Source organism: Helianthus annuus, chromosome 8 (genome assembly GCF_002127325.2).
Source record: "Helianthus annuus cultivar XRQ/B chromosome 8, HanXRQr2.0-SUNRISE, whole genome shotgun sequence".
NCBI lineage: Eukaryota > Viridiplantae > Streptophyta > Magnoliopsida > Asterales > Asteraceae > Helianthus > Helianthus annuus.
In genome coordinates, this window is record NC_035440.2 from 157,985,468 (window position 1) to 158,057,556 (window position 72,089).

The following is a 72,089-nucleotide window of genomic DNA, read 5'->3' on the forward strand; positions in this document are numbered from 1 at the left end:
TCAGTTTTTCGATTTAAAATGGTCCCGTTACAGCCTGTTGAAGTTGGCTGGAAATTCAACTCAGCTTGCTGTTTGCAAAGTAAAAGTTACCAAAAACGCATCAACAAAGATTCTAACTATGGTTTATCGATGATTTAATGATCCAACCTCAATCATGCTTTAACCAAACCTAAACCAACCAGATTTCAACTTCATACAACCCTTTTATATATGGTTTTTATGCAGAATTTCAAGTTCAACTTTTTAGTGTTCATTTTCTTGTGTTACATGATCATCATCCTCCTACTAAGTATTCATAACAAAGAACAAGATGGAACAAGGGTGTGAAGGGACTTACTACTAGCACAAGGCTAGGGTAACAATCTTAGGGCAAAGATGATGAAGAAATGTTAATGACAAAGGCTTGAATCAAGCTTCCTTGAGAACTCTTCAACTTGCACTTCTATGGAGGAACTTCCAAGCTTGAAATGGGACTTGTATGAAGAAGATGAAGGTAGTGAAGGATGGTGGTGATGATTTTCGGTTATGGGGGGAAGGGGGAGCCGAAATTAAGGGGAGGGGGTGAGGTTGAGTGAAGTGTTTGATGGTGATGATGAGCTTTACCTTGGAACCATGCATCTAGAATCTAGGGTCATCATACTCAATATTCTTGGCCAATAGGATTAAAGATTATCTTCACAACAATCTAAACAAAATATTTTAAACAATCATGGCAGATTTTCGGTTGGGGGGGGGGTAAAGTGGAAATTTTTGTTAACTAATAGGTATTAAATTAGAAGGTTAAGGGTATTTTCAAGTATAGCGGGTGTATGTCATGTTTACATGGCGTATGGGGATTTTTGTGACCGTAATTAATTAAGAATGATAAAATAATATTTTTAACAATATTTTCGTGTCTTGGGTATTGTCTGGTTGTTCGGTTACTTATTGTTCCCTTAAAGCGTTTAATTGTACCATATAGCGTCTTTTGTGCATCTTTTTGTAACGAAATTAATTCCAACACTTAGGAAAGTGTCCAGGACCATTTAGTCAATACTCTGTATAATACAAGTGTGTTAAAAGCTGAATTGTTACTGAAAATGCAGAGTTTGGTACTTAGAATGAGTTTTAGGCACTGTCCGGCACTCAAACTATCACCTACTGACACAGTCTTATGGTCCTCACTTCCCTACACTCCATACTGGTGTAGTACTCTATCCCTGGCTCATACTGGCCTCAATATAGTGTCTGTCTATGTGCTGGCATTGTCAGCATGTGTCTGAGTTATCCGCTCACTGTGCTAACTGTGGTTTGTGCATCAGGTTGGTCACTAAGAGTCTGTATGAAATAAATGGAGTGACTGTATGTAAAGTGATGCACATGTATGTTTGTAACATAAATCAGTAAGCAGTTTAAAGGGTCAGTTGTTATCAAGCACAGTCATTAAGCACATAATTAGAATTAAATAATTGTACAGTACCTGTAATTGTGAGGGTTATCACATAAAGGAAACATTGCTATCGATCCAAAGACTCTTAGTCTTGAAGCTTTCGCTGAGGAATTTGTTGAACTAGAAGAGTCTCAACAGAGAGAATGGTGGGGAGGTGGGGAAGAAAAAGAGAAAGAGAAAGAGAAAGAAAAAGAGCAGGAGCTGAGGCCAAAGAAAATCGATGAAGGGATCATTGATACGTCACAGGAGTTGACAGCTGAAAACTTTGGAAAGATGGCTGACAAGGTGCTGGCTGCTAAGGCACTTGAGGTAGACTCTAAGTTTGTATCTGAGTCTAAAAGCCAGGTTAGTTCAAATGCGTCGTCGAGTGAGTCAGGTAAGAAAGTCAAAGGTGACAGTGACTGCAAAAATTGCATGAGGAACTGCAAAGTTTGTAGTACACAAGCTTACCTCAATGATACGAAGGTAAATGATCTGAAAAAAAGAGTCAGAAAGGTTGAAGATCAGATTCTTGATCGTGACAAAATGCTCAAATTTTCAAATGATCAAGTTAAAATTTGACTGAGAAAATTGACAATGATAAAATTGAAGTAGAAAGAATTAGGAAAGAAAATGAGAAACTAATTCATGAAAATCGTCAACTCTCAGAAAATTTTAACAAGTTAAAACAAACAATTCAAGATTCTGATGAACGAAACAGTAAAACAAGAAAAGAAAATGAGCATTTAACTGTAGTTCTTAGACACAAAGAAGAACAAATCAACAAGCAACTGGATGAGATTGCTAAGTTGAAGCTTCAGTTTGAAGAAGCTAAGATTGAGAATGAGCGCATCAATCTGAAATTGACTAGTTACAACTCCGCAAGCTTTGTTTTGCAACACATTGTTCCTAAACCCATCGGGAAAAACAAAGCAGGCGAAGATGTTTACTCGGATGGAACAGGGGTGGGGTATCATCAGGTTCCACCACCAGTGCTCAACAATTTCTCATGGAAAAAATCCGGGTTGGTTAATGATGATGACGAAAATGAGGTGAAACTTCCGGACACGATTGATGTCACGTTCACTTCATCTTCCGATGACGACAGTGTCCAAACTGAAGTGGTGAAAAGTTTGGTTGAGAATGTTCTAAAATCCGAAAGTGACACTACTGAGGAAGATGAATGTTTCTTGGACAAATACATTCCGAAACCACAGTCCAAGAACAACTTAAATGAAGGACCTAATCTTGTCATGTACAAGATGTTGGGATCGGATAAGTTGTATTCGGATTCTGAGTTTCCACTGGAGAATGTAAATGTTGCTAAACTGACAAACGTGTTCAAATTGATTGAAGTTGATCTGTTAGAAGTGAATACTTTAAATCAAACAAAAAGGCAAATGAATTTTGAAAAAGATAAAGCTTATTACAAGAAACCTGTTGTTCCACCATGTTTTTATAACAACAATCGAAACAAATAGTCGGGTGGTTATCAGGGTGGTAAGTCTTATCAGAAAAAGAATGTTCAAAACAGAAGGTTTGTTGAGAAGAAAGTGTTTGTAACAAGTTCAGGTTCACTTTCTGATGAAGAATCAAAAATCTTTTCAAAATCAAACAAAGAATTCTTTGAGAAGAAGGCCTCACAGCCTCAGTCTGAAGGTACAAGTCGAGTAGTTGACACTCGAACATGCTTTAAATGTAATCAAGTTGGACATATTGTACGAAAGTGTAACAACTTGAAGCCTAAGACTGAAGTTGTTGAGATTCAGAAAAAGAAAGTTGATGGGAAAGGAAAAGCTCCATTGGTTGTTGAGAAAAAGTTTTTGAAAAATGAAAACATCAAAGTTAAAAATGTGGTAACTAAAAACGACAAGTTTTACAAGCGGGTTGCGTCACCTCAACAAACATGGAAGCCAAAAGTGGCTAAGAAGGAATCAAGTGTTCCAAAACCAAAGGTTTCTGAGATTGAAAAACAATCATCTTCTACAAAATCAGTAAAGACAAATGTTCCTTTGGATTACTATGTGAAACTTGAGAAAGAAAAGCAAAATTCTGAGAAAAAAGATGTTCAAAAGAAAGACCAACCATCTGGTTAACCTCAAAAAGATGAGTTTTTCTTATATAAAAAGGTTGAGGTTGGGTCTGAAGAAAGCCTAAAAATGAATGACAAAAATTTTCCGCCACTTTACACTATAAAATCTCACATCAAAATTGAGTTACCTGAGTCAAAACAGGCTTGGGTAGCATCCAAATCTAACTAAGTGTTTGTGGTATGTGCAGGAGCTTTCGAGATCTGTTTCAAGATGGATTATGGATAGTGGAGCTTCTCGGCACGTGACAGGGAAGACAACGTTGCTGTACGATGTTAGAAATTTCAATGGAGGTTATGTGGGTTTCGCAGGAAATTAAGGTGGTAGGATTATTGGTGAAGGAACGTTATCCAATGGGATTGTAATGTTTGAGAGAGTTAACTACATTGCCGAGCTGGAGAATAATCTGCTGAGTACCTCACAGATTTGTGACAGGATGTATACAACTAACTTCACTGACAAAGAATGGTTAATCTTGAAGCCAGGATTTGTTATCCCTGAAGAATGGATTATCATGAGGGCGCCAAGAATCAATGATCTATACGTGTTGGATATGAGCGTAGCTACTACAACCACAGGTCAGGCTAATTGTTTTGTGTCTAGAGCAACGGAGAAAGAATCACAATTGTGGCATCGAAAGATGGGCCACATTCACCTACGAAAAGTGAATCACCTGGTGCACAATGATTTAGTTACGGGTGTTCATGTGAAAGGTTTTCATCTGGAAGGGGAGTGCATTAGTTGTGTCAAAGGCAAGCAGAAGAAAAAGTCACAACCTAAAAAGCAAGTCAATTCAGTCTCAAGACCTCTGGAGAGACTTCACATGGACTTGTTTGGTCCTGTGAATGTCAAAAGTATTACAGGAGATTACTACTGTCTTGTTGTTACTGATGATTATTCAAGATTTTCATGGGTATCATTCTTGAAGTCGAAAGATGAAACGTTTGACAGTTTGATGGCGTTGTTCAAGAAAGTTGAAAATCTGTACCAAAGGCGTATAAAAAGAATCAGAAGTGATAATGGTACTGAATTCAAGAACAACAAGATGGAAGAATTTTGTGAAGAAAGAGGTATATTGCATGAGTTTAGTGCTCCATACACTCCGCAGCAGAATGGAGTCGCAGAACGCAAAAACAGGACACTAATCGAAACGACAAGAACTATGCTTATTGATTCAAAGCTTCCGATAAATTTTTGGGCAGAAGCTGTTTCCGCCGCATGCTATACGCTCAATAGAGTTCTCACTGTCAAGAAATTCAACAAAACATGCTTTGAGTAGCTCAATAACCGCAAACCAAATCTGAAGTATCTTGAACCGTTTGGGTCACCCTGTACTGTTCTAGAGCCTTTTGGAAAGTTTGGTCCGAAGAGTGTTGAGGGAATATTCATTGGTTATGCAAGTCCTTTACGACGTGTCTTCGTTCCAAGTCAGAAGCGGATTATTGAAGCTCCAAATGTTGAATGTCAAAGTCATACAATGCCGCCGCAGAATCCTGCAGATTCATGGCGTTAACATTACGACACTTTGTGGGATTCATTTGACGTGATGGAAGAACCAGAAGAAGAAGAAGATTTCTTTGATGAGTTGGATATTCTGAGAGAATATGAGTCATCGCAGGAAAGGTTCCTAGCTGAGTATTCCTGTCGACCACGACAAACTTCTAATGATAATGAATCAGGTCCAAGCAATGCTGGTGAACATGATAATGTACAACAAGATGAAGTTGCTCATGATAATCAGACGGAACAGGATGATAATCAAGAATCTGAGAATATGTCGATATTTGATCATGGTGATTCAGATTCTGAGGGGGAGCAAATTCAGATTTCAAGTCAAACAAACTCAATCAGTGAATAAGAGGCAAATCAGAATGTTACCAATCCGGAAGGCGAGGTAGATGCTCCAGGCGAGGTGATGCCAAGAAGAGTTGAGTCAGTTTGCGAAGTTGGGAGTGTGGAAGTTGGTGGATTTGCCTGATGGTCATAGGAAGATCAACACAAAATGGGTATTTAAATGCAAGAGAGATGATCGAGGAGTTGTTGTTCGAAACAAAGCTCGACCCGTTGTCCAGGGCTTTAGTCAACAGGAGGGTATTGATTTTACAGAAGTTTATGCTCCTGTGGCTCGACTAGAAGCAATTAGGATCTTTCTGGCATTTGCATCTTGGAAAAACTTCAAAGTGTATCTGTTAGATGTAAAATTGGTGTTTCTTTATGGGAAGGTAAAAGAGGAGGTATATGTCGGACAGCCACCGGGTTTCTCCGATCCAATCCACAAAAACAAGGTCTACTTGCTAGACAAAGCGCTGTATGGTTTACACCAGGCCCCGAGAGCTTGGTACGAGACGTTGTCTCAACACCTACTAGCCAACAACTTCATTCGTGGAAAAGTGGATGCCACTCTCTTCACTACAGAGGTCGACGGACATCTCCTGATAGTTTAGATATACGTGGACGACATAATATTTGGGTCTACAAATGAGAAATTGTGCAAAGATTTTGAACAAGTTATGAAGCAGAAATTCAAAATGCATCGATGGGGGAGATGAAATTTTTCTTGGGACTACAAGTTGATCAACTACCTGAGGGAATTTTCATTCACCAAACGAAGTATGTTCATGATATTCTAGAGAAATTTGGAATGTCAGGTTCTACTCCAGCGTCAACCCCATTAGCGACGAATCATGGGATAAACCCAGATCTCACCGGAGACAGGGTAGATGAGACGATGTATCGTTCCATGATCGGTTCGTTGATGTACTTAACTGCTTCAAGACCCGATATCATGTACCCAACATGCCTCGCAGCAAGATTTCAATCTAACCCAAGAGCTTCGTATATGGTGATTGTGAAGAGGATATTACGCTACCTGAAAGGAACTCCATCATTGGGGTTGTGGTATCCTAGAAAAGGCAATTTCGTGCTCGAAGGGTATTCCGACTCAGATTTCGGGTGCTGCAAAGTCAATGCAAAATCAACAACAGCGGGATGCCAGTTCTTTGGACCTCGTTTGGTCACCTGGCAATGTAAGAAGCAAACCTCTGTGGCTTTATCCACATGTGAAGCGGAGTATGTATCTGCTAGCAGTTGCTGCTCTCAGATCTTGTGGATCCAGCAATAGATGCGCGACTACGGTTTGCAATTTCTTAACACACCTATTTTTGTTGATAATGAGGTCGCAATAAATATAACGAAAAATCCAGTACATCACGCTAAAACTAGACACATAGAAATTCGACATCACTTCATTCGAGATTGCTTCGAGAAGAAGTTGATACGAATTGAGAAAATCCACACTGACAATCAGAAAGCTGATTTACATACCAAAGCTTTTGATAAAACTCGGTTTAAATATCTTTTAAAACTGAATGGTATGATGCTTTTCTCGGTGTCGGATGGCATTATTGGCATTGATGAAGGTACTGTTGTAGATGACGATGAGAAACAATCTGCAATGGTTTGTCGATTTTTTACTTGTTTTGGTATTTAGGGGGAGTAGAAATATTTTCAGAAAATACAAAAACAGTAAAAAATTAAAAAATCCAAAAACATGAGAAAATTTCAAAATCCAAAAACAATAGAAAGCTGAAAAAAGAGCTTGTGTAAAAAGGGAAAATGATAGTACATCGGCGTGACAGTTACAGTACGCTAAAGATTTGTAAAGTTTAAAAGCGTTAAAACAGTCTCGCTGATGATGTGTCGATAGGTTTTTGCACATTTAGTAGATTTGTTTAGGATATAAACATAAAATTCAAACTTTCTTATTTTGTGGGGAACACTACTTGGATATATAGGTAACCCCTGAAATCTTGTTTGAAAGATCACTCTTTCTAAAATACTAGGTCTTTATACTCAGTGATATCTGAGGTATTATTCCGGGACTTCTGCTGAATGGAAGTTCTGACCTAGTCCCCGAATAATACTTTCTGCATTGCTTGAAACATAGCACCGCCCTCAGCATAAAAAACGATGAAACATTGCAAAATGATAATCGTGTGCTGTTGTAAAAAAAAGATCCTCTAAAGGGGACACACCGAAATTCAAACCGTCATCTCTCTGCTGAACGGAAGTTCTGACCTGAGCTCTCACGGTTTCGCATCTAATCCTTTACAGATATCATCTGTGGTATACTCACCTGTAAGACTGAATATTGGGATCTGGATACGAGAGTATATTCAAGAGGTGGGACACATGAATGAGTTTAAGTTCTTAAGACACCTAATTCGTATCCTGAACAGATTGAAAATTGTGTGAGAATTTAAGTAGATCCGCATATCGACTATCTAAGTGAATTGTTTAATTCTGAGTATGAAATTAAAGCTTAACGGTACTAGTGTCTTGTTTGATAGCTGATCTGATTCCCTAACACGCTCATCAAAAATATGTTTGTAAATAGTTTACTGTCATTACATTCTGCATTTTAAGTTTCTGTAATTCATTTTCTAGTTTAGAAACTTTATTGAAAATCCAAAAAGATTTTTCATTTCTGCTTTATTTTCCGACAAACCATAGTGGAGAGTTGATCTTCATATTCAGAACATTGGAGCAGATGCAGAAAGATTCTAGCTGGATGATGAGTTGGGAGCTTAATCTTGATTGATTGAGAAATTGGAAAGTCAAAACAAGTTCATTAGCTTGAAACTTGTAATTTTTAGAAAATGTTTGAAAATACTTGAACAAAAATCAGTTTGTTTTGTCACAGTTCAACCAAGGTCATTAAGTTGGACTTGGTAGATTAATTGATTAATCAGGGTCATTAATTTGGACCTGAAAACTTAAGTGAATTTCTAAAACTGATGAACAGTTGAAAAGTTTTTTAAGTTTGTATAGATTGTTATGTTATATGTTTGAGAAACAGGAAACAGGATTGAACATCCCCATGGCAACAAAATGTTGAAGTTTGAACCAGAAATTCGAGTCCCAGCATATCGAGAGGGGGAGTATGTGAAAGGGGGAGTCAAAATTCTGGATCAACACTCAAAGAGGAAATTGAAGATTGGAGATTGAAGAAAGCTTTTACAATGCCAAATCAATTTGGAAAGAGACAAAGACTGAAGACTCGATGCCGAAGACTTCATCAACATCCAAGGGGGAGTCTGTTAACTTCGTCTTTATCAAGTCTTATGTTTAGATAGGATAGATTAGTACACGGAAATCTAGAAATTGTGTATTTAGTGGTAATTCCGCTTGAAATGACAACAGGTCATTTCAAGCGAAATCAGATGGTTAGTAATTCCGCTTGAAAGCATACATGAGTGATTTCGCTTGAAGTCATTTGGAGCGAAATCAGGGTCCGCTTGAACATGTTTCAAGCGGAATCACCTCAACTATATATATATATATATATATATATATATATATATATATATATATATATATATATGTGTGTGTGTGTGTGTGTGTGTGCTTGTGTCATTTGGACCGGAATCTGATCTTGTATTCTGAGTCGAGGTGTTGTTCGTTTGTCATTTGAACTTGTAAAAGCTTAGGATTAATCAGTAAAGTAAAGAATTGAAAAGGAACAAGCTATTTGACATTGTTTGCATTGATTCCGCCCTTGTAAATGATGATGAACTACTCAACTTGACTGTTTAGGGTCACCAGAACGATCCAACACTAAACACAAGATAACTTGTGTTAGGGTCCTAGAAAGGTTATAGTCTAGGTCAAAGCATTACTAATAACCTAATTCCCTATAACCATGAGCTTAGATACCAACTCTTCTGTCACACCCCGACCGCGTAAAACAACAAACCGCGACGGAAACGTCAGGGAGTGTCGTAACAGAATTATTGTTTCACAACACATGGTACTTAAAGTTTGGTTTTATTTATTAAATTGTTTACATTGTCTTTGTTTAAATGAGAACAGAGCATAAATTAAACTTGTCTTGCTTCATTTTAAGTCATTAAGGCCCAAGTCAGCCTAGGTGTGTCCTGATCAACCTCATACATTAGCTCCTGAAAACACATGTGAAAATAGGTACGTCAGCATAAAAATGCCTGTGAGATACATAGGTTTTGTTGATGAAGGATTCATGACTTGTAGTTAAAAGTATTGTTTAACAAAATGGTAGTCATGAATCTTTTAAAGTGTTTTCTTTTATAAAATCATGTGAAAATCGATATGAAAATCAGATGATAATAAAAGAATGATGTATAGTTAAATAAATAACCAAGTGAAAATGAGTTTATATATAATATGTCATTTGTAAAACAATGTCTTGTAAACATAATGTAATGTCTTTGTGTTTGTTGAAGTGGTTTAAATAATGCAACGATACATAATATCATAAAAGCACTTATATATAGGAAGTACCACCGGCGTATCCACCATTCTTTTATCATATTACACACGCCTCGTTATTTAAATCACTTAGTAAATAACCACAAAAAATGTCTTGTTAACCAAATATCAAAATGTTATATGTAAATAATGTCCAATGCCAAGTGTAAACCATGTCTTGTATAATCAAATGTCTTGTACGGCAAGTAAAAAGTATTTACTCAAACCATATGTATAATGCCAATGAATAATCAAATGTCATGTATGGTGAATAGAAATTATTTACTCAAACCATAGGTATAATGTCATGTATAATCAAATGTCATGTGAAACCAAATGTCATGTAAAACACAACGTATTTGAATAAACCATAGTTTAAGTCAAAAATTATGTTTTGCAAAATCAATGCTTTATGGATACAAACATTTATATAATAATGTTTATTGCATACATTCAAGCCTTGAGACCATCGGATAAACCTTTAACAAGTTAAAGGTTTATCAATTATGTTTTCGGATTCCCGTCATTCCCTACTTCCAAACAAACCTAGAAAGCCGTGAAAGGGATTTGTTAAGTCCTATGGTACCACTACATACTACCGAGCGGCGTGATCAATGTTAATGAACGTATTTTTGTCTCGTTAAACATACCAAATGTCATAACCAATGTAAGCATGTTATGTGAAAACCATGTACTAAGTATGCTAAGTAAACATACGAAGTAGAAATGTCCATGAAATCAATGTGCTAGCATGCTCAGTAAACAAACATAGCAGAAATGGAAATGCAAATAAATGTGCCCATATGCTGAGTAAACATATGCAGCAAAAGTGTCTATGAAATCAATGTGCTAGCAGGCTCAGTCAACATACATAGCAAAGCATAATTGAAATTATGTACTATATGTGTACTAGCTGAACATAGCAAGCATATGTCATGAAAGGCATGAAAACATGAAAGTAACAAGTAGGCACATGTGTATCACCCCAAATTATTTGAAAGCGGTAAAAGAGGGGACTATGTACTCACTTGAGATTACTTAACAGTCTTGGAATAAAGACCAAGTAACGCTCGAAGGATCACGGAATCAGACGGCACCTAATATAGGTAACTATGTTAATAATCGAGGCCTAAATCGGAAGATCGGATAGAATGAGGTCTCGTAAACCAAATGAGTATTGGAACTCATATGATATGGTTTAACAAAGCCTACTGATGTGTGTAAAATTCAACATATAAATTTAAAACTTGACTAAAGTGTTAAAAAGGGCTTAAAATATACATAAAAACCTATCACGCTACACACGCATCAAGTTTTTGGCGCCGTTGCCGGGGACACAAGGATTTTAAGAAAGATAGGAATCAACGGCCTAATCGTTTTTTTTATTTTTCTATTTTTTCTAGGATTTTTCTTAAATTTTCAGCTTCTGTAGAACTCAGCACGGGCCGTGCCCGCTGAACACGCCCCGTGCCCAATCTTTGGTACTGGCAATCCTGTTTTAAGTCAGACAGTAGCTGAACACGGGCCGTGCCCAATCAACACACCCCGTGCCCAAGTATCAGATCTGAAAACAGAACCGTAAGATCCCGACTGTTGGTAATTTCTGACACAACCATGAGCGATACTAATTTTTTTTACTACCGCTCCTCTTATGGTACGTGTTGTCAATTATGTGGCGGAAATCACGAAGGTTTAAAATGTTACTTTTTAAATTACACTCCCCACTATATAGACCCATTGTTTTCCTGTAGCCTTAAGAGGGGTGAGAGTAAAAATAATCCCTATCTCTCCCTCGAATGCTCTTAATCATCCCTTCTAGGTGAAATGCTTCTTGATGAATTATTTCAAATGGAAGATCTAATTCTTAACTGGATAAAAGAACTTGAGGTGGATATCATTGATTCACCTTAAGACAACGATTAAAAAGAATTAGTGAGATTGCATTCGGATAAAAACAACTTCGTTGTTCCCGAAATCACTTCTAACTCTTGCGAAGACTTGAGCGATAGTCGTCCCTGTGTCGATTGTGCTGTGGAGGATTCCCCATCGACTTCTGTCGATGCATACATAGACCTGAGTGATTCGACATACACCTTCTTTAACGAGAGCCCGAATAAGGGTTGGACTTGTCCACCTACATATAGCATAGGAATCACCCTTTCCGATAACCTCTTGCGTTCTCGTCTGAATCTAGAGAAACTAAGGTATCTCAGGCACTTCGTGTTGTTCCATCCAGTAAGGAACCACCCGATTCGGATAAATTCCTTAAAAATAGACAAAAATTCATAAATAGCTTCTAGACACGGGGACGTGTCTAGGTCAGCACCCCCCCGTGTCCACCAAAAGATTCTCGTCTGACTTTTGGTCAGAATACGGACAAAAAGTGTCAGAATCTTGTCTGCACACGGGGCCGTCTCCAGGCGACACGCGGCCGTGTCCAGCGTGCTGTCATTTTCTATAAAGGCAGCAAGATTCCTACACATTTGGACCATTCCAAAGACAAAGATCTGGTGGGATCTTCACACATACCATCCTAGATATATTCTAAAGAAGGTTCTCAACAACCATCTTGTCTTTTCTACTTTTGTTCATTGCCTTCTTCTTCAATTTTTCCCTCAACACCTCCATTAGAGCTTGAAATCACCATGGTTTCAAGCTTTATTGTGATGTTTGTTAGATTTTTATTCAAGGAATCTTATTAAAAATAAGTTTCACAACACCATTTTATGTTATTTCTGCTTAAAAATGCTTCAAAAGTCAGAAAATAATTTGAAACTCTAAGATTCCGTGTTCCAAAAATCTGCAGATAGGTGAACACGGGGCCGTTCTCATTGAGCACGGGGCCGTGTCCGAGGTACTGTCCCAATAAATTGAACTCTTTTCGGTTTGTTTTCTTAGAATGGCGAGCAGAAATAGCGGAACATCTTCATCGCACTCCAGGAAGAACCGACAAGGGAGAAGGTCATCATCGGTGGAAGACTCTCTTGTAAACTACGTATAGGCTTTAAGAGAGGCCATTAATGAGATGACGGGAGTAGAAGAAGCATCTGTCGACCGTATCAATCATTTAACGGTGGGGCTAGAAGGATGTCTTCGAGAGGTCAACCTTTTGCACCAAAGGTTGAATATTCTCGCTTCTCCTCCTTTGGTACCAATCATTACCCAAAGGGCATGGAATGTGGTACCGGAAGTCATCATTTCGGCCGAGTGGTACACCATACATCCGGAGCCCCCTCGAGACATATTACAAGGGGTTCCTGTTGGTGTCACCCCTCCTCTACAAGATGTTGAGGAAAATGAGCCTGCTTTCTTCCTCCCAAGAGAGATAGAAGAATGGCTTAACAACGTCTAGGGAACACCCCTCGGTTCAGAGTTCTACGAAGCCTTCGAATACCGGAAAGTTATTTCCGGGTTTTTGATATCCCAATAATAAGGGTAGAACTCTTTAGGATGATTTCATGTATCAGTTGACCTATCTATTTTAGGACTTTTAGTTTTCTATTATTCTGCTTTGTTTTTAATTTTCTAGGACGCTATGTTAGGTGTTATTATTAATGAATGATGGTTTTAATTAAATCGGTGTTTGGATGATGTTGTAAAGAATAAAACACACTCGGGATGGTGAAGGATACTAAGAGAAACTTGAACCAACACCCCATGCACAAAAACAAAGCCTCCCGGTAATTTTTCTTCAATACAGCAAGTTCAGCACGGGCCGTGCCCAGCCAACACGGCCCCATGCTCAAGGATCTGCAGAAAAACTCCCAGTTCAGGTAACTGGACACGGGGCGTGTTCGCTGAACACGCCCCCGTGCCATGCCTTCTGTTACTTTCTGATAATTTTTGTTACTGGCAACCTGAACACGGGGCTGTGCCCGGACACCACGGGCCCGTGTCCAGATGCCTAGTAACATAAAATTTTGTTTTTGACACACCTTTTACACATTAAATCAACCTAAAAACTTATTTTTGGGACACATTGAGGACAACGTGTAATTTAAGTGTGAGGGGGATGCTAAAACCTTGAATTTTGCAAGTCCTAATTACAAGCCTTACACAAAACTCTATTGGAACCTCTAAACACCCTAAATTTTTTCAAAAACTTTCCATTTTTTTACTTGTCTTGGTTTAATTTGAGAATAACAAGTTCTAAAAAGGTTATATTTTTACGAATTTACATCCGATAGCGTCGTGATAAAAAGAACCAACATAAGAAAAAATGGCATGACAAAAATCTAGTTAAAATTTGATTATATATACTTGATCATATAAAAACCCATTCCCACAAAAAGTGAGTTTTGAGCCTTTATTGAGCATACAAATACACATCTTTAAACTAAATGCTCATTTTTCGTTTCTTGTGTGAATAGCCGCTTGGTTTCTTACGAATCTAGAACTTGCCATGACGATACATTCCCGGTCCTTACCAACTTAAACCCAAGTAAGTAAATGATGGAGGCATTAGGACTAACCCCTTTTTCTTTTAACACCATTATTTTTCTTTTTTTTTACCACCTACCCAAAATCCCGCTAGTTAACCCCTTTGAGTCTAAACATTTTCATTTCTAAACCCACAAAAACAAACACCCTTTACCCACCAAAACCCTTTTTCATTTTAAACCTTTTATTTTAGTAAAAAGCTCGGTTTTCATGTGATATTCCTTATCAAAAAAATAATAATAATGATGATGAAGTCAAGCAATAAACAAACAAGTTCATAAAAAGAAACTTTGTTTGAAAAATGCTTCATTAGAATAAAAAGTCACAAAAATAAAAAGTCTTACGAAAACCGATGCTTTTTACACCTTTCGCCCTTTCCTACTAACCATTAACCCAAAACTACCTACCTTTAACCCAAGCCTAACCCTTCCCCCAAAGTCCTCTTGATATTTACAAAGGTTATTAGTTAAAAAGGTGGAAGATTGATTGCTTGGCAAGCATATGGTAGAAGTAAGTTCCATGCCGGTCCCGAGTGTTTCACAAAAATACATCTTTGGCCTAGTGTTGAGTGATCTCCCGTGAGGTATGTGAACTTGTATATAAATGGAATTTTAAAAAGGCATGTTATGCCCAAATAAGTAATTTCTTTTATGTAATGTTCTAAATAAATCATAATGAATATGATTGTAAATAAAATAAAAATAAAACCTAATAAAAATCTTGGAATCCCGACACTCAAAGACAAGCCCAAAACCTTCTCTTCTACCCATTCCATTTGGGTGTGTAAGCCACATTGTAAAGAGTTTTGCTTGAGGAAAAGCAAAGATTCAAGTGTGGGGGTATTTGATGTGTGTAAAATGCAACAAATAAATTACATCAAATGAGGCATAAAACTAACCCTTTTTTAGTAGTAATGTTGGAAAAAGTGTGCTTTTGTCTTGCTTTTGTATTTTCAGGGATAAATAAGCTTAAATGAACAAAAGAAGCAAAAATACAGCCAAATCTAAGAATAATACAAGAAAAGGAATAAACGTGGCATGCCCGACCCCTCGACAGCATCTTCCCAAGCAAAAACAAGAGATCAGAGGGCTGAACACGCCCCGTGCTCATTGAACACGGGGGCGTGCCCAAGTGTCTGCAAAAAAGACAAAGTTGTAGAAGCTTCTATTTCCCAACACGGGGGCGTGCCCAGCGGACACGGGATTCGTGGTCAACACTAAGATTCATAGAATCCAAGAAAATCTTAATAGTACAGATATGCTTCTGCACACGGGCCATGCCCAGCGGACACGGGGGCATGGCCAACTAATGCAGACAAACTGCAATTAATGAAGAAAGAGAAAGTGGATGGACACGGGGCCGTGCCCAATGGACACGAGGCCGTGTCTGGGCTTCTGTGCAGGCTATAAATAGAGGTGCTTGGTTCACTTCAAAGGCATCCCTTGGCAAACCACCTCTCTCACACTTCACCCACCCTCCACCACCATCACAACCCACATGCACCACCATCATCCATCATCCATCATAGAGTGCGTGTAGTAGTCTCGGGATCCAAGATTGATAGTAAGAGTTCTTGACAATCAAAGGCCATGTTTGCCTAAGTCTCTTACATCACTTGGTGAAGACAAGCATTTAGTGTAATACTTTTTATTTTTAATCTTTTCGCAATTTTTATTTGGTTTTATATTAATGACTTTAATATCTAGTTTCTTATGTTGAAGGTGAAACTTCCTTATCATTTGTCTGTGGTGTCTTGACATTATTTTACTGTCTATACAAAATAAAAGATTTACACCATTCATATCTCTACGGTCTATATAGAGATATGTTGGCTACCTGGTCGGGGGTTAAGGGAATGGTTTGGTAAGATTTTTGCCTTGTTCAGTGTATAGATCCTGCAAGGACCTGGGTCAAGCTTAGTAGGACCTCCTTCAATACCTACTGGTATTGGATGGCAGGGGTGCGAATTTCTTGATCCCCTCATATGTAAACTACTATTAATACATTAACCCGGCTACTTAGGATTGTATCCCTGCTGACTTAAACTACTTAGCCGAGGGTAACGTCACCTTCAAAAGAGGGGCTACCACATTACGCATTAATAACTTAATTAATTATCTTTTAATAATCCAACCCTTTAGGATTGTATTCTTGATGACTCAAACTACTGGGTTAAGGGTAACGTCATCTTCAAAAGAGGGGCCTACTACTATAACTAAGATAATCTCTTAAAAAGTGCAAAAGTGCGGAAATAATCAAAGGTTACATTAAAGGCGAGTTGGATCCAAGTGATTCATCTTGTCTATCTGTTTTTATTTTAATTTTCAGCATTTTTAGTTTTTTATTTTCATGTTTAAACCTTTTTCTAAAATTTTGATTTGATTAGACATTGAGGATAAACCGGTACTAAAAGCTCTTGTGTCCTTGGACGACCTCGGTATCTTACCAACACTATACTACGTCCACGATGGGTGCACTTGCCCATATGTGTGTTTAGTGTTAGTAAAATATCGTGTTTTATAAATTTAAAACTTGACTAAAGTGTTAAAAAGGGGTTAAAATATACATAAAAACCTATCACGCTACACACGCATCACCTACATTCTAAATTGGAACCTATCCTAAGTGCTTATGACCCGTTATGACCCATTAAGGTAGTTTACGCTACTTTAACGCGTCATTTGCGCAAATACGCATTCGGATGGTCTAACTAGCCCTATGACAAGTATTATATGCCCTAACATGTTTAATAATGTTGCATAATCAGTTTAAGTGTCAAAAACTTGGTTACATATGCTTAAATTCAAATTATGCACAAAAGGGCATTTTGGTCATTTTTCTAAGGCATATAAACTACCTATCATACAACTAACTAAACGAAGTAACCATAAGGTATAAACTCGGAAGGTTATTCACTATACAACTATGGTAGCAAAATATGTTTAGTCGGATCCTAATGATCGACCAAATGGGTCGGGTTCGAAAGTCTAAGCGGTTGTTTAGACCCCTTGAGTTACGACCCTAAACAAGCACTAAACTAAAGGTGATGAGTTAAACATGTTAAAACATGTTTAACTAAGTTAGAAAACTGTTTTGACATCAAAACAAGGTGTTTTGATACCAGAAAATAGTTTCATCGCAAAATGCACATAATCGTGCATTTTGACCGAAACTTTGACTCGTCACTTCGACTAGTCAACGTGGTAATCAGTAGGTATAGTCGCAAGGGACTATAACCATCGTGATTACGCTCACGTTACAAAGTTCAAATGAACTTTGTCTTGACCAAATCATGGTCAAAGCTGAAAGTCAAACACTGTTTGACTTTCTTGCTTTAAATAAATAAACAAGCATGAAAGAACACTTACAAGAGTCCTAAGCTTTGAAAGAAGACTAAGAAGACTCAGATTTGAAGCCTCTATCCAATGTGGTAGTCTCAATAGAGCAGATGATGAAGAAGAAAGCAAATGAGCAAGTTAAAGTGTTGAAGAGCCTTGCTATTTATAGGAATTCAAGCACCATTTGATCATTGCCATGTGTTTTTGAGTTGATGAAAGCATGATCTTGACCATACACTTGTTAGGCACTGATTAGGGGACTTGGAGAGCACACAAACCAGCCCACAAGATGCAAAAACCAAGGTTAAAACAGGTTGCAACAACTGGGTTTGAAGAAAACTAGTTTCTGATGTGCTGGCACAGGCTTACGGACTGTAAGCACCTTCCCATATGGTCCGTATGGGACTTGCTAGCCGACAACTTTGAAAAATGACAGTTTCAGTCCCTGAGCTTGTTTCGTCGCGTTTTGTCACTTCTAACTCCCGTCAAGCCCATTTTCAAGCTCCATGATGAAGTTAAAGTATATTTAACTTGAATTATGCTCAAAAATGTCATGGATGTCGGTTCGTTTGGCTGTACGGTTGCGTTTTTCGGTTAATTACGACAGAAGTCGTAACGGACGCGAAAACGACCCAAATTGCGTAACAAACGGTATTTTTGCATTCCTACCACTAAAATTAAATATTTTAGTGATTAAAAAAAATTATGGATGTCCGGATATGGTTAGAACATAAAATATGCATGCATATGCATACTTTCGTAGTTTTGACGCTTTTAGTACCTGTGATCAAATAAGCGTATTTTCGCACACCAAACCCCTCAAAACTTATTTCTAAGCTATGTTAAGGGTATTTTAGGTATGTTTAGCTTATGATCTTGTTCCGGAGTGAACGTTGCTATACGAATTGGCAGACTTTTGATGTTTGTCGCAAATAGTCCCTGTGGTCGAATAAACTTGTTTTTGTCTTACCAAACCCTTCAAAACTTATTTCTAAGTTATGTAAAGGTTGTTTAAGGTATGATGAGCTTATGTTACTATTCCGGAGTGTATGTTGCGTTAAACTGATTACGTTTACACATCAGTTTGCGTATAACTTCCCAAAAAGCATTTAAGAGTTTGAAATCGAACAAAAATCATAACGTGCAAAATGTCAAGCATAAATAAACAAATATTGGGAACAAAACACATTGTTTTATTTGATAATTTAACTATTTAGAGTTATACAATGACTACACAAGCACAAATGTCACAGGTCCCACCCCACTTGATCTTTGAAGAAGATTTGCTAGATTTGAGGAATGGCTTCATGGAAGTTGTTGTTGAAAATATATCTATGCACCATCCTTTTTGTAATATCACAAGACATTGGTGTGTGTAAGGTGTGATATGTTTTTATTTATATTTTCAGCCCATTTTACACATTAGTCAAGTTTTAAATTTATAAATCACGATATTCAACTAACACTAAATACAAACTTGGGCAAGTGCACCCATCGTGAGCGTAGTATAGCGTCGGTAAGATATAGAGGTCGTCCAAGGACACAAGAGCTTTTAGTACCGGTTTATCCTCAACGTCTAATCAAGCTAAAATTTTTGTGAAAAGGTTATAAACATGAAAAATAAAATGAAAAAATGTAGAAATAGAAACAAAATAAAAATAGATAGACAAGATGAATCACTTGGATCCGACTATTGAAAGATAATTAATTGAGTTATTAATGCGAAAAGTGGTAGGCCCCTCTTTTGAAGGTGACGTTACCCTCGGCTAAGTGGTTTAAGACAGCAGGGATACAATCCCAAATAGCCGGTTTAATGTATTAATAGTAGTTTACATATGAGGGGATCAAGCCATTCGCACCCCCACCATCCAATACCAGTGGGCATTGAAGGAGGTCCTAGTAAGCTTGACCCAGGTCCTTGCAGTATCTCTACACTGAAAAAGGCATGAACCTTACTAAACCATTCCCTTAACCCCCGACAAGGTAGCCAACATATCTCTATATAAACCGTAGAGATATGAATGGTGTAAATCTTTTATTTTATATAGACAGTAAAGTAATGCCAAGACGCCACGGACAAATTATGAAGAAGTTTCACCTTCAATACAAGAAACTAGTTATTAAAGTCATTAATACAAAACCAAATAAAAAGTGCGAAAGGATTAAACATCAAAAGTAATACATTAAAGACTTGTCTTCACCAAGTGATGTAAGAGACTTAGCCAAACATGGCATTTAATTGACAAGAACTCTTACTATCAATCTTGGATTTCGAGACTACTACACACTCTAAAGGTGGATGATGGATGATGGTGGTGGGTGTTGGTGGTGTAGTGGTGGTGGAGTGGTGGCAAAGTGAGAAAGTAGTGGTTTGCCAAGGGCTGTCTTTGAAGTGAGCCAAGCACCCCTATTTATAGCCTGAACAGAAGCCCGGGCACGGCCTCGTGTCCAGCGGACACGCCCTCGTGGCCATCCCTTTCTCTTCCTTCATTAATTGCATTTTTCAGCATTGGGCTCCACACGGCCGTGTTCGCAGGGCACGGCCCCGTAGGCAGAAGCGTATATGTACTACCAAGATTTTGCAAGATTCTGCGTATCTTAGCGTTGACCACGCCCCGTGCTGAGCTAGGCACGCACCCGTGGTGGGCGTAGAAGCCTCCACAGCTTTGTCTTTTCTCCAGGTGGCTGACCACGCCCCCGTGCCCAGTGGGCACGGCCTGTGGTCGGTCTTCTTTTTCTTGCTTTTTTGCTCTTGGGGATGTTGTCGAGGGGTCGGGCATGTCATGTTTATTCCTTTTCTTTGTATTTATGTTGGTTTTTGCTGCATATTTGCTCCTTTTATTCGTTTAAGCTTATTTGGTCATGTAAATTCAAAAGGAAGACAGAAACACACTTTTTTCCAACATTAGTACTAAAAAGGGTTAGTTTTATGCCTCATTTGATGTAATTTATATGTTGCATTTTGCACTCATCAAATACCCCCGCACTTGTATCTTTGCTTGTCCTCAAGCAAAACTCTTTAATATGTGGCTTACACATCCAAATGGAATGGGTAGAAGTGAAGTTTTGGGCTTGTCTTGTGTGTCGGGAATCCAAGATCTTTATTTGGGTTTTATTTTTATTCTATTTACAATCCTATTCGTTATGATTTATTTAGAATGTTTCCTAAGAGAAATTACTTATACATGCCTCTTTAAAATTCCATTTATATACAAGTTCACATACCTCATGGGAGATCACTCAACACTCGGCCGAAGATGTATTTTTATGAAACACTCGAGACCGGCATGGAACTTATTCTACCATATGCTTGCCAAGCAATCAATCCTCCTCCTTTTTAACTATAAACCTTCGTAAATATCAAGAGGACTTGGGAAAGGGTTAGGCTTGGGCTAAGGGTAGGTGGTTTTGGTTAGTGGTTAGTAAAAAGGGCTAAAAGCGTAAAAAGCATCGGGCGTCGTAAAACATTTTATTTTTGTGACTTTTATTCAAACTAACCATCTTCAAACAAAGTTTCTTTGAGGAACTTGTTTGTTTATTGCTAGACTTTCATTTTTTTTATAAAGAAACGTCACAAGATAATCGAGCTTTTTACTAAATAAAAGGTTGAAAAGAAAATGGGTTTTTTTGGTGGGTAAAAGGGTGTTTGTTTTATGGGTTTAGAAATGAAATGGTTTAGGCTCAAAGGGGTTAACTAGGGGGATTTCTGGGTAGGTGATAAAAAAAATAAAAAATAATGGTGTTGAAAGGAAAATGGGTTAGTCCTAATGCCTCCATCATTTACTTACTTGGGTTTAAGTTGGTAAGGACCGGGAATGTATCATCGTGGCAAGTTCTAGAGTCGTAAGAACCAAGCGGCTATTCACACAAGAAACGAAAAACGAGCATTTAGTTTAAAGATATATGCTTGTATGCTAAATAAAGGCTTAAAACTCACTTGTTGTGGGAATGGGTTTATAATGTGATCAAGTATATATAGTCAAATTTTAATTAGATTTGTCATGCCTTTTCATAATTTTCTTATGTTGGGTCTTTTTATCACGACTCTATCGGTCGTAAATTAGTAAAAAAAAATGGAAAGTTTTTGAAAAAATTTGGGGTGATTAGCGGTTCCAATAGAATTTTGTGTAAGGCTTGTTATTAGGACTTGCAAAATTCCAGGTTCTAGCATCCCCCCACACTTAAATTACACATTGTCCTCAATGTGTCCCAAAAATAAGTTTTTAGGTTGATTGAATGTGTAAAAGGGTGTGAAAAACAAATTTTTTTGTTACTAGGATTCTGACCACGGCCCCGTGTTGGTCCGGGCACGGCCTCGTGGTCAGATTGCCAGTACCAAAATTTAACAGAAGGCTGGGCATGGGGCGTGTTCAGTGAGCACGGCCCCGTTTCCAGTTACCTGAACTGGGCAAATTTCTGTAGAGCCTTGGGCACGGGGCGTGTTGGGCTGAGCACGGCCCCGTGCTGAACTTGCTGTAATGCTGGAAAAATGTCGGGAGGCTCTGTTTTTGTGCATGGGGTGTGGTTTTAACGTTCCCTTGGTAACCAACACCTTTTCGAATGTGTTTTATTCCTGAAAAGTAATGCTAAACTAGAAAATATAAAAGTTATAATAAACTAAAAACTACGGATAATTTTGCGGAATGCCTCCGTGGTGCGCCACGTTTATAAGGGTCCTTGGCTAGACCCTAAGTCAGTCATATGTTACCGGGCGGGATGTCTCGCATCCCGTGTTGCACCGTCAGAAAGCGTCATCCAAGCTTGAGTCAATGACATCCATGTAGTTGACCGAGTCGTCTTCTACTCTTTTCCCAACCCTGAATTTCATCTCTTTGTACCCGACTCTCAATGTTAGTTTCCCATCACTCATATCCACCATTGCGTGAGTGGTGGCAAGGAATAGTCTTCCTAGAATGAGCGGTACTTCGGTGTCTTCCTCCATGTCGAGTTTGACAAAGTCGGCCGGGAAGACAAAGTCTTCGAGTTTTACCAATAGATTTTCGGCGACACCTTGTGGGTATTTGATAGACCTATCGGCTAGTTGTATGCTCATCTTTGTGGGGCTTGTTTTACCTAGCCCGAGTCGGTCAAACATTGACGCGGGCATGAGATTGATGCTAGCCCCAAGGTCGGTTAGTGCATTGCGTACAGGATTTCCCCCAATGAAACAAGGGATGGTGAAGCTTCCGGGGTCGATTTTCTTTTGTGGGAGTTCGTTGAGTAGTAGTGCAGAGCATTCTTCACTTAAATTGACTAATTGCAATGTTTCAATCTTCCTTTTATGAGTAAGGAATTCTCTCATAAATTTTGAATATTTTAGCATTTGAGTGAGGACTTCCACAAATGGAAGATTGATATGCAATTATTTTAGTAAGTTTATGAATTTTGTGAATTGTTCGTCGGTCTTTGGCGAAGTAACCGACCGGGGTAGGGCAGAGGGGTTCTTAGTTGGTTCGGGATTTGGCGGAGGCGTTGTTTCCTTATGGTTGTAGGGTGAGGTCGTGGGTTAACTGGGTGGACTTTTTTTCGGATGGGGGTAGTGGGGCATCCTCGGGACCTACGATCCGGTTTCTTAGTGTTATGAGATGTACTTGCGCCTTTGGGTTGGTTTTGGTATTGCTAGGTAGTGCGCCTTGTGGTCTCTTGGAGAAATTTTAGGCTAGTTGATTTAATTGTTTTTCAATGTTTTGTATACTAGCTTGTTGATTTCTAAAGTTTGATTCCATTTGTAAGAATCAGTCTGAGTTCTTTTTTTCGGTTTCGGAGATGAGGTGTGAAACAGTGTCTTCAAGCCTCTCTCGTCCCCCTTGTTGTTGAGATAAATTTTGTGACTCATTTCTTGGTAGTTGTTGAAAGTTTGTTCTTTGGTTTTGGTTTTGTTGGTTACTACTATTGTCGGGTTCCCTCCAACCAACATTAGGGTGGTTACGCCATCCTTGGTTGTATGTGCCCATTGGGGGACCCGACGGCCTAGGTCTATTATCAATGTAGTTTACCATTTCTGTTTGATAATCCATTTCTTTCATACAACTCCAATTTTCATGTGGCCCACCACACCCTTCGCAAGCCATAACCGAGGCCGTTTTTGCCATTTCTAACTTTTTTGATTTTTGAAGATAGGGCCTCGATTTGCGCTTGTAAAGAGGTGCTTTCATCCACCTTGTGGGCATCGGGACAATAGATTTTGTGCCTCGGGGTGTGTGCCATTGAAAATTGTTGTGAGCAATTTCCTCAATTTGGTTATAAATTTCATTTGGGCAACGATTACCTAGGAGTCCCCTGGGGCTAGAGTCGAGTGTTTGTCTTGTGTGTGGCAACAACCCATTATAGAAAGCTGATCGGAGTGTCGCGCTCCGGTCAAAGATAATATTTATAAGCCCAAATTACCCTTAACAACGTGTTAGTGGTAGTAAGGGGTCGAACCACGAAGAGTATGTGGTTTGTGTGTGGATTCGATTGAATTAAAACAATTGTCACGATTTATGAAGCTTGCTAAAGTATTTTTGTATTTTCGTACTAATTATCAATTGCAAGAAAACTGTTTACTAGTACAATAATAATAAAAAGGAATCACGCCCGGTTTCGGTAATTATTAATCTAGGATTTCTACAAGTTTTAGTTTCAACTCAAATGCATTCGATTAACGGATTTAGTGTACCGTGACTTAGGTGCTACTAGCTATCAACGTCCCGAAGAACGGGCAAAAAGACACTTTGTAATCAACACAAGTTAATCCTAATAACGACAACGTACAATTACATATCACCATTTCGCAAAGTCATAACTTTTAACATCGTTTGACAATTCACGAATTCGTAACAAATGTAATACTATTGTCAAAAGTTTCAAAAACCAAATACAAATTGTCACTAAAATGAAACAAGAACAATTTGAAACCCTAAAATTAACAACTACCTACACCGGGGTGAAACCAAGATGATTAGCCGCTCATGGTTGAAGAAGCTTGATCACCGGATGATTGGAACGCGAGTGAAGACATCGTGAAGCTTGTAGGATGAAAGAATGATGGATGATTCGGGTTCTTGGATGATGATGGTGATGGTGAATGGTGGAAGGATGATTAGGGTTTTGGATGGTGAATTGGGGATGATGAAGAATGAAGATGGTAATTGATGATGATTCGGATGTTAAGGATGAAGAAGGTTGAATGGTAGGTGATGGATCCTCAATTCGGCTCCAAGATGAAGTTTCAAACTCCAAGAATTGTGTAATTTGTAGGATCGTTTGCTGACCCGAAGTAGATATAGCTTGTTCTTCCTCCTAACTGCTTGTTGTATTGATTAGAATCGTTCAGAGGTTAACTCTTGCAATTCAGATGCGGAATAATAAGAAAAGCAAGTAGATATAGCTTGTTCTTCCTCCTAACTGCTTGTTGTATTGATTAGAAACGTTTTACAGCTCAAACGTCACATCAGCAGAGCTTCGGTGTGGAATACAAGACTTCACTACTGAGGATCGCTCAACTCTACCTATATATAGAGTTCTGGAACCGCTCATATGGACATGTGACATATGAGCGGTCCAGGCTAGTACGAATAAGCGACCTACTTTGACAAATAAGCGGTCCATGATCTCTAAAACCCTATGAGCGATCCTAACCTCTAAAACCTATACATACTCTCGTTTTCTCGTATACCGTGCCCTATGCTATACAATACAATGTAAGACCTGAACCTAGACACTTAGACGGAATCAACAGATGTAGTGCACCAACAGACTCCCCCTCAGATGTTGATGGAGTCGACTATTGAGCACCGTCTTCTCATCTTTAGTCTTGATCAGTCTCTGGGCTTTTTCTTCTTTCAATCTACAGACTCCCCCTCTCGATTTACTGGCATTCTTTTGTTCTTCAGTAACATCTTCAGGATCGTTGTCTCCTCTTCACAGGTTTTCAGAATCAATCAACCTGGCTACCTGCACATTCTTACCCCAGAAATAAATTTTCTAATTTTATCACATATCAAATACCTGCACTAACATATAACTCCCCTCACCAATCTATGATGAACCACTTGAAGAAGGTTAGAATTAACGAAAACAGCTAGATTTATACAAACACTCCCCCTCAAATGCTGTTCATCATGTTTAGCACTCGGAATTTTGAAAATTAGTTTTCCAACGTCAGTTGTCGAAAATCTTTTTGACTTTTTCAAAAAATTTATGCTAAAACACACTAAAATCTTTTTGGATTTTCAATATGAGAAAATAAAATGCAAAGAATGAAATATTTACAAACAATATTTTTGTCAGTTCGTGCAAGAGGATCATATCAGTTTATGAGACAAATCACCAACACCGTTAAGCTTGATTTCATTTTAAGCTTTAAACAATTTACCTAGATTGTCAGTATGTTTGTCCTCTTAAATTCTCAACACAAATTTCAATCGATTCGAGATACGATATTAATGTTTTAGAGACTTAAACTTAATTGTGTATCACTCCACTTGAATATACTCCCGTATCCAGATCCCAAATATTCAGTCTTACAGGTGAGTATACCACAGCTGATATCTGTAAAGGGGTTAGGCGCGAAACCGTGAGAGCTCAGGTCAGAACTTTCGTTCAGCAGAGAGATGACGGCTCGACTTTTGGTGGGTCCCCTTTAGAGGATCTTTTTGCATTTCAACAGCAGCGACTATCAATTTTATTGTTTCATCAGCATGCTGAGGGCGACGCTTTTTCAAGCATTTGCATAAAGCATTATCCTGGGACTAGGTCAGTACTTCCATACAGCAGAAGTCTCGGGATAATACCCCAGATATCACTGAGTATAAAGACCTAGTATCTCAGAATACGGGACCTTTCAAACAAGATTTCGGGGGTTACCCATATATTCAAGAATAGTTACCCACGAATTAAGCAAGTTTGAATTAGGTTTATATCTCGTTTCAATTTACTAAATGTGCGAAAATCTACTGACACATCCGCAGTAAGATTGTTTAACACTTTTTAACTTTACATTTCTTTAGCGTGTTGTGATAGTCCACTGATGTACTATCATTTCCTCTTTTTCGCAACAAACTCATTTTTGATTTTATCATGTTTTTGACTTTTTCAAATTTTCAAATGTTTTTGGATTTTCTGAAATTTCCCTACTCCCCCTAAAATGCAAACACATTTCAAAGAAAATTTGAAAACTTCTAGACATTTATCCTACTAGAAACATAAAATGCAACAACAAACTGTACAAAAAACTTGACAACTGACACTGAATCACATCAAATCGCCATCCACTAGTCATAAACAATCTGAACTCCCCCTATCACAAATCATTTTCTCATTTAGATCTCAAAACACTTAAGTTTGTTTTAATCAAAATGACTTTTCCGGAAAATGAATTTGTGTTGATAACAATCACTTGTAGGTTTATCAATATTAAAAACGGGGATGTGGTTCATCATCTTGTCTATCTTTTGTCATGAATAGTAAATCAAGTACAAATTAATGTCCCTGATTTACCATTTGCATCTAAGAACCTTCTGTACCACTTGTAAATGTAACCTCTTCAAAGAATACAAACATCTCAATATTTAACCACAAATACCACTTGTGGGATCAAGATTACCACTTGTAGGTACCCAAAAACTACCACGTGTAGGAATATTACGTCTACATCACAATTATTAATCAGAATGCCGATTCCTGCTTCGCAATTAACCACCTGGAAGCTCCAGCATAGTCCTTTCACCCTGTAAAAACATCTAAACAGTAAATCTCAATCATTCAAACAAATATATCATAAACTAGAAAGATGCCGATTCCTGATCCACAATATAAACTTGGGATCTCCGGCATAGTCCTTAGACTATCATGGAAAACAAACATCCATCCAAGTCTTCTCAGACTTGATGGATTTCAACTCCTGAGCAGTCGGGTTGTATGTAGCCTTTTTCGTGGCGTAAAAATCTTTGACCCCTTTAGCTCTCCCACTCAACATCTTCCCAAATATCTTTTTAACATTCCCGTTGAATGTTTTCTCGACATCAAATTCATCTTTTTCTTTGTAAAACTGATTCGAAATCTCAGTTTTTCCCACTTTCTTTTTAACTTCCTCAAACTTCAATGATGGAAACTCCTCATCATTTAGTAAAGTTTTCTTCTCAACCTGTGGCTCTTCTTGCTTTGTGGAACCAGATTCATCGCCGACATTCACTTCATCTTTCTTTACAACCCAGACCTGGTTGTCTTTTCCTTTCTTCTCATACTTGTTCTTTTGTGAACATTCACCAACCTCGAATTTTGAATTCTCAAAAATTCTAAGTTTTTCAGTTGGTGATTCAACATCAACAACTTTCTCTTTCATTTTCTGAGAAACTCCCTGTTTTGTTTTGGCATTCTGTGTACAGTTCCATGCAATGTGACCGACTTCATTGCATCTGTAACAGGTTCGAGTCTCTCTTTGATAACATATATCAGCTCCATTCTTCTTTCTCTCAGCAAGAAACTCCTGATTTGACTGTTTCCAGAACGATTTCTTCTGTTCCTTATCTGAGCTTCCACCTGACACAAATTCAGATTTCGTTTTAGAATTTTTCATATTTTTATCATTTTCTGGTGGAACAAAACCTAGACCTTTCTTTTTGTAGCTATGATTTTGGTTAGGTTTCTTTTGAAAAACCAGGACCAGAATTGTAACCTTTTTTCTTGTTTAAACGTTGTTGAACTCTAGAAGTATATTTTTTAGGTTTTTCAAAACTTTTCAAAACTTTTAATTCAGGAATATTAACCTCTACTAGTTTAAAAATTTTGTTGATTACTTCTGTTTTGATATTCATTATCGGAAACTCTTTGTTGTAATATAATTTGTCAGAACCATTCAAAGTATAAACAACTTTGAATGTTTCATCATTCAAATCTGCCGTTGATAACAAAAATTCTTTACTATAAGACCGTTTAACCGATGAATTTTGACTGTTGACTGATGACTTTGACCCTTCAGACTCAGATTTTGACTGTGTCTCCTCATCAGTATCCAACACCTGATCGACCACCTTTTTGATTAATTCAGACTCATGATCAGTATCGGATGAGGTAAACGTGACATCGATGTTGTCTGGTAAAACATCAGTTGTGTCGGTTTTTAACATTATATTGACTGCTTTCTCAAGTTTCTCCTCATTTGGTTTCCTAGGAGAATACCCATCCCAAATTGGAGGTGGACACTTGTTATAGCTAACAGTCGGTTTCTTACCACAGTCTTTCTTCTTCTTTGGCTTCTCGTCTTGAAAAGCTTCCAAACCTGCAACAGTTGGGTAAACACGATCAATGAGATAATCAGAAGTAGTATAGCTTAACAATAACCGTCTAATTCTCTCATTTTCGATCTTTTCAGTTTCCAACTCTTGCTTCCATTTGGCACTCTCTTCAATGTAGAAATTGATCGCTTTTTGTTTTGACATCAAAGTTGCATTCATCATTGTCAGTGCCTGTTCTCTTTCTCAGTTTGTCTTTTGGAGACCAGTTACTGTTTTGTTCAACACGTCGTACGATTCCTTCACATAATTGAGATTGAACAGTAACTGCTCTTTCTTTTTCTCGTACTCAGCTATGATGTCATCTTTTGCTGCACACTCTTTGCAGGCTTCCAAACACTTCTCACACGGCTTGACGACTTCAACAATCTTTTCAACTTCAATGGTTTTAACAACTTCAACCACTTTTTCTACTTCAATCACCTTTTCTTCTTCTTTTACAACCTCAGTAATCTTCTCAGCAACATTCTCAGCAATTTGAATATCACCTTCAGATTCCGTTTGTGGTTCTTGAGCATCTCGTTTTTCCTTCAGTTTCTCCATCCGTTCTGCAAAATATAAATGAAAACTATCAGGAGAAAGATGAGACTTAGCAACATTTATATGTTTTTCCTCATCATCACTGCTGTTGTGATCAGGTGACTGATCAAACTGAACAGATTTCTCAGAATCATCATCAGAAACACCAGAATCAGACGGTGTTTTATCAAATACAACTGCCTTTTCTGAAACAATTTCATTCTGTACACTCTCATCAGAACTCGATAAACTCTCATCTGAACCGTCTGAAATTTCTCCAGATCTTTCTGAAAGTTCATCGGTACTTTCTGAATTTTCATCAGATGACACAGATTTTTCATTCTCACTTGGCACATTCACACCAATCGATTTCATCCAAGTAGCAAACAAATCTGGCTCTCGGACAATCTTGGCAATGAAAGCTTTGTACTCTCCCTTCTCATCCACAAACATATCCCAACTGAAACCTTCTGGTAGTTTCTCATCATCTTGATCGATAATGCGTGCTGCTGTGGCTTCGGATGGTATATAATCATTCCAGCTAAAATCTACCAAACATGCTCTCTTCGGATCTTCAATCTTTCTTCCGTGAGCTGTCTGAGGTTCTTGGGATTGGCCGACTTGCTGATAGATAGCTTTGCGGTAGTAATCATCTTTCCCAAATGGATTCTGTGCTCCGCTAGCTTCTCTTCCTTTGCACTCCCGCTTAAAATGGCCTTTTTCCCTGCATCGAAAACAAGTAACTTTAGATTTATCAAAACCTAAAGTTGAAACACGAGCATCTAAAAAGTCATTTCTCCCGGTAATGGTTTTGGATTTCTCAGCCCGACGAAGAACACTTGGAAGACACCATTTGATATCCATGAGTTCCATTTCCTCGGCGTCTATCTGATCGTAATCCTCTTTGGTGAGCATAGGATTTCCAATCCGACCAACAACTAGACCTTCATAGGATAACAGAACTGAACCCAAAAGTGCCATGTGGTCTTTAGCAGTGTCTTCAGAGAAGCTTTGACCTTCTGGAAGGTTGAGAGCTATGTTGCACTGAATCACATATCCGTTTCCAGTTTTTGTACTCTGAGACTGAAAACTTGTGTTAGTCTCTTTCGGATTCACACTCGGAAATGATGAAAACCCGCTGCTAATCTTGTTTGAACTCTGATCAGCTTTTTCTGATGAATCTCCAGCACTGAAGGCGGTTTGAATCTTTGGACTTCTTTCGGCTTCAGAAACTGGAACACTACCTTTATAGTACATTTTAACATCCTGTTGACCACTCGGACTGTTCATCCTAGCGATCTTTTGTTGTTCAAGATTCTGAGCCTCTAATTTTTCAATAAATTGCCCAATTGTCAGTCCGTCATAAACACCCGTGTTTTTCAATATCATCAAATACGTTCCCCACTCTTTCTGAGGTAATGCATCAGCCAATTTATCCACATACTCTTCACGATTTTTATCAACACCAATCATTGTTAATGATCTCACTAAGTGACAGTATCTTTCAATCAGCGTCTTAGTATCCTCTCCTGGTAGACTGCTAAAAAGATCAAACTCTTTCTTAAGCAATGCCTTTTTGCTTTTAACCATACTCGTACTTCCCTCAAATTTGATTTTAAGAGCTTCCCATATTGACTTAGCAGTTTTGTCGTGTTCTAACAGAATGAATATATCTTCTTTAATCGCTTGTTGCAATAAACTGATCATCATTTTTTCTGCTCTGTACATTGCACGTTCTTGATCTGTGAATTCAGATATCTGTTTGATAACATTCACCTCTGTTCTCGGTAACACATACTTCTTCAAGATACATTCCCATGATCTAAGATGATTTGCTTGAACCCAGTTTTCAAATCTATCCTTCCACCCGTAGTATTCTTCAATATTCATCAGTTTCGGGGGTTTCTGGGTGGTTCCCGTCTCATTTTCAAGATTCATGGCTTGAGCAATCGCGGCTGGAGTGGTCGATGTAGCAAAGGCGTTGTAAAACTCAGAATCCATGTTGACTTAGCACAATTTTCAAAATGGTTGACAGAAAAGCAATCCAAACTTGAACAGATAAGCGATTCAAAAAGACCTTTTGGAGCGGTCCAGAAATATGTTTTTCGAGCGATTCAAAGAAATAACCACAAGAGCGATCCAGAAAGTATACTTCGAGCGATTCAAGACTGCTAGTTCGAGCAATCCAGGAATAGTTCTAAGAGCGGTCCAACAATGTTTAAATGAGCGGTCCAAGATACTGATTTTGAGCGGTCCAAAAGCTGATTTACGAGCGGTCCAGACTAAAAGTGAATGTATAAGCGATCCAAAACAATGTATTATGAGCGGTTCACGATGACGTCATTCGAGCGGTCCATATTACGAACAAGTTTTGATCTGTTTTTAAGCTCAATTTTGGTCTGAAACTTCCAAGGGTTTGTCTCGGTATGATAATGAACAGTCTGTGAGCTTTTGAACAAATTTCAACCGTGAAATCTCTCGGAAATGAGAAAAGAAGGTGTAGAAGTGAGAAGAAATGATGAAATCCGGCTATAATCTGCAGAAAACCTCCTTCCAAGCTCTGATACCACTTGTAGGATCTTTTGCTGACCCGAACGAGTCGTTCAGAGGTTAACTCTTGCAATTCAGATGCGGAATAATAAGAAAAGCAAGTAAATATAGCTTGTTCTTCCTCCTAACTGCTTGTTGTATTGATTAGAAACGTTTTACAGCTCAAACGTCACACCGGCAGAGCTTCGGTGTGGAATACAAGACTTCACTACTGAGGATCGCTCAACTCTACCTATATATAGAGTTCTGGAACCGCTCATATGGACATGTGACATATGAGCGGTCCAGGCTAGTACGAATAAGCGAACCACTTTGACAAATAAGCGGTCCATGATCTCTAAAACCCTATGAACGATCCTAACCTCTAAAACCTATACATACTCTCGTTTTCTCGTATACCGTGCCCTATGCTATACAATACAATGTAAGACCTGAACCTAGACACTTAGACGGAATCAACAGATGTAGTGCACCAACATAACTCACGTTTTGGTTGGTGAAAAAGTCTTTAAAAACTCGTTAAACCATCCCAACTAACAACATTCGCGATGCAGACATGGAGAAGCCGTCGCCGACGGTGGATGTGTCCGTCGGCGACGGTGCGTAGTTTGTTAATTGCTGCCGACGGTTAAACACGCTGTCTACGGACAACTGTGGCTACGGGATATTGCGTCAACCATCGGCGACGGCCCATATGGGCGTCGGCGACGGTGCCTAGATGTCTGCATTTCTTTTTTCTTCATTTCTCAAGTCCCGTTGACCCATTTCGCGTCCTGGTGGTTTGGTTTTCACTCCGGTGGCCCGAAAAGCTCCCGAAAGGCTCCTTAAACTCCGTTAGACCTGCAAAATACATATCTAATCAAGAGTAGGCAATTCGAAACTAAAACTCGTGTGAAAACATCAAATTAAACAATTACAAGCACTGGTTTTCGACCACGTATCACATCCCCACACTTGTCTTTTGCTTTTCCTCAAGCAAATCTGTTTTTCACTTTCACGTGGGTCGAACAACGAATACACTCCCCATTCCCGAGACAAAGGATAAGGTCCAATGTCATGCTAAAGTTCAAACTCTTTACAATATTCAACGTATTTAACGGTAATGTGATTTTATTTGCACAAATGGTTACCCAAGATTAACCCGCCCGTGAAACCAACAATTCATGCACATCCCTCCCAATGTTCTCTCCACTCGGCTTATAAATCGGCTAATATTTATAATGTATTAGCACTTAAGAGAATATTCACTCAAAACCGGTTAGAACATATACCCGCATAAGCTTGCAACTCAATCATTCTCCACTATTGATCACGAACACTAAGCACAAGTCATAAGGTCTTGTAAGGGTTGTAACGGGGCTAGGCTAAGGGTAGGAATTATGATATTTTTAAAGTGGCTAAGGCGATGAAAATTCGATTTTTATTACACACCACGAACCTAGACAAAACTAAAAATAACCATCAACTATAAGGCAACACTTTCGCCTTTTATTCAACGACTACTGACACATCTTTTTGTGTTTTTCTTAATACCTTTTCAACTCTTTTTTTTATAACATTTTCTGGGATTTTCTCTCTCTCTCTTTTTTAACAATTAAAAACAACTATACAAATGCAATTCCTAGAATCGAATTTTCATCACACGGGCTTAAAAGAAAAGGTTTAACAATTATGGGCTATAGGTGGTCAAACGAAAGGTTAGGCTCAAAATGGGCGACTAGGGGATTTGTTTGGGTAAGGATAGATAAATGGTTTTAAGACAAAAGGTTTACCTAATGCCTTAATCATTCTCGTGCTTGTATTCGGTCTATAGTCTCAAACGTATCAAAAGTTGCAAGTTCTACAATATATGACTAATGGTCCACTCAAACAAAGAAACACAAACATGTAATCTATGATATAAAAGTGGCTCTAATTCTCACATATCTAGAAGGGTATAGTATGTGACATGCATAAACTACTAGTTTCTTAGGCGAATTATTCCCAAATAACCACCCACTAAATACCCGTCATGTTATTAACTTGAACTTGACCATGCCAAAAGACCAAATGGTTTGTGACATCCCTCGTTGACTTAGTTACTTGCGCTTTTAAGATCGCTTTTTAGACAAGATATTTTGAAAAATTTTGAAATTTTCCCCCATCCCCACACTTGAGGTAAACATTGTCCTCAATGTGTAATGTTTAAATGAACGGGTCAAAAATGAAAACTTTTACTACTCCCCCATCCCCACACTTGAAGTACATATTGTCCTCAATGTGTGAAAACTAGAGTATTAAACGCACAAGAGATGTGACACGAATTCCCCCAAATTTTCACCCCGGAAAAATACAATACAATTTACATTCCACTTATTTGCTAAACTAAGAATCAAGGTAAAAAGGAAATGCATGCACCTGATTTTTGTCGCTTGATATCCATGTCTTCTTCTTCTCTTCATAAAACCGGTTGTCTCTCGAACATCATATACCTACAAATTCTAACCCTTGTGTAGAAGCATGCTTCTCACAACCATTGAAATTTGTTAGGAGTTTAGTTCTACCGTTTTTATAAAATTATTACCAAGTCATGCGTTAAATTACCTTGATTTTTGTGGAAAAATAAATTACAACAACAAACCTAACTCACTTTCGTAGGAATCACGGTTGCATTTAGCTCATGCAACAAGCCCTTTTAAACCCCCCAATAGCTTGGGAGGACGAGAGGTCTGGTGAGGGTTATATAGGGAACACACCCACAACGTTCATTTAACTAGGCGAGAATTTAAATAACAAAATGAAAATAACTTTTGACGTGACCGTGTCGTCCCGATCAGTAAAAAACCCAATTAAACCTAGGTAGCTAGGGTAAGTCGGGTATCGTATCCATAAAGAGCAGGTGGTCAGTATTGCACGACCCGTTCGACTAGTTAGACTATTTACAAATAATGTACAAGATGATTATGAAGATTGCTATTTTTATTTATTTGTTCGGTTTTTAAAATAAATCGGAATGAACCGACAAAATGATGTTATCGAAAACAATGATTTATTAACTAAACTTGTAAACTAAACTACTTAATTGAAAATAGGAATTAAGAATACGGATCACACCCGGTTTCGGTAATTGTAAGTCCTAGGGTTCCTACATGTTCTAATTCAACTCAATTGCATACGATTAGCGGATTTAGTGTACCATGACTTAGGTGCCAATAACTATCAACGTCCCGAAGAACGGACAAGAATGCACTTTGTAATCAACACAAGTAAATCCTAACCACGAAAACGCATAACTGCACATAACTATTTCGCAAAGTCAAAACTTTTAACATCGTTCGACATTTTACGAATACGAAACAAATTTAAACTATTGTCAATGGTTTCAAAAATCAATACAAGTTGTCACAAAGTTGAATCAAAGAACAAATGCATAAACCCTAGAAAATACAACTACCTACACTGGGGTGAAACCGAAGAGACTAGCCGTTCATGGTTGGGTGGACGCGATCACCGGCTTGAGATGAGATTGAAGGCATGATCGATTTGGTTCAGAGGTGGGAATGATGATCGATGATAAGTTAAGAGACCCCTGCGTCCTCTCGTAACCGTTATGATCCTCCTTGATTACCCGATTGGAAATTCAGGTTCATTTGATTTGAAGCGTTACCATATCGGAAATTGGGGTGATTTCTCAAACCCGGATGGTAAGTGTTGGAGTTCATGTCATATTGCTTTCTATCTCCATACACTTGGTTGACCTCCTCCGTGTAATCACTCGGCCCCGTTGGACATTGTTCCGCTCTATGTCCAATATCACCACAATCCTCACAAACCTCGAATTGAACCGCATTCACTTCTTTCTTCTTCATTCGAGCCATTTCCCGTTCTAAGGTGGAAATCCGATCTTTAGAATCGAGATCGGGAAGTGATCGGGAAACAGGATGCTTCTTGGCTCGATCGGCCGATTCTTTCTCTTTCGAACGCTTACTCATCCGTTCGAAGAACTCCCAATCATCATCTTCATGGTTGCTTAGAAGGGTCCCATTGCTTGTTGATTCAAGTCGGTTCCATGTGTTGTCACCTAGACCCCGTACAAAACACTTAACCAACTCCCACTTCTAGATTTGATGATGTGGGCATCTCCGCATCATTTCTTTGAATCGAGTGAACGCTTCATGCAACGGCTCACCCGATAATTGGCGAAAAGACCTAATTTCATCACGAGCATCATCGGTCTTCGCCGTAGAATAGTATTCATCTAGAAACGCTTGTTGCGTTTCTCCCCATGTGCGGATGCTATTGGCCGGGAGGGTAAGGAACCATTGCTTCACTTTGTCTTTCAATGAGAATTGGAACAAGCGAAGTTTAACCTCCTCTAGTGCAAAGTTATGCCCCCCGATAGTGTTGCAAACCGAAGAAAATTCTGCCAAATGCGTATACGGCTCATCGTTGGATCTCCCATTGAAATGAGGAAGTATGTTGATGTAATGTGGTTTACAATCAAACATCCTTCGCTCACAAACGATTGGTGAATCGTTTTCGGTGATAATCGGCCTGAAACGGTCATTCACTCCCCGTGGAGGTTGTTGACGACGATAAGGACCGTTAACTTCTTGATCATCCATTCTCTGGTTATCCCTCCTATCATCTCTTCTCTCATTCCTTCTTTCATCTCATCTCTCATCCCTTCTCTCACCCCTTCCAACATCTCTTCTATCATCTCTCCGATTTCCACCTCGGTTACCCCCTTGATGACCACCTCCCACGAAACGAGGAATCCGGTTAGGGTTAGCATTGTTGTTGTTGTAAAACCCATCATTCCGGTTCCGTTGATAGTTGTTTCGTGGTTGGCGGTTATTCTCGTAACCACCATTCCTTCTATTCCCATGACCATAATCGTCCTCCCCAACGTAGTTAGCATTTTGATAGCCAAACTCTTCATCTTCGTACCCTCTTGCATGATAGCCATTACCCTGATTGATGTATCCCCAATCTTCATCATCGTCCACTCTATCATCATAATAACCCCCATCATCCGAATTTTCTGTATGAATACTTACATGTTCCGGCGATTGATAACCGGGGACACTATAAGGTTCATCATCGGGGATTGCATTTCTTAAGTCGTCGATATTGAAAAATGGGTCTTCATCAGCGGGATTGCCGCGATCTCGATTACCTCTACGATCGGAGTTAATATTCCGATCATCAAGGTTGATGGGTAAAGATGCTTGTCGATGAAGGGTTTGTTGTTGAGGTGTTCGTTGGTTGTTGTTGGGATTTTGGTTTCTGAAAGGTGGTGTGGGTGGTCTAGCGTTGACGTTACCACCCGGTTGCTCTTGAGGTGTAGGTTGGATGTTTTGGGCGGGATGAAAGTTCCCTCGGGATTGAAATTGATTTGGATTGAGATTTTGGTTGGAATTGAAGTTTTGATTGGAGTTGTGGTTCGCCATCGAATCGGTTTCAATGGTCGGTGTGAGTGGTGGTGTTTGGTTGGTTTGATTAGAAGCAAGAGTTGCTTCTAACCGGCTTGCTAGGTTTCTTCTTGCGACTCTTTCGATTTCCGGTTCGTAGACTAAAGGTGAAGTCCTCCCGGAGTTCCGCGTATGCATGCACTACCTGTAACCTGCACAAGTAAGGGGTTGTTTGGTAGCCTCTTAATGACCATTCAGATGCTACCTCTTAATGGTTTAAAACATCTGAATGAACAAGAGATAACCTCAGGTCTGAATGGTTAAGAGATAACCTCTGAATGGTAAATCATCACATGTCACATTCTTCTACCTTCTCATTGGTAAACTTCTTAATGGTTCCATTAAGAGGTAGCCTCTTCCATTAAGAGGTAGCCTCTTAATGACCATTCAGAGGCTACCAAACAGCCCCTAACACACCCCGCGTAACAAGGAAAAAGACAAGTACAAAAAGAAAGCTAAACAATTTAAACAGTTAATCACAAAAAAAAAAATCCAAACAATATCCAAACACAAAGCGCACACACTCCCCGGCAACGGCGCCAAAATTTGATCGGAGTGTCGCGCTCCGGTCAAAGATAATATTTATAAGCCCCAATTACCCTTAACAATGTGTTAGTGGTAGTAAGGGGTCGAACCACGAAGAGTATGTGGTTTGTGTGTGGATTCGATTGAATTAAAACAATTGTCACAATTTATGAAGCTTGCTAAAGTATTTTTGTATTTTCGTTTAATTGAGAGATATGATTTTTTAACTAAATGAATTAATGAGAATGATTAACAACTACTAATTATCAATTGCAAGAAAACTGTTTACTAGGACAATAATAATAAAAAGGAATCACGCCCAGTTTCGGTAATTATTAATCTAGGATTTCTACAAGTTTTAGTTTCAACTCAAATGCATTCGATTAACGGATTTTGTGTACCGTGACTTAGGTGCTACTAGCTATCAACGTCCCGAACAACGGAAAAAAGACACTTTGTAATCAACATAAGTAAATCCTAACAACGACAACGTACAATTACATATCACCGTTTCGCAAAGTCATAACTTTTAACATCGTTCGACAATTCACGAATTCGTAACAAATGTAATACTATTGTCAAAAGTTTCAAAAACCAAATACAAATTGTCACTAAGATGAAATAAGAACAATTTGAAACCCTAAAATTAACAACTACCTACACCGGGGTGAAACCAAGATGATTAGCCGCTCATGGTTGAAGAAGCTTCATCACCGGATGATTGGAACGTGAGTGAAGACATCGTGAAGCTTGTAGGATGAAAGAATGATGGATGATTCGGGTTCTTGGATGATGATGGTGATGGTGAATGATGGAAGGATGATTAGGGTTTTGGATGGTGAATTGGGGATGATGAAGAATGAAGATGGTAATTGATGATGATTCAGGTGTTGAGGATGAAGAAGGTTGAATGGTAGGTGATGGATCCTCAATTCGGCTCCAAGATGAAGTTTCAACTCCAAGAATTATGTAACTCCCGTTTTGGTTGGTGAAAAAGTCTTTAAAAACTCGTCAAACCATCCCAACTAACAACATTCGCGATGCAGACATGGAGAAGCCGTCGCCGACGGTGGATGTGTCCGTCGGCAACGGTGCGTAGTTTGTTAATTGCTGCTGACGGTTAAACACGCTGTCTACGGACAACTGTGGCTACGGGATATTGTGTCAACCATCGCCGACGGCCCATATGGGCGTCGGCGACGGTGCCTAGATGTCTGCATTTCTATTTTCTTCATTTCTCAAGTCCCGTTGACCCATCTCGCGTCCTGGTGGTTTGGTTTTCACTCTGGTGGCCCGAAAAGCTCCCGAAAGGCTCCTTAAACTCCGTTAGACCTGCAAAATACATCTAATCAAGAGTAGGCAATTCAAAACTAAAACTCGTGTAAAAACATCAAATTAAACAATTAAAAGCACCGGTTTTCGACCACGTATCAAAAGCGGATACTTGTTGCCACACTGCGAGACCATGATGAGGACATTTCCTCAATAGCTCCTTAAATCTTTCCCTGGTTTCATATCAGGGTTCCCCGTCCTCTTGTGAATATGTATTGATTTCAGTCATTAATTTAGCGATTTTAGAGGGCGGGAAATATTTATATAGAAACTTTTGGGCAAGTTCATCCCAAGTGTTTACCGAACCACTTGGGAGGGTGTTAAGCCAAGCCTTGGCTCGGTCTTTTAGTGAGAATGGGAACATTCGGAGGCGAATGGCGTCGTTTGATGCTCCGTTGATCCGGAAAGTATCACATATTTTCAAAAAGTTGGTAATATGTAGATGGGGATCTTCATTAGTTAAGCCATGCAAGGTTGCGGAATTTTGGATTATTTGAATCAAATGCGGCTGAAGTTAGAAGTTGTTGGCATTTACATTCGGTGCATTAATAGCGGCTCCGAGATTATCTACCGTGGGCCGTAGGTAATCCATAAGGGTACGCTGATCCGCCATTGGAGGTTGGTCCCCCGAAGCTTTCTCTTGATTTTTTGCTTTTAGTCTGTTTCTTAGAAAGCGTTCGGGTTCGTCTAGAGGTTCTTTTATGTCTTTATTGGAATTGGAGCTGATGCACTACGTAGAAAGTTCAGGTGCCAGCTGCCCGTAAGGGGGCTCACCACATTTTGCATTAATAACTTTCTTAATTATCTTTCAATATTCCGACCAAGTGGGATTGTATCCTTGCTGACTCAAACCACTAGGTTGAGGGTAACGGCGCCTTCAAAAGAGGGGCCTACTAATATAACTTAGACAATCTCTTAAAATTCCCAAAGTGCGGAAATTATCAAAAGGGTACATGCAAGATAAGTCGGATCCAAGTGATTCTTTCTTGTCTATCTGTTTTTATTTTATTTTATTTTCTTTCTTTATCTTTTATAAGATTAAAAATCTTTTCTAAAAAATTGGTTCGATTAGACGTTGATGATAAGCCAGTATTAAAAGCTCTTGTGTCCTTGGACGACCTCGGTATCTTGCCATCTATATACTATGTCCACGATAGGTGCATTTGTCCTAACGTGTGTAGAGTGATAGTAAAGTATCGTGTTTTATAAATTTAAAACTTGAAATCGGCGAGTTAAAATAGAGCTAAAAATAATAACTAAAAATATACTCACACCAACACACGTCAACCATAAAAACCATTGTGAACACAACCAAAAAAATCGAAAACAAACAATGAACCCCGCACTCCATCACCACCCAAAAACCAACCCCCCTCCCCCCCAAAAAAAAAAAAAAAAACACCTAAAAAAAAACTAAACCCCAACCTAAATGCTAAAAACTAAACCCTAAAACTAAACCTCAAAACTTAGTGCTAAGTTTTTTTTTATTTTTTTATCGTTAAATCGCGACTTTTTATAAAAAAATTCTTTTTATCAACAAAAAAATGGGATTTTAATTAATTTTTTTAAAATTGTGTGTTTTTAAGCGTTTTTAAGTAATTTTGTTTGTGTTTACATTGGTTCTTGTGGTTCTCGGCATATATATATATATATATAGGGTGAGAGTTGGCTACAAAGTCCACTTTTCCTACAAAGTGTAAAACGTCATAAAACACCATCATGTCAACCACAAAACACACTCAAAACCTACAAATAACAAAGTGAAGATTACTAAAACGCCATATTTGTGGGTTTTGTGTTGTGTTTTAGATAATAAGGCTTTGATTAGCGAATGACTAACATTAGTGTGTTTTATGTTGATTATCATGTTGTGTTTTATATTCATAGTTCTACGATGGTGTGTTTGAAGTTTTTATGGACTGTTAGGGTTTGGATACTGTGTTTTAGTGATCTTCACTCTGTTATTTGTGAGTTTTGAGTGTGTTTTATGACTAAAATTGTGGCGTTTTATGACTTTGTACACTTTGTAGGAAAAATAGACTTTGTAGCCGAACCCCACCCTATATATATAGGAGAAAGATCCGTTAGGAACCACCCTTTATTGCGAGAAGCGCGAGAACCAATGTGAACACAACCAAAAATGCCTAAAAATAGCTAAAAAAAACACACATTTTTTGTTAATATTTTTTATAAAAAATCGCTACTTTTAGTAAAAGTGGCTATAAAAGTTACCAAATAAAGAAGATGTGGTGTAATGAAAACTTAGGTTTTATCCCAATATATTTATTAATGTAAAATGTGGTGTTTTACTCTGATAAAATATTTCCTAACTACGGTCCTGATGTAATTTCCGCTGCCAAATTGATAAACACCGATACCACCAATACTGATTCTCGCGGCAGTCCGTTCCCGGGACAGATAGGGGGCGGGGGTTGCGATAGAAGGTGGTATCAAAGCTAAGCCACTGATTCAGTCACAGAAGTGTTCTGCTGACACCAAGATATTATTCAATATGATAGGAAATTTTTACGGAACTACTTGCATATTTGTATTTTATTATTGTGTGTTATTTGACTATTTGTTAGTTTACAGTATTCACAGCCTGCCTTCCGACGCCTACCGTCAGTTGTCCAGCTCACCTAGGAGCGAAGGCACGTCTTCACAGCCTGCCCTCTCCGGTTATTCAGCTGACAGTGAAGATGGAATATTCGTGTTTAAGGCTCAGTCTGAAGAGCCATTCCCTCCTAAAAAGAGAGGATGGTTCAGTAGGGGAGCGCATAAATGTAGGAAGAGAATGAGAAAATTACAACAATAGCATGCTGTAGCAGCCGCCAAGAGAGAAACAGATGCCCACACATAGGATATGCTCAATAGGAGTCTAGCAAATTTCCATATCCTAGCAACCACAGCTGCTGACCCTAACCTGGAGCAACTTATAGCACCCCAACCATTACCACTGTTTCCCACACAGCCAATGGAAAATGAGAACAACCCAGAAAATCAAATCCAAATGCCTAATTTTAACCCAGAAGAGATACCTAGAGTACCAGCACCCAATCCCTTAGACCCAGACTACGACCCGTGGTTAGACGAACATAGGGATTACCAACAACGCTACCCAATACCAGAAGAACAACCCATGCCGAATCTAGCATCCTACCCAGGTTTGGACCCTCTAGATCCCTACTATGATAATGATGAATACATTAGGGAAATTCTAGAGAATCCATACCCGTACCAGGAGCCCATGCCCTAGTTCCCAAACCTAGTGCCAGCCCCTGCACCCCCAATGAGTGCATAGAATGTGCAAGAACTCCGAACCTTTGGTGAGGAGATTTTGGAAGGTAGTGACAGGATGAGACAGATCGGAGAACGACTCGTCTGTAAGTACGACGAGCGTAATATAGAGTTCTGGATGAACCCATATCAGTGATGGTGATAGTAGTAGTAATAATAATAATAATAATAATAAAATAATAATAATATATAATATGTGGGTATGTTTGAAAAAAAATCTAGATAATAGCTGAGGATGCCTACTAGTATTGTAATTTTAATTTTTTTTTTTGTATTGTAAAATATATGGATGCATACTATATAAGAAAGAGTAAGTCGCAATGTTCGACGATTTTGATCAATATATGTGTTGTGTGATTGTTTGCATTAAATATTCTCTTGTGATATTAATAATTGATAAATGTTTAAATTCAGATGGACAACGAAGTGAACCAAGAAAACCAGAATGACAATAACCCGAATAACGATAACCCGAACAATGATAACAATGGAAATCCAGTGGATAACAGTGCCATTCAACACATAGTGGCACAAGGGATAATAGATGCAATGCCATATATTATCAAAACTGTTAGGGAAGTGGATAATAAAAGTAACCATAGCAGTAAACGACCCACTGAACCGGAACACAGCATAAACAATGGACCCATACTTCAAGTGCCCATTCCCAAAAGAAGAAGAACCATATCTTATGGTTGTTCTTATAAAGAATTCTGGTCTTGTAAACCAATGGAATTCTCGGGCAATGAAGGGGGTGTTGCAGCTCTACGCTGGATAGAAAAAACTGAGGCAGTCCAAAAAATAAGCAAATGTGCAGAAGAGGGTAAGATAATGTTTGCTTCCAATCTGTTTAAGAACTCAACCTTAGAATGGTGGAAAACTATCCTCCAGTCTAGGGGAAGTGATAGGGTTTACAATATGGAATGAGAGGAATTTAAGAACATGGTGGAAAGAAAATTCTGCCCTCTCAATGAAAAAGAACAGATAGCAAATAAGTTCCTAAACTTTAGGATGACTGGAGTGGATAGTATGGGATACACTACATTATTCTTTGAATATGCTAGAATAGTGCCAAACCTTGCATCACCTGAACCAGTATTAATCTCCCATTACATCTGGGGATTAATCAGTGAGATTAGGCATGTAGTCAGGGCAGCTAGACCTCAAACTAAACAAGAAGCTGTAGAACTAGCAAATACCTTGATAGATGAGTTGGTGCGTACACAGGAAGAGGATCAAAAGAAGAACCTAGCTCAAAGGCTTAACCAAGAATTTCGCTCTGGAAATTCCAATCGTGGGAAAAATATAGGTTCTACCTCTGCACGTTATTGCAAGTATTGCAAAAGGAAGCATTCTGGAAGATGCTCCATATACTGCAACTTCTGCAAAATATCTGGACACCAGGAAGAAGACTGTAGGAAGAAACCTAACAACAGGATATGCTACAACTGTGGAGAACAAGGCCACATCAAGCCAAACTGTCCGAAACTAGCTCCAGCCATGAACAACAAGAATACCAAAAATGCTAGGGCATATGTTCTAACTGCGGAAGAAGCAAAGATGATCCCGGACGTGATAGCCGGTACGTTTTTAGTTAATGATGTTTTTGCTAAAGTATTATTTGACTCTGGTGCGAACCAAAGTTTTATTAATACTTCATTTTGTAAACTTCTCAATCAACCATTAACTAAACTCCCACAAGAATGTCTAGTAGAGACAGCAACTGGAGAAACCATTAAGATTTTTGAAATCTTGCAGGGAGGAAGAATAGAATTTTTAAATCAAAAGTTTATTGCAAACCTTTATCCAATGAATCTAGCAGGATTTGATGTTGTATTAGGAATGGATTGGTTAATAGCCAATAAAGCCAGTATTTTATGTGATCAAACATCGATCCAAGTAAATTCACCAAGGGGTGAAAAGATCACAATTAAAGGAGATAAGCCATCTAGATCCACAAAATTCATCTCTGTGATGAAAACAACAAGTTATATAAGAAAGGGATCATTAGTGTATTTGATTTCCATAATCACTAACACTAAAGGAAAAGAACTGAATAATATTCCAGTAGTATCCAAGTTTCCAGAGGTGTTTCGAGAAAAATTACGAGGACTACTGCCAGACAGAGATGTTGAATTCAGAATCCACCTGTTACCAGAAACAGCACCAATTGCCAAAGCACCTTATTGTTTGGCACCCGTAGAAATGCAGGAACTGAAGAAACAGTTAGACGAATTGTTGGAGAAAGGTTTCATACAACCAAGTTCATCGCCATGGGGAGCACCGATTTTATTTGTTAAAAAGAAAGACGGATCAATGCGTATGTGCATTGACTACCATGAATTAAACAAGGTCACGATCAAAAACCGGTACCCACTTCCAAGAATCGATGATCTGTTCGATCAATTGCAAGGAGCACGATTTTTCTCCAAAATTGATTTACAATCAGGATATCATCAATTAAAGGTACAGGAAGAGGACATTCCTAAGACCGCTTTTAGAACAAGGTACGACCATTATGAATTTACCGTCATGCCATTTGGTTTAACCAATGCCCCAGCCGCATTTATGGACATGATGAACCGAATATGTAAGCCATATTTGGATAAATTCATAATTTTTTTATAGATGATATTCTCATTAATTCTAAAAGTAAAGAGGAACATGCAAAGCATTTGCACGCACTTCTAAGCTTATTGAGAAAGGAAAAGCTTTATGCTAAGTTTTCGAAATATGAATTCTGGTTAGAACAGGTACAGTTTCTTGGACATTTAGTCAATCATGAAGGAATCCATGTGGATCCCACCAAGATCGAGGCAATTACTAAATGGAAAACCCCTGAGTCACCAACATAGGTTAGAAGTCTCTTAGGATTGGCCGGATATTATAGAAGATTTATTCCAGATTTTTCTAGAATAGCCATTCCTTTAACTAAGCTAACCTGTAAATCTGTTAAGTTTGAATGGGGACCAAAATAAGAATAAGCCTTTAGAATTCTTAAGCAAAGATTAACCAATGCACCCATACTAGCATTACCAGAAGGAACTGAAGACTTTATAGTCTATTGTGACGCTTCTAAGTTATGTTATGGATGTGTGTTTATGCAACGGCAAAAGGTTATAGCTTATGCATCTAGACAACTTAAGAATCATGAAGAAAATTATTCAACCCATGATTTGGAATTAGGAGCTATAATTTTTGCCCTTAAAATTTGGAGACAATACCTTTACGGTAGTAAGTTTACCATTTTCACAGACCATAAGAGTTTAAGGTATGTTTTTGGACAAAAGGAATTGAATATGAGACAAAGACGTTGGATGGAAATTTTTAGTGATTATGATTGTAATATCTAGTATCATGCAGGAAAGGCAAATGTGGTAGCTGACGCTTTAAGTCGAAAGTATCATGAAAAGCCAAAAAGAGTGCGTTCTCTTAAATTAAATTTACAGATAGATTTAAATGAACATATTAGAAAAGCACAAGAACCAGTAATCAAGGATGATACTGAAAAATTAAACGGAATGATTAAGGAATTAGAACAAGGAAAAGATGGAATTTGGAGATTCCATAAGAAAAGAATGTGGATACCTAAACTAGGAAACCTACGCCACTGTATATTAGAAGAATCCCATATGTCTAAGTATACAATGCATCCTGGAAATGATAAAATGTATCAGGATTTAAGAAAGAATTTCTGGTGGATAGGAATGAAAAAGGATATAGCAGCCTATGTTTCCAAATGTTTAACTTGTTTACAAGTTAAAGCTGAACATCTGAAACCCTCAGGTTTGTTGCAGCAGTTAGAGATGCCAGTTTGGAAATGGGAATTGATAACAATGGATTTTGTTACCAAATTACCCAAAACAAGGAAAGGTAATGATACAATCTGGGTGATTGTAGATAGGTTAACTAAGTCGGCTCATTTTCTACCAATGAAGGAAACTTTCAGTATGGAACAATTAGCTAAATTGTATGTAAATGAAATAGTTTCATTACCTGGAATTCCTTTATCAATTGTTTCTGATAGAGATAGCCATTTTACCTTCATTTTTGGACAAGTTTCCAAAAAGCCATAGGAACCAAGTTGAATCTAAGCACCGCTTATCATCCTCAAATAGACGGACAAAGCGAAAAGACTATCCAGACTATGGAGGATATGCTTAGAACTTGTGTAATTGATTTCGGAGGTAATTGGGACGATCACTTACCGTTAATAGAATTTTCCTATAATAACAACTATCACACAAGTATCAATGCTGCACCATTCGAAGCACTGTATGGACGAAAGTGCCGAACCCCAGTCTGTTGGGAAGAAATTGGGGAAAAGCAACTATCTGGACCTGAAATAGTGCAAGAAACAACTGATAAAATCATTCAAGTCAAGGAACGACTGAAAGCACCACGTGATCGACATAAGAGTTACGCTGATAACAGACGAAAGCCGTTGGAAATTCAGGTAGGAGACAAAGTGTTATTAAAAGTTTCTCCTTGGAAAGGAGTGGTAAGATTCATGAAAAGGGGAAAGCTACGCCCGAGGTATGTTGGACCTTTTGAGATTATTAGAAGAATAGGACCTGTAGCCTATCAGCTACAATTTCTAGAGGAAATGGCAGGAATACATGATGTATTTCATGTATCTAATCTCAAAAAGTGCTTAGCTGATGAATCTCTGGTAATACCTCTTAAGGATATAGAGATAAATGAGCAGTTAAAATTTGTGGAAAGACCTCTACAGATTGAAGACATGAAAGTTAAGAATCTCAAGCACAAGAGATTAGTTCTGGTCAAAGTGAAGTGGGACTCTAAAAGAGGACCAGAATACACATGGGAGCTTGAATCAGAAATGCAAAGGAAATATCCACACCTGTTCTAGTAGATCTCGAGGACGAGCTCTAAAACAAGGTGGGGAGGATATAACAACCCTTCAGAATATTTTTTCGACACCCTAAAAATAATTAGAATATCCCAATATGTCCTTAAATACACCTCGTATGCGAAAACGGGACCCGAACACCTTTATTTTTACAAAAATTAAATAAAAACGAAATTAAATGGGTCATTGCGGGGCGCGTTGCCCTTGGCTACCTCAGTTGCGGGCCGCGATAACCAAGACACCAGGCAAGCCCCTAGGCCGCCACGTGTCCTAGTCGAACAGGCACTATAAATAGAGGCTTTCAGCTTCAGTCCCAACTCGCACCAAATCTCTTTCTCTCTCTCGAAATTCTGAAGAGTAAACATAATTTTCGGGTATAATACCGCCCTAAATAACGAAGTTCTGCCCCGTTGTAAGTATCATAACCCCGGTTACGTATTAGAACGCTGCCCGATTGATCCAGGGTTCCGTAACGGCTGTCGTGGTTCTGCCTGACGTAGTCATTGGAATGTCATCTCGGGGAGGGTATTACTAATGTAAATATTGGGTTATTATACTAACGCGTGTGCATTTGTGTAAATTATAGATAATCACCAGGAAATCCTTAAGGAAAACCCTAAGATAGCAATGTGAGTAATCTCTTTTTGAAAACCCTAATTTTCTCTCTCTAGCAATGGCGACTTTTGTTCTTCGTGTGATCCTAAACTGATTACGTGATTAGGTGTTTGTCAGATCTCTTCTACGAATCTGGTAGCATTCTTTGATCGTTATTAGTCTAGGGTTTTTTCGTTTCTTTCTTTGTTTCCATAAGTTTCTTCTATTGATTTGAACCTGATGGAATAGGGATTAGGGTTTATCGGTCCTAGTGGTTGGGCAGTAACCTTGATTCACCCGTGTATCTATTTCGTTCAGCCAAGAATCTCTAGATTAAGCAGCTAGAATTAGGGTTTTTTATGCATGTGTTCTTCGTTTGTCGTGTCTGTATTTGTTTTCTTGTGACTAATATTGCATGGAGAGAAATCGGGAAGGTGGGGGTAATATGAATTTGAAGCCTAATAATCTGCAAGGAGTTCGAGAAAAATCTACGTATCAGAGTAAGGGAGTGGGCAATAAGGGGCTGAATATTGATGGGAATACGGTGATGCCAAGACGTGGGGTTGTAAAGAGCTCGCACACAGAACCAAAATTGATCAATGTAATCAATGAGTTGTCAAAGGTTACGGTTCCAGTACCTTTGGAGAATGATAACATAAATACTAATTTGAACAACGATTCAGAATGTGGTCAGGAGAATAATGTGAAGAGTGGCACTTTGGGTGAGCATGCACATGCAATGTGACAACTCGAGTTTCTGACTTTCACTTTCGCATTAAATGCGCGTTGACTTTGACTGTTTAGTTGTTTGGATTGTGGACTTGAAATTGTACGAGTTGTGTTTTAATGAAACGTATTGTCATTTTTGCCTATATGTGATTACTTGCTGTGGTAGAAAATAATGTTAGAATTATTATTAAAACACTTAATCTAGACCACGAAACATGACCTACAATTCGAAGGATCTCGAAACATATCCTTCGATTCGAAGGATCAACTTTCGGTCCGAAGGATCTCGAAACATATCCTTCGACCAAGGACCCTATCCTTCGACATCTTTCGGCCCAGCCTTTCTAATGGGCTTGGCCCATTTCTGTGATACGTTTAAATACGTGAATGCATGTAGTCGGCAGTCATTTTCAACCCTAGAGCCTTTCTGTGAGTGACGGCAATTTGGAACTCTCGAAGCTTGCTTTAGTTTTCGATTCACCTCGGTTAGTATCCAAGCATTTGCATGATTATTTAATTGTTATCCTTGCTAACTGTTAATCGAGTACATGATTCATTAGTATATATACATAATGCCTGACCTCATGTTTGAATCCTTGCTTATTGATGATGTTGATTATGGTAAACGAAAACGAAACAAGGGAACACGGTTTGGGTTAGTTTAAACACAAGGATCAAAACCTGCTATCGATTAGGGTTTTTGGTATTCTGTTCGGATTATTAATTAATATTATAGATCGATTGTAGTGAGGAATCGTGCTCGTATGATACTCGTTATGTAGATGTACTGTTAAGTTTTGGTACCGGTTGTGATTTGTTTGGACATGCATGATCGATGATGATTGTTAATGATGATGACGGCTGTAGATGATTAGGGTTTCTGTTTCTGTAATTGACTGCGTGATATCCGTAACTGATTGTGATCAAACGTAACTGATATGTATCGAAAGATACTTGCTACTCGAAACATAGTTGTTGTCGAAAGATGCTTGTTAGTCGAACCATAGTAGTGTTGATCGAAGGATAGCTTTGACCGAACCATAGTAGCATTGACCGAAACATAATTAGGTTGACCGAAAGATGACAGTTGGTCGAAAGATGGCATTGGTTCGAAACATAACATTCGGTCCGAAGGATAACTGTGATAACTGTTTGTCGAAAGATCATTAATGTACCGAAAGATAAGGGTGGATCGAAAGATATATAATTATGAACATATTTTGAATGTTGGAATGTATGTTTGATTTATTTGGCATGCCATGCTTAGTGATGAATGTTAACATTGGTATTCGTGTACACTAGCTGATGATTTGATGTGAAACAATACGTGTTATGCCGATATGCAAACTGACTGTTATGTGAACATTAAATTGCATGCGTATCATTGCGAACATGAACTGATTTGATATACGTGCATACAATAGGACGTGATTAATTACTTGTGAGTGCATAACCTAGCATACCGAGCAAACCAAGGTGAGTTCACACAGCCAAGGCATGGGTTCCCAGGGTGGGAATGGGTTGGATGATTGTTTGTGCATGCTTAAATGATACTTGTCGAACTGCCTTCGCACACACCCTGGTTGGTAAAGACTATGGTCGCGAACGAACTACTCAACTGCCTTCGCACACACCCTGGTCGGTAAAGACTATGGTCGCGAACGAACTGATAAATTGCCTTCGCACACACCCTGGTCGGTAAAGACTACGGTCGCGAACTAATGAACCTAATCTTCGCACACATGCCTGTGAGGCCGCGATGGAACTGATACGATATGAGACTTAATTGAACGAACGCATTATTACCCAAACTAAACTATTAACTGTGAACTCGCTCAACTAGTTTGTTGATCATTCTGTTACATGCCTTGCAGATCGTTAGGTACTTGGAGCTTGCACTGGAGAAGCGGGTCGTTGTGGACAAGGATCGTGGCTTTTCTGTTGAGCTATTATGACACTTAAAACTGTTAACTACTGCTGGTTTATTTACTATGCTTCCGCTACATTTTGAAACGATGATTTGTTTGATCACCTTTTGTATTGAATGGATGGTTTTCAGTTAATTTACTTAATATTAAATGCATGTTCAATATGATTGGTGGCTTGATCCTGGTCAGTCACGCTCCCAAGCGGTGAGTGGATTTTGGGGGTGTGACAGATTGGTATCAGAGCCATTGGTTATAGAGAACTTGGTTTTAATATGGAAAAACGTTTTTATTAAAACCAGACTATAACCAGAACAGTGCTCTCAACGATCCACAACGACGCTTCGCTCCACGTGCAAGACTCGACATCCTAGGTAATAAGGTTTATGTTTATTGCCTACATTGCTAGAATTTGCATAGAACTTTGCTCGTAGTATGCTTACATTACCTTGCTCACAACTTGTCATTGCATGAGAATACTTATGTGCTTACACTCTTCTGTCATCGCACTATTCGCGAACCTTTCTCACTTATGTTGCCTTTGATGTGAAGATCAATGGCCGCACGAATTACCATGACTCAAGCCCAGCTAGAGGCTCTCGTTGCTGCGGCAGTTGCAGCCGCCCAAGCAGGTAGTATACCCTGCAGTATAGACACTAGGATCTTTAGATCCTACATTAATTCTCGTACTTAACTTTGCCCTATTCGTACACAATAGGTCAACCCGCTCAGCAACAACCTGGGTGCACATTCAAGAATTTCATGGAATGTCGTCCTAGCTCGTTCAGTGGCACGGAGGGAGCAGTTGGACTCCTCCACTGGTTTGAAAAGCTCGAGTCGGTTTTCGAAATGTGTGAATGCCCTGAGGCTCGCAGGGTGAAGTTCGCCACTGGCACACTTGAAGGGATTGCGCTCACTTGGTGGAACGCACAAGTGCAGATCTTAGGGTTGGCAGCTGCTAACGCCACACCCTGGAATGATTTCAAAGAACTGATCAAGAGGGAATACTGCACTAGAGAAGACATTCACAAGTTGGAGGACGAGTTGTATAACTTGAAAATGGTTGGTTCGGAAATCGAAGCTTACACCAAGAGATCGAATGAGTTGGCTGTGTTATGTCCAACTATGGTGGACCCTCCATACAAGCGTATCGAGTTGTACCTCAAAGGTTTGGCGCCAGAAATACAGAGCCACGTTACCTCGGCTAATCTCAACAACATTCAGGAAATCCAGCGTCTCGCTCATCGCATCACCGATCAGGCAGTGGATCAGAACAAACTGCCAAAGCGTATCAGTGCTACTGCTGCCACTACAGCTGCTACTTCTACTACACCCAGCGACAACAAGAGAAAATGGGATGGGGATTCCAGCAGGGGATCGGTGTCTGTTCAGTCCCAAACTCAGCAACGTCGCACCAACGATTACCAGAGTCCGAGTCAGCAATCATCGGGAAGTCAGGGACAACGAGGTTATCAGGGAAATCATCCGTGGTGCAACAAGTGCAACAAACACCACAGTGGAAGGTGTCGGAAAGATCGCTGTCAAAGATGCCACAAGATGGGCCATGAGGCCAAAGATTGTAGAAGCGCGCGACCAGTAAACCAGAACCAGCAACTCCCACCGCCAGCTCCACAGAATCAGCAGCAGCAGCCACAGCGTGGAAATCGGGGATGTTTCCAGTGTGGGGCTGAAGGTCATTACAAACGCGATTGCCCCCAGTTGAACCAGAATCGCAACAACAACAACAACAACCAGGGCAACGGAAATAACAACAATCAGGGTAATGGTAACAACAACAACGGGGGAAACAACAACAACAACGGCAATGAAGCTCGTGGTCGTGCTTTTGTGTTGGGTCGAGGAGATGCAGTGAATGATCCCAATGTGGTTATGGGTAAGTTTCTTCTCGACGATATTTATGTTACTGTCTTATTTGATTCGGGTGCTGATACAAGCTATATGTCATTGAAAATGAGTAAATTATTAAAACGTACACCAACACCCCTAGACACCAAACACGTCGTAGAACTAGCCAATGGTAAAAGTGTAGAAGCCGCGCAGGTAGTCAAGGGTTGTAGTATTGTTCTAGCGGGTCAGACTTTTTCGATTGATCTCATACCCATAGTTTTGGGTAGTTTCGACGTCGTCATCGGTATGGATTGGTTATCCCAACATCATGCGGAGATCTTATGCAAAGAAAAAGTTATTCGTATTCCTCGCTCCAGTCAAGAACCTCTCGAAGTACAAGGTGACAAGAGTGGTGCTGTGGTTGGCATTATCTCTTACTTAAAGGCGCATAAATGTTTACGAAAAGGACATACTGCCATTCTGGCACTTGTCACTGACGCATCAGCAAAGGAAAAGAAGCTGGAGGATATACCAGTTGTGCGTGATTTTCCTCAAGTGTTTCCTGAAGATTTACCTGGTTTACCTCCTCATCGCCAAGTCGAGTTTCAGATTGAGTTAGCTCCTGGAGCAGCACCAATAGCCCGCGCACCGTATCGTTTAGCTCCAACCGAACTGGAAGAACTGTCGAAGCAGTTACAAGAGCTCTTGGAGAAGGGCTTTATTCGTCCAAGCTCTTCGCCTTGGGGAGCTCCAGTATTACTTGTGAAGAAGAAAGACGGTACGTTCAGGATGTGCATCGACTACCGCGAACTCAATAAGGTGACGGTGAAGAACCGTTATCCTCTTCCGCGCATAGATGACCTATTCGACCAGTTGCAAGGGTCGTGTTACTATTCCAAGATTGATTTGAGGTCAGGGTATCATCAGCTGAGAGTCCGGGATGAGGACGTCTCCAAAACCGCTTTCAGAACTCGCTACGGTCATTACGAGTTTCTCGTCATGCCATTCGGGCTTACGAACGCGCCTGCAGTCTTCATGGATCTTATGAACAGGGTGTGTAAACCCTATCTAGACAAGTTCGTCATTGTCTTCATTGACGACATCCTGATTTACTCCAAGAGTCAGGAGGAGCACGAGCAGCACTTACGCCTTATCTTGGAACTTCTTCGAAAGGAGCAACTGTACGCAAAGTTTTCAAAATGCGACTTCTGGCTTCGTGAAGTCCACTTCTTAGGCCATGTGGTAAACAAGGATGGGATTCATGTCGATCCATCCAAGGTTGATTCGATCAGAAACTGGCCAGCACCGCGTACACCGACTGAAATACGCCAATTCTTGGGTTTGGCGGGTTACTACAGGCGATTTATTAAAGACTTCTCCAAGATCGCGCAACCACTTACTATGCTAACACAGAAAGGTGTCGTTTACAGATGGGGTAATACGCAAGAGACCGCTTTTCAGTACTTAAAGGATAGGCTTTGCAGCGCACCTATTCTCTCATTGCCAGAGGGCACGGATGACTTCGTGGTTTATTGTGACGCATCGATACAGGGGCTTGGTTGTGTATTGATGCAGCGGGATAAAGTTATTGCCTACGCTTCGCGGCAACTCAAGGTTCATGAACGGAATTATACGACGCACGATTTAGAGCTGGGAGCTGTTGTTTTCGCGCTTAAGATATGGCGACACTACCTGTACGGTACCAGGTGCACGATTTACACCGATCACAGGAGTCTCGAGCATATTCTTAAGCAAAAGGATTTGAATATGCGTCAACGGAGATGGGTCGAACTTCTGAACGACTACGAATGCGCCATCAAGTATCATCCAGGCAAGGCCAATGTCGTGGCTGATGCCCTCAGTCGGAAAGACACTCTACCGAAGCGCGTGCGAGCGCTACAGCTTACTATTCAGTCTAGTCTTCCCTCTCAGATACGAGCTGCTCAGATGGAAGCTCTGAAACCCGAAAACGTCAAAGCTGAAGCCTTACGCGGCTCAAGGCAACGCATGGAACAAAAGGAAGACGGCGCCTACTACGTAACGGGGCGTATTTGGGTCCCACTTTATGGCGGTTTACGCGAACTTGTAATGGATGAAGCTCACAAGTCTCGCTATTCGGTACATCCAGGGTCGGATAAAATGTACCACGACATTAGTACCACTTATTGGTGGCCTAGTATGAAGGCTCACATCGCTACATACGTTGGAAAATGCTTAACCTGTGCGAGAGTCAAGGTTGAATATCAGAAACCATCAGGCCTACTTCAACAGCCCAAGATACCTCAATGGAAATGGGAAGAAATTTCCATGGATTTTGTTACAGGCCTACCTAGATCTCAGCGTGGGAACGATACAATATGGGTCATAGTTGATCGACTCACCAAGTCTGCACACTTCCTGCCGATCAAAGAAACGGATAAGTTTTCTACCTTAGCAGACATCTACTTGAAAGAAGTTGTTTCGAGGCACGGAGTGCCCACTTCCATTATTTCGGATCGCGATGCACGATTCACGTCAGAGCTTTGGCAAGCGATGCACAAATCCTTCGGCTCACGTTTAGACATGAGCACAGCATATCATCCTCAGACGGATGGGCAGTCTGAGCGAACTATCCAAACTCTAGAAGACATGCTTCGAGCGTGCGTTATCGATTTCGGCAACGGCTGGGAAAAACACCTCCCTTTAGTGGAGTTTTCATACAATAACAGTTACCATACCAGCATTCAAGCCGCTCCATTCGAGGCATTGTACGGACGTAAATGCCGGTCACCTCTCTGTTGGGCAGAGGTGGGGGATAGTCAAATTACGGGTCCAGACATTGTAGTGGACGCCACAGAAAAGATAGCACAGATACGGCAACGCATGGCGGCAGCACGCGACCGTCAGAAAGCCTACGCGGACAAGCGTAGAAAGCCATTGGAATTTGAGGTCGGGGACCGGGTTTTATTGAAAGTTTCACCCTGGAAGGGTGTGGTTCGATTTGGTAAAAGAGGCAAACTGAATCCGCGGTACGTCGGACCATTTGAAATCTTAGAAAAGATTGGCAAAGTAGCCTACAGATTAAACCTACCAGCTGAACTCGGTGCAGTTCACAATGTATTTCACGTGTCAAATCTGAAGAAGTGCCTGTCAGATGAGACCCTTATAGTTCCTTTTAAGGAACTCACTATCGACGAGCGGTTGCAGTTCGTCGAGGAACCAGTTGAAATCACGGACCGGGATGTTAAGGTCCTCAAACACAAGAGAATCCCTCTTGTTCGAGTTCGTTGGAACTCCCAGCGTGGCCCAGAGTATACCTGGGAACGCGAAGATCAGATGAAAGAAAAGTACCCCCAGCTATTCGAAACCAATGCATCCACTTCTGAGGCTGAAGCTACTACTACTGAATTTCGGGACGAAATTCCAAATCAACGGGGGGATGATGTGACACCCCAGGAAAACCAGTGAACGATGTAACTTGCCTAGCTTCCTCAGTGAGTGCGTACCAAATTTCGGGACGAAATTTCTTTTAAGTTGGGGATAATGTGACAACTCGAGTTTCTGACTTTCACTTTCGCATTAAATGCGCGTTGACTTTGACTGTTTAGTTGTTTGGATTGTGGACTTGAAATTGTACGAGTTGTGTTTTAATGAAACGTATTGTCATTTTTGCCTATATGTGATTACTTGCTGTGGTAGAAAATAATGTTAGAATTATTATTAAAACACTTAATCTAGACCACGAAACATGACCTACAGTTCGAAGGATCTCGAAACATATCCTTCGATTCGAAGGATCAACTTTCGGTCCGAAGGATCTCGAAACATATCCTTCGACCAAGGACCCTATCCTTCGACATCTTTCGGCCCAGCCTTTCTAATGGGCTTGGCCCATTTCTGTGATACGTTTAAATACGTGAATGCATGTAGTCGGCAGTCATTTTCAACCCTAGAGCCTTTCTGTGAGTGACGGCAATTTGGAACTCTCGAAGCTTGCTTTAGTTTTCGATTCACCTCGGTTAGTATCCAAGCATTTGCATGATTATTTAATTGTTATCCTTGCTAACTGTTAATCGAGTACATGATTCATTAGTATATATACATAATGCCTGACCTCATGTTTGAATCCTTGCTTATTGATGATGTTGATTATGGTAAACGAAAACGAAACAAGGGAACACGGTTTGGGTTAGTTTAAACACAAGGATCAAAACCTGCTATCGATTAGGGTTTTTGGTATTCTGTTCGGATTATTAATTAATATTATAGATCGATTGTAGTGAGGAATCGTGCTCGTATGATACTCGTTATGTAGATGTACTGTTAAGTTTTGGTACCGGTTGTGATTTGTTTGGACATGCATGATCGATGATGATTGTTAATGATGATGACGGCTGTAGATGATTAGGGTTTCTGTTTCTGTAATTGACTGCGTGATATCCGTAACTGATTGTGATCAAACGTAACTGATATGTATCGAAAGATACTTGCTACTCGAAACATAGTTGTTGTCGAAAGATGCTTGTTAGTCGAACCATAGTAGTGTTGATCGAAGGATAGCTTTGACCGAACCATAGTAGCATTGACCGAAACATAATTAGGTTGACCGAAAGATGACAGTTGGTCGAAAGATGGCATTGGTTCGAAACATAACATTCGGTCCGAAGGATAACTGTGATAACTGTTTGTCGAAAGATCATTAATGTACCGAAAGATAAGGGTGGATCGAAAGATATATAATTATGAACATATTTTGAATGTTGGAATGTATGTTTGATTTATTTGGCATGCCATGCTTAGTGATGAATGTTAACATTGGTATTCGTGTACACTAGCTGATGATTTGATGTGAAACAATACGTGTTATGCCGATATGCAAACTGACTGTTATGTGAACATTAAATTGCATGCGTATCATTGCGAACATGAACTGATTTGATATACGTGCATACAATAGGACGTGATTAATTACTTGTGAGTGCATAACCTAGCATACCGAGCAAACCAAGGTGAGTTCACACAGCCAAGGCATGGGTTCCCAGGGTGGGAATGGGTTGGATGATTGTTTGTGCATGCTTAAATGATACTTGTCGAACTGCCTTCGCACACACCCTGGTTGGTAAAGACTATGGTCGCGAACGAACTACTCAACTGCCTTCGCACACACCCTGGTCGGTAAAGACTATGGTCGCGAACGAACTGATAAATTGCCTTCGCACACACCCTGGTCGGTAAAGACTACGGTCGCGAACTAATGAACCTAATCTTCGCACACATGCCTGTGAGGCCGCGATGGAACTGATACGATATGAGACTTAATTGAACGAACGCATTATTACCCAAACTAAACTATTAACTGTGAACTCGCTCAACTAGTTTGTTGATCATTCTGTTACATGCCTTGCAGATCGTTAGGTACTTGGAGCTTGCACTGGAGAAGCGGGTCGTTGTGGACAAGGATCGTGGCTTTTCTGTTGAGCTATTATGACACTTAAAACTGTTAACTACTGCTGGTTTATTTACTATGCTTCCGCTACATTTTGAAACGATGATTTGTTTGATCACCTTTTGTATTGAATGGATGGTTTTCAGTTAATTTACTTAATATTAAATGCATGTTCAATATGATTGGTGGCTTGATCCTAGTCAGTCACGCTCCCAAGCGGTGAGTGGATTTTGGGGGTGTGACATGCAAACCCTAGCATGGATACGTTTGTGGAATATGGGGAACAACTTAATGGAATGAGGGCATCTTCATCTGTCATTCATGAGGAGCCTTCAAGGGTGGAAGTCCAGAAACCTTTATCCTTTGCTAGTGTTGTCCAGAATAAAAAGGCGAGTATCAATGTGAACTTCAGGCATATGGAAGGCAATGAACAGATGGATGGTGTGGATGTAGTAATTCCAGTATCATCGGTGCAAAAGGTAGCTGAACGATATGCTAACACGTTATATGGTTATTTCCTTGGTAAACGTTTGGCGTTTCCAGTAGTTGACTACTTTACGAGAAACAATTGGGCGAAATATGGGATTTCAAAACTTATGATGAATGCTAAAGGATTTTTTTTTCTTTAAGTTCAAAACAAAGGAAGGTTTGGATCAACTCCTGGAGGATGGCCCTTGGATGATAAAAAGTGTTCCCATAATTTTAAAAGAATGGTCCCCAACTGTTACGGTTGTAAAAGAGGATATCACTGCGGTGCCTGTTTTGGTAAAAATGCATGAAATTCCATTGGCAGCCTTTACTGAAGATGGTTTGAGCTTGCTTGCTTCAAAAATTGGTGTACCAAGAAGACTGGATTCATACACGGCAACAATGTGTACGGAGTTGTGGGGTAGGAGTAGTTTTGCTAGAACTCTAATTGAAGTTGATGCTCAGAGGGATCTAAAAAGAAATGTTAGTGTTGCAGTTCCAGGTCTGGATGGTACTGGTTATTCGAATGTGGACGTTAGGATTGAATATGAATGGGAACCAACAAGATGTTCAGCATGCCATGTGTTTGGTCATGAAGAAAATTCTTGTCCAAAAAATCCAAATGTAGGGGTTAATAATGATCCACAAAGCCGGAATGATGGGTTTAAGGAAGTAACTGGGAAGAATAAGAAAGGGAATCAAAAAGGTATTCAGCTTAAAAATCAAAAGCCTAACTTAATTTATCGGCCAGTGGTGAAGCCTAAACTGAAGAATAATAGGAAGTCGGTAATGGAAAATCAAGTTTCAACGGCGAACCCTTTTAGTGTTTTAAGTGAGGAAAACAAAACACAATAACAAGACGCTACTAATCGGGAAGAGGATCTACATTATAGACCCAATGTTACTAGGAAGTAGGGTAACGTGGAAGAGGTGTGGGTAGATGATGTCGAAGTGGATGACTTGCTAGCTGATATCCCAAAGTTCATGGATAACAAAAGGGAAGGGGTGGGTTCTGAGGGTGCAAGCACACCCGGTGCGACTAGTCTCAAGGATTAGTATCGCTTCTTGGAACATACGGGGGTTGAACCGCTCCCTTAAACAGAAGGAGGTTCGTCAGATGGTTATTGAAAATCACTTGCAGGTGTGTGCTATAATGGAAACTCATGTAGACTATTCCAATGTCGCAAATGTTTGTAAGAAAGTTTGTAATTCTTGGAGTTGGGCAACAAATGCTATATGCTGTTCTAAAGGTACTCGCATAATCGTTGGGTGGGATGCCAATATGGTGGACGTTATGGTCCTAGACCAAACGGATCAGGTTATTCATACCCAAATCGTCTTTAAGCAGGATCAAAAGTGCTTGTTTTGCTCTTTTATTTACGCGGACAATTATTATAAAGTTAGGAGGCAGCTATGGTCTAACCTTTGTGCTCATCATTCAATCATGCGGGATATACCATGGGCGATTATGGGGGATTTTAATGCGTCTTTGTTTCTGGATGATACGCTATCAGGAACCTCCACCATTAATATAAGCACGAGAGAATTCAAGGAATGTCCGGATACTATAGAAGTATTTGATGTGAACCGATCAGGTCTTCACTTTACTTGGACGAACAAAAGGAACAGTACAGAAGTGGTTTATAAGAAAATTGATCGGATTCTAGGAAATATCAAGCTTATAGATATCTTCCCAGCAGCGGCAGCTTATTTTCATCCTTATCGGATGTCTGATCACGCCCCTTGTATTCTAACGTTGCCAAATGTTACGAGGGACAAGCCAAAGCCATTTAAGTTCACTAATTTCTTAGCGGATAAAAATGGTTTTATGGACGATGTGAAAGAGGTTTGGAGTAAAGATGTAAGTGGGTTTCGTATGTTCCAAATTGTTCAGAAGCTCAAGAAGTTAAAGACGCCATTACGGAAGCTCTTTTATAAACAAGGTAATCTTCATGAGAAGGTAAAGGCGGCTCGTAAAGCTTTGGATGAATGCCAACTTGCTATTGATGGGGATCCGCTAAACAATGATCTGATCATGCAGCATGGCCGAATTCTTCAAGACTATAAGGAGGCTGTCTATGATGAAAGTGCATTTTTAAAACAAAAATAGAAAGTTGAATGGCTTTCTTTAGGTGACTCGAACACGAAGTATTTCCATAATGTCATTAAAGCAAGAAACCATCGAAGTAGGATTTCGTCAGTTAGAGATGCTAATGGAACGCTCCATGAAGGTGGTATGGTTTCACAAGCTATTATGGTGAATCATTTCAGTCTTTTTCTTGGAAGTGTTGGAGACATTAGTATCAACCCGACTCCGGACTTGTTTCGAACGGTGTTGGATGTGGATAAGTCAAATGCTATGATTCGTAATGTGACGGATGAAGAGATTAAAGTGTATATGTTCTCGATTGCTGGAAACAAAGCTCCAGGCCCGGATGGGTATACATCAGTGTTCTTTAAAAAGGCGTGGGATGTAGTAGGGAATGATGTGTGTGCCGCGGTAAAGGATTTTTTCGACAATGGGAAACTCCTCCACCAGATTAATCATACAATTCTTTCTCTCATACCTAAGGTTTGCACTCCTTCTAATATTACAGACTATAGACCTATATCCTGTTGTAATACGATTTACAAATGTATAAGCAAGATCATCACCAATCGTATCAAAGAAGGTCTTAGTGAGATAGTTAGCATCAATCAGTCTGCGTTTGTTCCGGGTCGAATGTCACACCCCCAAAATCCACCCACGGAATACCACCGCTTGGGAGCGTGACTGACCAGGATCAAGCCATCAATCATATCAAACATAGCATTTAATAATAATAAAAGTAATTAACGTAAGTCACCATGACATGATTGATGTTTCAAAACCAAATACTGTTTTAAGTAGCGGAAGCATAGTAAAGTAAATTCAAAACGAGTTATGAGTTCGACATCATTAACGATCCATCTGCCCACAACGACTTGCTCCTTCCCTGTGCAAGCTCCCAAGTATACCTAAGGTCCTGCAAGGCATGCAGCAAATAATCAACAAACTAGTTGAGCGAGTTCACAGAAAGTAAGTTCATAAAGTAATGCATAAGTATAGCTAGTGGGGGCTTCCCATACTAGTGTGTACTAAAGGTGGGGGCTTCCCATGTTCATCCTGGTTAATGAGGGCTTCTCATTAACGGTACTTACTAGACTAACTTCCGACCATGTGTTCTTCTTTACCGAGAACAGGAAAAACGTACAGGGTCACGTAGGCTTTACGTGACGTGCCCTTCCCCGAGGACAGTGGTACGCGTGGGGGCTACGTAGGCTTTACGCAGCGTGGCCTTCCGACCTGGAAGCCAGTGAATGGTATTGGGTTACGTAGGCTTTACGTAACGTGTCCTCCCGACCCGGGAGACATATGGCAAATATACTGGGTTACGTAGGCTTTACGTAACGTGTCCTGACTAACCTGAGGACGATGGTCTATAGTCTGGTATATGCGTAAGTACGAGTAATCATTCCAAATTCAACATATCCAACCCAATTCCCAACCCGGGAATCCCATGCCTTGGCTGTGTGAACTCACCTTGGTTTGCTCGGCAGATACACAAAGAGTATAGATAAGCTAGTAATTTGTCAATCACGTCCTAGCATGGTTGTTATACAAGTCAGGTTCGTATATAACACGTAGGTAGTAATCACGTATAGTCATGGCAAACATGTACGCACGTAAGCAGATAAGACATAGCCTGTGAGGATCCAATTGTTCTAAGTCCATTCATACCCGGCCCAATGACATAAGCAGCCCAATAACAAAACAATCCAGATTCTCAATCGGCCCAAATAGCAACACATACAAGTCCGTTAATAAACAGTCCACAATTCAAATCGTTGGGCTCAATAGATTGGGCCCGTGACAGTGAAGGCCCAACTGTGTGCGTGTAAACGATGGTGATCTCGACTCGCAACGGGGATCTCGAGTCGCAACCGGAGATTACGAGTCGCAACAGCTGGTTGCGAGTCGCAATGGAGGTCTCGGTTCATCATGGTCTGGTTACGAGTCGCAACGGGACTCGCAACCGTAGTCTCGACTTGTGCTGGCTTGGTTACGAGTGGGATTCTGACTCGCAACTATGGTCCCGACTCGCAACCAGGTGTCGAAATCGCGTATGTAACTGGTTTCCATATTTCCTGCATTGACTTATCCGTGATTCTAGCAAACAACTTAGGCAGTTTCACAATTTCGATCAATCACAGTTAATTCCGATTTCATTCAACTTCAAATCATGAGTATCAAGCATGTTCATATTAACATCAAGAACAGGAAATCAGATTATTATAAAAACATACCGAATCATAAATCAGCTATCATGCATCCTACCCGGTTTGCATACATTCAGACTATTAACCCATCCGAATTATTCCTCATAACACAAACATACATATAACCGATTTCATGTCAAGTAACCGTATATCTTAATCATTCATGAGAACCGATTAACAATCCAATTATCATCAACATTCAACCAATATTACTAGCATACACCCTAGTTACATCGCCTAACGAATGATAGCAATCACATGATATCACAAATAATCCAAAAACATAACATCATCACTAACCGGATGAAGGTAGAGGATCGATTCGTTTCACAAGCTTCAAAGTGTGTGTGTGTCGTCGGGTTCCAAGCAAGCCGAGAGAGAGAGGAAAACTTCTAGGGTTTGTGTGTGTTTTTGTGTTTGTGACAACTAACCAAAACCTATCCCCAACTATGGGATTTACACGGTTAAAGGGGAGTGGGCCGAACCCACATGGGCTGCCCTAATAACCCGTGTGCAAAGTATAAGGCCCGAATGGGCTTGTGCGAGTGTGGGTGTGTTGTGCGGTCCGATTCATACATGTACAAATAGTAAACATCAAGCACATAACACAACATTTGTTCAATTAATATGATCACGTAATCACACTAGTTCGATGGTTACACGTAATGTACGAGACGGTAAAGTACGAGTTGTCACATTATCCCCAACTAATTGGAAATTTCGTCCCGAAATTTGGTATGCACTCACTGAGGAAGCTAGGTAAACTGTACTGTTCACTGATTTTCCTGGGGTGTCACATCCTCCCCCCGTTGATCTGGAATTTCGTCCCGAAATTCCGAAGTAGTAGCTTCAGCCTCAGTAGTGGTTGCCTTGTTCCCGAATAACTGGGGGTACTTTTCTGTCATCCTGTCTTCGCGTTCCCAGGTGTACTCTGGGCCACGTGTGGAGTTCCAACGAACTCGGACAAGAGGGATTCTCTTGTGTTTGAGGACCTTCACATCCCGGTCCGTGATTTCAACTGGTTCCTCGACGAACTGCAACCGCTCGTCGATAGTGAGTTCCTTAAAAGGAATGATGAGTGTTTCGTCTGATAGGCACTTCTTTAAGTTCGATACATGAAAGACATTGTGAACTGCCCCGAGTTCAGCTGGTAGTTTCAACTTGTAGGCTACCTTGCCAATCTTTTCTATGATTTCGAATGGTCCGACGTACCGCGGATTCAGTTTACCCCGTTTGCCAAAACGAACCACACCCTTCCAGGGTGAGACTTTCAATAAAACCCGGTCCCCGACCTCAAATTCCAATGGCTTTCTACGCTTATCCGCGTAGGCTTTCTGACGGTCGCGTGCTGCCGCCATGCGTTGTCGTATTTGTGCAATCTTTTCTGTGGCGTCCACAACAATCTCTGGACCCGTGATCTGACTATCTCCCACCTCTGCCCAACAGAGAGGTGACCGGCATTTACGCCCGTACAATGCCTCGAATGGAGCGGCTTGAATGCTGGTATGGTAACTGTTATTGTAAGAAAACTCCACCAAAGGGAGGTGCTTTTCCCAGCCGTTGCCGAAATCGATAACGCATGCCCGAAGCATGTCTTCGAGAGTTTGGATCGTACGCTCAGACTGCCCATCCGTCTGAGGGTGGTATGCTGTGCTCATGTCTAACCTTGAGCCGAAAGATTTATGCATTGCTTGCCAAAGTTCTGACGTGAATCGTGCATCGCGATCCGAAATGATAGACGTGGGCACCCCGTGCCTCGAGACAACTTCCTTAAGATAAACGTCTGCGAGAGTGGAGAACTTGTCCGTTTCCTTAATCGGCAGGAAGTGTGCAGACTTGGTGAGTCGATCAACTATGACCCATATCGTATCGTTCCCACGCTGGGATCTAGGTAGGCCTGTAACGAAATCCATGGAAATTTCTTCCCATTTCCACTGAGGTATCTTAGGCTGCTGAAGTAGGCCAGCTGGTTTCTGATATTCGACCTTGACTCTCGCACAGGTCAAGCACTTTCCAACGTACGTAGCAATGTGGGCCTTCATACTAGGCCACCAATAAGTAGTGCTGATGTCGTGGTACATTTTATCCGACCCTGGATGTACCGAGTAGCGAGACTTGTGAGCTTCATCCATAACAAGTTCGCGTAAACCGCCATAAAGAGGGACCCAAATACGGCCCGTTACATAGTAGGCACCGTCTGCCTTCTGTTCCATTTGCTGTCGTGAGCCGCGTAAGGCTTCAGCCATGACGTTTTCGGGCTTCAGTGCTTCTGTCTGAGCATTTCGTATCTGTGCAGGAAGGCTAGACTGAATCGTAAGTTGTAACGCTCGCACGCGCTTTGGTAAGGTGTCCTTTCGACTAAGGGCATCAGCCACAACATTGGCTTTGCCTGGATGATACTTGATAGCGCATTCGTAGTCGTTAAGTAACTCGACCCATCGTCGTTGACGCATATTCAAATCCTTCTGCTTAAGGATATGCTCGAGACTCCTGTGATCGGTGTAAATCGTGCACCTGGTACCGTACAGGTAGTGTCGCCATATCTTAAGCGCGAAAACCACAGCTCCCAGCTCTAAATCGTGCGTCGTGTAGTTCCGTTCATGAACCTTGAGTTGACGAGAGGCGTAGGCAATCACTTTATCCCGCTGCATCAATACGCATCCCAGACCCTGTATTGACGCGTCACAATATACTACGAAGTCGTCTGTGCCCTCTGGTAATGAAAGAATAGGTGCACTGCAAAGCCTATCCTTTAGATACTGAAAAGCAGTTTCCTGCGTGTTGCCCCAACGGTAGGTGACACCCTTCTGTGTCAGTAGTGTGAGCGGCTGAGCAATCTTCGAAAAGTCTCTAATAAACCGTCTGTAGTAACCTGCCAGACCCAAGAATTGGCGTATTTCTGTTGGCGTACGCGGTGCAGGCCAGTTTCTGATCGAGTCTACCTTGGATGGATCGACATGGATCCTATCCTTGTTCACCACGTGGCCTAAGAAGTGGACTTCACGAAGCCAGAAGTCGCATTTAGAAAAACTTAGCGTACAGCTGTTCCTTCCGAAGGAGTTCCAAAATCAGGCGAAGATGCTGCTCGTGCTCCTCCTGACTCTTGGAGTAAATCAGGATGTCGTCGATGAACACAATGACGAACTTGTCGAGATAGGGTTTGCACACCCTGTTCATAAGATCCATAAATACAGCAGGCGCGTTAGTTAACCCAAATGGCATGACGAGAAACTCGTAGTGACCGTAACGAGTTCTGAAGGCTGTCTTGGAGACGTCCTCATCCCGGACTCTCAGCTGATGGTACCCCGACCTTAAGTCTATCTTCGAATAGTAGCACGACCCTTGCAACTGGTCGAATAAGTCGTCTATGCGTGGAAGAGGATAACGGTTCTTCACCATCACCTTGTTGAGTTCACGGTAGTCGATGCACATCCTGAACGTACCGTCTTTCTTCTTCACGAAAAGCACTGGAGCTCCCCAAGGCGAAGAGCTTGGTCGTATGAAACCCTTTTCCAAGAGTTCTTGCAGTTGCTTTGACAATTCCTCCAATTCCGATGGAGCTAGACGATATGGTGCGCGGGCTATGGGTGCTGCTCCTGGAGTGAGCTCGATCTGAAATTCGACCTGACGATGAGGCGGTAGGCCAGGTAAGTCTTCAGGAAACACCTGAGGGTAATCGCGTACAATTGGAATATCCTCCAATTTCTTTTCCTTTGCTGATGCGTCTGTAACGAGAGCCAGAATGGCTGTGTGACCCTTACGTAAACATTTCTGAGCCTTCAAGAAAGAGATGATGCCAACCACAGCACCACTCTTGTCACCTTGCACTTCTAGAGGTTCCTGACCAGAACGAGGAATGCGAATAACCTTTTCGCTGCATAAGATTTCTGCCTGGTGTTGGGATAACCAATCCATCCCAATCACGACGTCGAAGCTACCCAAAACTATGGGAATGAGATCAATAGAGAAGGCTTGACCAGCAAGGATAAGATTACAACCCTGAACTACGTGCGTGGCTTCTAGACTTTTACCGTTAGCTAACTCTACTACATGTTTGGTGGGTAAAAGTGTTGGTGCACGTTTTAGCAGTTGACACATTTTCACAGACATATAGCTTGTATCCGCACCCGAATCAAATAAAACAGTAACGTAAATATTGTCAAGGAGAAACTTACCCATAACAACGTTGGGATCGTTCACTGCGTCACCTCGACCTAGCACAAAAGCACGACCACGAGCTTCATTGCCGTTGTTGTTGTTGTTTCCACCGTTGTTGTTCCCGTTGCCCTGGTTGTTATTGTTGTTGCGGTTCTGGTTCAACTGAGGGCAATCGCGTTTGAAGTGACCTTCAGCCCCACACTGGAAACACCCCCGGTTTCCACGCTGTGGCTGCTGTTGCTGCTGCTGGTTCTGTGGAGCTGGTTGCTGAGGCTGCTGATTCTGATTCGCAGGCCGTGGACTCCTACAGTCTTTGGCCTCGTGACCCATCTTAAGGCACCTTTGACAGCGACCCTTGTTACATGGGCCGTGGTGATGCCTGTTGCAGTTGTGGCACCTGGGTTGACTACCCTGATATCTCCTCTGTCTGTGACCACCAGAGGATTGCTGACTGGGACTCTGATAGTGGTCGATTTTTTGTTGCTGAGCTTGTGGCTGAACGGTCGCTGAACCTTTGCTGGAATCCCCATCCCATTTTCTTTTACTGTCACCAGATGTAGCAGGAGTAACTGAGGTGGTGACGTTAGCAGTAGCATTAACACGCTTGGGCAGTTTATTCTGATCCACTGCCTGATCGGTGATACGGTGAGCTAGGCGTTGGATTTCCTGGATGTTTTCGAGGTTAGCCGACGTCACGTGGCTCTGAATTTCTGGCGCCAATCCCTTGAGATACAACTCAATGCGCTTGTATGGAGGGTCCACCATAGTTGGACACAGAACGGCCAGCTCATTGGACCGTTTGGTATACGCTTCGATTTCCGATCCAACCATTTTCAAGTTATAAAGCTCATCTTCCAGCTTGTGTATGTCTTCCCGCGTGCAATACTCACGCTTGATGAGTTCCTTAAAGTCGTTCCATGGGGTGGCGTTAGCAGCTGCCAACCCTAAGATCTGCACTTGTGCGTTCCACCAAGTGAGCGCAATCCCTTCAAGTGTGCCAGTGGCGAACTTCACCCTGCGAGCCTCAGGGCATTCGCACATTTCGAAAACCGACTCGAGCTTTTCAAACCAGTGGAGGAGTCCAACTGCTCCCTCTGTGCCACTAAACGAGCTAGGACGACATTCCATGAAGTTCTTGAAGGTGCACCCAGGCTGCTGCTGAGCGGGTTGACCTGCTTGGGCGGCTGCAACTGCCGCAGCAATGAGAGCCTCTAGCTGGGCTTGAGTCATGTTAATTCGTGCGGCCATTGATCTTCATAGTAACAAGTAGCATACATAAGAATGGTTCGCGAGTAGGGCGATGACAGAAAAGTGTAGGCATATAGGTGTTCTCATGAAATCAATGCATGTGTATCTAAGCGTAATGCGAGCAAAGTTCTAAGCAGTTCTAGCAAACTGGCAATAAACATAAACCTTATTACCTAGGATGTCGAGTCTTGCACGTGGAGCGAAGCGTCGTTGTGGATCGTTGAGAGCACTGTACTGGTTATAGTCCGGTTTTAATAAAACGTTTTCCCATATTAAAACCAAGTTCTCTATAACCAATGGCTCTGATACCAATCTGTCACACCCCCAAAATCCACCCACGGAATACCACCGCTTGGGAGCGTGACTGACCAGGATCAAGCCATCAATCATATCAAACATAGCATTTAATAATAATAAAAGTAATTAACGTAAGTCACCATGACATGATTGATGTTTCAAAACCAAATACTGTTTTAAGTAGCGGAAGCATAGTAAAGTAAATTCAAAACGAGTTATGAGTTCGACATCATTAACGATCCATCTGCCCACAACGACTTGCTCCTTCCCTGTGCAAGCTCCCAAGTATACCTAAGGTCCTGCAAGGCATGCAGCAAATAATCAACAAACTAGTTGAGCGAGTTCACAGAAAGTAAGTTCATAAAGTAATGCATAAGTATAGCTAGTGGGGGCTTCCCATACTAGTGTGTACTAAAGGTGGGGGCTTCCCATGTTCATCCTGGTTAATGAGGGCTTCTCATTAACGGTACTTACTAGACTAACTTCCGACCATGTGTTCTTCTTTACCGAGAACAGGAAAAACGTACAGGGTCACGTAGGCTTTACGTGACGTGCCCTTCCCCGAGGACAGTGGTACGCGTGGGGGCTACGTAGGCTTTACGCAGCGTGGCCTTCCGACCTGGAAGCCAGTGAATGGTATTGGGTTACGTAGGCTTTACGTAACGTGTCCTCCCGACCCGGGAGACATATGGCAAATATACTGGGTTACGTAGGCTTTACGTAACGTGTCCTGACTAACCTGAGGACGATGGTCTATAGTCTGGTATATGCGTAAGTACGAGTAATCATTCCAAATTCAACATATCCAACCCAATTCCCAACCCGGGAATCCCATGCCTTGGCTGTGTGAACTCACCTTGGTTTGCTCGGCAGATACACAAAGAGTATAGATAAGCTAGTAATTTGTCAATCACGTCCTAGCATGGTTGTTATACAAGTCAGGTTCGTATATAACACGTAGGTAGTAATCACGTATAGTCATGGCAAACATGTACGCACGTAAGCAGATAAGACATAGCCTGTGAGGATCCAATTGTTCTAAGTCCATTCATACCCGGCCCAATGACATAAGCAGCCCAATAACAAAACAATCCAGATTCTCAATCGGCCCAAATAGCAACACATACAAGTCCGTTAATAAACAGTCCACAATTCAAATCGTTGGGCTCAATAGATTGGGCCCGTGACAGTGAAGGCCCAACTGTGTGCGTGTAAACGATGGTGATCTCGACTCGCAACGGGGATCTCGAGTCGCAACCGGAGATTACGAGTCGCAACAGCTGGTTGCGAGTCGCAATGGAGGTCTCGGTTCATCATGGTCTGGTTACGAGTCGCAACGGGACTAGCAACCGTAGTCTCGACTTGTGCTGGCTTGGTTACGAGTGGGATTCTGACTCGCAACTATGGTCCCGACTCGCAACCAGGTGTCGAAATCGCGTATGTAACTGGTTTCCATATTTCCTGCATTGACTTATCCGTGATTCTAGCAAACAACTTAGGCAGTTTCACAATTTCGATCAATCACAGTTAATTCCGATTTCATTCAACTTCAAATCATGAGTATCAAGCATGTTCATATTAACATCAAGAACAGGAAATCAGATTATTATAAAAACATACCGAATCATAAATCAGCTATCATGCATCCTACCCGGTTTGCATACATTCAGACTATTAACCCATCCGAATTATTCCTCATAACACAAACATACATATAACCGATTTCATGTCAAGTAACCGTATATCTTAATCATTCATGAGAACCGATTAACAATCCAATTATCATCAACATTCAACCAATATTACTAGCATACACCCTAGTTACATCGCCTAACGAATGATAGCAATCACATGATATCACAAATAATCCAAAAACATAACATCATCACTAACCGGATGAAGGTAGAGGATCGATTCGTTTCACAAGCTTCAAAGTGTGTGTGTGTCGTCGGGTTCCAAGCAAGCCGAGAGAGAGAGGAAAACTTCTAGGGTTTGTGTGTGTTTTTGTGTTTGTGACAACTAACCAAAACCTATCCCCAACTATGGGATTTACACGGTTAAAGGGGAGTGGGCCGAACCCACATGGGCTGCCCTAATAACCCGTGTGCAAAGTATAAGGCCCGAATGGGCTTGTGCGAGTGTGGGTGTGTTGTGCGGTCCGATTCATACATGTACAAATAGTAAACATCAAGCACATAACACAACATTTGTTCAATTAATATGATCACGTAATCACACTAGTTCGATGGTTACACGTAATGTACGAGACGGTAAAGTACGAGTTGTCACATCGAAGGATTTATTAGAACAGATCTTGAAGGGGTTCGGTTTTAAAAAGGATTTCGGATAACATATTACTCACTCAGGAGCTTATGCATAATTACCATCGTAATTTTGGCCCTCCTAGATGTTCGTTTAAAGTTGATATTCAGAAGGCCTATGACACGGTTGACTAGAATTTATTAGAACAGATCTTGAAGGGGTTCGGTTTTCATGCTAAGATGGTTAAATGGATTATGACGTGTGTCACCACTACGTCATTCTCGATAGTTATTAATGGAAATCTGTACGGGTATTTTGAAGGGAAACGTGGGCTTAGGCAAGGAGACCCAATGTCTCCATATTTATTCACTTTGGTTATGGAAATCCTCACTCTTATTTTGCAACAACAAGTTTCGTTATCAGCTGAATTTCGGTTTCATGCAATGTATGAAAAGCAACGTATTATAAACTTATGTTTTGCAGATGATTTATTTTTGTTTTCGCGGGGGGACTATCGATCTGCTAGAGTTATCTGGGAGGCTATGACTACATTCAAGAACATGTCTGGCCTCATTCCGAGCATGAGTAAGAGTACTATATTTTTTGGGAATGTCTCTAATGTGGTTAAAATGAATATTCTTAGTATCATGTCATTTAAGGAAGGGAAGTTGCCGGTTAGATACCTTGGAGTGCCGCTTATATCGTCTAGACTAATTTATAGTGATTGCAGAAAACTTGTGGAAAGTATGGATGCCCGAATCACTAATTGGAAAACAAAATGTCTATCGTTTACTGGGCGCCTTCAATTGATTCGTTCAGTTCTATCGGCTATGCACATTATTTGGGCATCCGTCTTTATCCTTCCAAAACGTATTATTTCTGAGCTGGAACAAAAAATGAGGAAGTTTTTATGGTCTCAAGGGAACAACATCAAAGGGAAAGCTAAAGTGAATTGGAAGCGGGTTTGTCTACCGAAAAATGAAGGTGGATTGGGTGTTAGAAGTATTATTGATATGAATAATGCTCTCATGACGACACACATATGGAGCATTCTAACTCATAGAGAGTCGTTATGGGTTAAATGGATCCATACTTACCGCATTCGGAATAGGAATTTTTGGGACCTTTCGTTAAAAAATAACATCACGTGGATTTGGAGGAAGATGCTAAGTCTTAGGCAGATTATTCGAGATCATGTATGGACCAAACTAGGAGATGGGAGTAGTACTTCTCTGGGGTTTGACAAGTGGGACGACATTTGCCCACTTAGTTCTTTCATTACTCCACGGCTTGTTGCCAGTGCAGGCTTCTCGTTGAGCACTAAAGTATCCGAGGTGATAGATCATGGTTTTTGGCAATGGCCGATTGGATGGGTTGACAGATTTCCGGTGCTCCTCAATATGCGTCCGATTGTTCTAACAAGCATGGCTCGAGATAAGCTTATTTGGCAGTC